A 67,779-nucleotide genomic window follows, 5' to 3' on the forward strand; every position below is an offset into this window, starting at 1 on the left:
TACAGATATTGTCAGTCTTTTCTTCTAAAGTCTGACAAAACTCGAAAGTACTCTTTTGAAGATCACTAACAGTTTGGGTCAATGAAGATGATCCTAAAGATGGAGAGTCAATAGTTTCACCGTTATCCCACTGAGGTTGAGACACGTGTGGAACATAAGACTCTCCATTAATCCTCCTTAGCGCACTCATAGACTCTTCATGAACCTTCTTTAACATACTCATAGTTTCGGCCAACGAAGGTGATGTTGAAGATGAAGGATCAATAGTTTCACCGTTATCCCATTGAGGTTGAGATACGTGTGAAGTATAAAATTCTTCGTTATAATGCATGTAAGAGTCATTAGTTTCAATGTTTTCCCATTGAGGTTGGGACACATTTGGAGCATAAAACTCTCTACTATAATGCATGTAAGATGATCTGTCAGGATATCTATAATATGGTTCATAACCTTCTTGAGGTTGGTAATAATCCCTACGACCATCATTATGCACATTGTCTCTAGGATGACTACTACTATTCTGCCCATTTGCTAAATACCACCATGGTAGATTTGAAGAACTCTCGTCCCTTCAGCCATTATGTTGGGACCACGATCTATCAATTTCTCATCATTTTTTTTTTTTTTTTTTTTTAAATCGAAAACCGGGGAAGCACTACGAAGATCCTAGAAGGAAAACAACCACAATCAAGCTGACTCAACCAAGCAACCTAAACAAAATCTAGACGACTGACAGATTGGTCAATTTCACTTAAAAATCTAGACAACTCCTATATTGTAACAAAGCCTGAACTATAATTGTTATGAGGGTTACTCCGTCAAAGTAATACGGTCAAACAATTCTTGGAGACGACCAACGATGAACATTGTGATAGCCGTCCAACCTTCGGTAACGTTTCCTCTTCTCGAGGTGACCTTTTAAAGAATTGAGTGACTTTTTCCTTTGAGGAATGCCCAAATAAAAATTAAGTCCTTGAATTGTTTCAAAGATCCTATGAGCTCGATACCCTAAGGCAATGTCTAAACCAGATTTTAATTTAAGTGAGGTTTGGGATTCGCAACGTTGTTTCCTAAATGGGCAAGAGATCGGTGATGAAATCCGACTCCTATCTTGTAATGGGGCTTGTGCCCTTACTAAAGACGATTAAACTAAGCAGTTCGTCAAATCAATGAGGCACACAAAAAACATACAAGTACCCACTTACAGGGGATTCGTGGGTGGTCAGAGAAATTACCTCCCGTTCAAGACGGGCGAAGACCTTTGTAGACGACCCGGGCAACTCTTCCCTTAAGTGTCCGAACCCGAGGCTTCGTTTGACTTTCGGTTACAATTTACAAGCCCTCTAATTTAGGGTCAAAACTTTTAATCCAAAAAAATAAAATTAAGAAAGTCTAAAGTCTCTCTCTCACCAAAAATAAAATAAAAAAATAAAACTGTAAATTTCTTCTTTTCGACTCCTCCTCCTTGTTTGCGCCTTCTCTTTCGCTCCTTAATGCCCTAAACACCAAAAATAGAAAAGCAAGTCAAAGTGGCCAAAAATAAAAACTTACCAATAATAAAAACTTTCCAAGATTAGAACAAATTTAAAACATAGTCCCCGGCAGCGGCGCCAAAAAACTTGATGGGCCTAGAAAGGTTTCCCTAAATAGGTCTACACCCGCAAGTGCACGGGTGTCAAGTTGTAATATTTCCGGAAAGACCGGTTCGTTCCTCAGAGACTAGTTAAATTTATTCTAAAACTAGGAAATAATAAGATTTTTAAAATGGTTTTGATTTTGGTTTTAAAATAAAATAAATAAAATATTAAAACGAATAAAAAACGAAAATGAAAATGAACTCAAATGGGGGAATGATCTAAGGATTCAGAATCTATCCACGGAACAACTCTAAAGGTGAACTAATGAGTCAACGAGTACTTTTATTACTCAGGCTTTAAAACATGAATGGTCTAAAGTCTGGAAGATATCTTCGTTAAAGTGAGAAAAACTAATAATGTATGCACAACTTTCTTATGTATTCATCGCTCAACTATTATGCATCAACCAAGAAGTATAATCCATCAAAGATTTAGTCTAAGCATGAAATATCAACTCTAGAAGCATGAATAATGAAGAACTAATCAATCATCAAGAAAGAAAATGCAAATAGGACATGAACAACCAAAAGATTACTCGACTCAGAATTTAAACACACCTAGAAAGTAGATAACAACATGGATTTCATCAAACACATTAGATGAAAGATTAACAATTCATAATCATCAAATGCAGTCTCTTCAAATAATCAAAATAACAAGAAAGATAGGGTAGAGTAAACCAAACGCGAGACTTGTTGATGATGAAGATGGTTTCACACTTCTCTGTTTTCTATTCCTCTCTGTCTCTCTGTCTCTCTCTATCTTCTCATAAAATAACAAAGAGAAAGAAGTGAAAATGTTGAAACTCTCTTTCTCACTACTCACTCTCTTTTCTCTCTCACAAAGAAAAGAACCTCTCTGTTTTACAACATTTTTCTCTCTCTCTAAGAATTTCTGTGAAGCACAATGATGAAGATGAGAATCAGTCCTCTCTCTCTCCCTCTGTACATATGCTCTGTTTCTGCTTCCTGTTCTTCCTCTTCTCTCTTTCTCTTGATTTTCTTTAATGTTCCAGAGAAGAAGAAGAAGAACAGAATACTTGTGTTCTGATTAATGAAGATTACTGTTCTCCCTCCAAGATGAGATATGATGATCACCAACCAACCTTCGTTTTTATACAACTCCCTCTCTCTCTAAAACTTGCCATCAATTTTCAATCAACCGAACCTTGCCTTTCATCCATCTTCTATTTCCAGCCCATGCAATCTCCCAAAAGATCACATTCTCTGTCGTCTCATGAAAAGAGCCAGTTAGAACTTCCCTTTCTCTCCATATCTTCAATCAGCCGAATCCTCTTAATCTCTGCTAGTTTCTTAATCAAGCTCCATCTCTCTTTCTAATTAGATTTTATTTCCTTCCAGCTCTCTTGGTACAGACGCAGCCAAGTGTGTGGGTGAGAAACAAAAGCTGTCCACCCACACGTGGAGGAGCATTGTAGAGATTGTGTGACAACCACCGAATCATAGTGCACCAAAAATCCCGAGATCCTTCCTTAAAAATCTTGTTTCAATTGCCAATCAACTCTAATTTCCCTTCTCTCTGTTTCCTTTTCAAAAAGATGTCCCTTTCCTTCTCTAACAATAAGAATAATTATTTGATAACTAATAAGGGTCATTAATTAAATAATAAAAGAAAGGATAAGTATGGGTGGGAACTTTCCTGTTTTCATTCCTTGGCTACCAAAGAGAATTATAATGTGTAGCATGGGACATTGTAGGGGAGATTACCACGGGACCCCACTGAATCAGCATCACGTGTCCTATAGCAAAAAGTCAAGTGATGTATTTTTTTACCTAAACTTTGACCCGTTATAATCTCTCCATCCGGACACCAACGTCGGTGAATATTTTCCAGGACCAATAAATGACCAAAATGATCTCAAGTGTGTCTTTCTCCCGATTTTATCTATTTTCTGCGCTCAATCCCGTAAAGACACCTGAAAAAGAAAACAGTAGCAATTCATCAGAGTAACAGCTCGATATGGACTAACTAGCTCCAGTTAAGAGATTCAGATGGGACATTTTCATGTCTCATCAAAAAGTTTTTTTTTTCTTAAAAATATGACACTAAAATGGGACAACCTAAAAAAGAAATGGGTTATTTCCCTAATGGCCCCCAACTTTGTGACCAACTTCCCGCCTGGCCTCCTACTTTACGAAAAATACCCATATGGCCCCCTTCCGTTATAACACCGTCACTCTCTCTCCTCCATCATGTTTTCTCTCTCTGCCAAGTCACGCCACATCATCTTTTACGCCACCTCATCATCTTCTCAGGCATGGGTCGCCGGCCGGCGACCTTCAATTTTTTTTTTCTCTCTCTCTAAAAAAAAAAAATCTTCTTTTTTATTCTCTCATCTCTCTCTCTAAACTCCGGCGAAGGGGTTTCTCTTCGCCGGAGTTTAGAGAGAGAGAGGTGACAATAAAAAAAAAAAAAAAATTTTTTTTTTTTAGAGAGAGAAAAAAAAATTTGAAGGTCGCCAGCCGGAAATTTGGCCGGCCGGCGACCCATGCCGGAGAAGATGATGAGGTGGCGTAAAAGATGATGTGGCGTGACTTGGCAGAGAGAGAAAACATGATGGAGGAGAGAGAGTGACGGTGTTATAACGGAAGGGGGCCATATGGGTATTTTTCGTAAAGTAGGGGGCCAGGCGGGAAGCTGGTCACAAAGTTGGGGGTCATTAGTGAAATAACCCAAAAGAAATTAGGTCATTCATTATGGGACTGAAGGAGTAGTCATTAAACCTTGATGGCATAACTTGAGTACGAGTTGAACTTGGACGTAATTCTGAATTATAATGATTAATGGGAAAATAGGTGTGTTCTCAATTACTTGAGATTCTAAAGTTATTGCCTCATCAGCTATATCGATTCTTATTTGATGATTTTCTTTAATAGGATAGTTCCAATCTCCATCTTCATCATCTTCTACCGAATAATCATCCTCATATTCTCCAAGCTAATAAAAGAATTTTGATGATGCATAAAATGTCCAGACGTTGACTAACGTCTGAAGAGTCAAGATCAGACCTGAAGTCTATCGAGTCAACCCGGATTAAGGTAGCAGGTCAACTGAACCCTCGACGATCCGTCACATACTTCCCTAACTTGGAGGTCGGCTAGAGGAAACCAGCCATGTAACGCCCTTGACATGAACGGATCAGTCCTAGGTCTCTAAAGGAATGAGGGGGGGGGGGGGGGGGGGTCCTCGTAGGTTTGGTCGATGTCTTACGCCCAGAACTGGGAAGGCAAAGCGCACTAGCAATCTACCGACTTAATCCCAGAATCTCCAAAGAGATCTCAGTCGGCTACAGATCTCTAAGTGTTTAAGCAAATGTGGACTTCACGCGTCCAAGGGAGGAAACTTCTCCTTAAAGATCTATCACATCGACAGGATATCTACAAAAGATCCTTGAACTTAGGAACTTTCATCTATCCTGGACGTGGGATAAACCCAAAGGGAAAACTTCCTCCACGACAATCACCGCCGCCTCTTAAGCCTATAAAAGGTCCCCAAATCGTCCTTCAAAGGACACGATCTCTAAACCCTCGAAGATCACTGTTAACTCTGAGTTCTCGTAACTCGCCCCCCAAAAGATCGATCAATATTCATTCTTTTACTGCAAGTAGCACCCTGACTGGCTTGAGAGTCGGAGCGCTTTTCGAACCCTTTGAAGGTTTTCCCCCCTCGGGAACAGACGAACAGGAGTGGTAAGCAGGAGCAGGAGCGAAGAGCAAGGAGCAGGAGTAAGGAGCAGGAACAAGGAGCAGGAGAAGCAGAAAACCAGAGCTGGAAGCAGATTCAACCGATAGGATCTAACCTGACTCATCAGAACATTCAACTTAACGGAGGTTTTCATGCATCAGCTCCCTGTTTCATGTTGATATAACGGAATACCATTTTTTGATATCAACAAGTTTATCTTTCTTCTACATCATCTTGAGTAAAATTAACATTCTCAGAATGTTTCTTGAAAACTCTACATCTAATTTATAATGACCAAATTTTTTACAACGGAAACATCTAACTTTTCATCATACTGTTCAATTTGTTTGGATTCCTTACAATGACTTTCTTCACCATTGGAACCACCATTCTAAACAAAGTTACTTTGTTTCGAAAATTTTATTTTATAGACCCTGCAGCAACTCTCTGGTTCATCATATGCTCATGGAAACATAATGAACTCATTAAAACCTCACCTGACATAGTTGAGAGGTCTTTTCTTTCCTCAATTGCAGCGACAACATAGTCAAGATGGCATGTCAATGTCAATGATATCATGATTTTATCAATAACACGTAGATCAGTCAATTGTTCACCATTATTGACCCGCAATTGATTAAAAATAGATTGAACTCTAGAAAAATAATCAGAAATATTTTCAGAGTTAATCATATGAAGAGATTCAAATTCACCTCGTAAAGTCTGCAACCTTACATATTTTACCTTCTCATCACCCTTTTGGAATCTTTATAACATAGTCAAAGTTGTTTTAGCTTTCGAGTTTTTTTACAACAATTTGATAGAGAAAGAATAATGTCTTTTAATTCTTCTTTTTGTTTTCTCTCAAAAGTACCCTTTTGGATATGAGAGAGAGCTTCATGTACTACTTGACCAATTGGTTCTACATATCCAAATTTGACAACCCCTCAATTTTCTTGGAGCCAAATAATGATTTCATGTGGATACATCATTGATCAAAATGTTTTCTACAAAATTGCGGAACCTGAGGTTGGATTTACCCGTTCATTTAGCAATACAGTTAGTAATCACAAAATATTCCTAGCTCTGATACCAAATGTAAAAGACTTTAGCTTTCGAATGATAAAAGAAAATTAATTTTGCACATACAAAGAAGAATGAAGGAGATATTAAACTGGGTACTGAATTTAATTACTACTCATAACTTGATTTGGTAGAAAATAATTTACAAAGACTGGTCTATTTATAGACCAAAATTTAACCCACTAACTATGACCGCTACTAAAATGATCCCACTAACTTATACTTTAACACCAATAACTTGCCACTAAATTAACCCACTAAATTAACCCACTAATTTCTTAACTACTAACATTAACCAAAATAGAATTAAAATTTACAATTTTGGGTCTAGTATATTTAATATAATAATTAATAATGGTAGACACCCGCAAGAATATAGCTATGCCTTTGTAGAATATGGTGACCACCTCTAGCAATGCCTACCACATTCGCTGCTATCTTCGCAATCTTTGAACTTATAGCATATTTTAAGTTTTCTTGCTTACATGTAAAAAGAAAAATAATTAGATTTTAGAAATTATAACTTGAAGAAATAGAATTAAAAATATAGAAAACTACTCAATATATGATACATTATATGTAATATATCACATACCACATATCATATATCAGACTTATTTAAATATTTGAAGTGTAGTATAATTTTTTTGATAAATTTGTTTATTTAATAAATTAACAGTATAAGTAATAGAAACAATTTGGAGTGTAAAATTCATGAATGAAATAAATAATAATACGTCGAAAAATATTTTTAATGAGAAAGAATTTATAATTAATATTTTGAATTAAAGAATATGAATTGTATATTTAATATATTTAAAAGTTTGATCATCAAGGAGTTTTGTCAATCGACCTTTGGGGGTCGTGGGCGAATGGGGCTTGTGTGAGACCATCTCGGGTATAGTATAATTTATTAAATAATTACTAGAACCATCCCGTAGTAGATACGCAACTCCCCATTACGACTATTGGTCCTATACAACTCTCTGTGTCCTGTCGGTAAGGATTTTGGAGGAGTAGCGGCCACATGACACCTGACTTGAAGAAGATGGAGATGCCCTAGTAGAATGTGGTAACCATGCCTCCAACAATAAGTACCACAATCTAGTCTCTACAATCTTTACAGTCCCAGATCTTGTAGCACATTCTAAGTTTTCTTCCTTACATATAAAAAGAAAAATAATTATATTTTAGAAATTATTAATTAATGAAATAAAATAAAAATATAGAAATAAAAAAAACCAAGTCTCCAGTCCACAGGCTCTCATCTCAGTCTATGTCTTCCCTTTCAATATGCGTTCAGTCTCAAGCGAAAGCCAGTCCAGTAAGCAAGCTGATGTAGATTGTTGCGGAAGCGTAAAAGTAATGGAATCCACCATTGTTAATAAACTAAACTAACGAAATAAAACTGATAAAATAACGATAAACAATAAACTTGATTAATAACTTGATTAATAATAAACTTGGTTGATAATATTCTGTGATCTGAATAACAAGGACAGACCTGACTTCCTTTTATAGGAACTTAGAAACTTCTAGATAGACTCAAATTAGGATTCCTAAATATCAAAGATACTCAAATATAGAAACTTCTAAACCTAGACTTAGTAGGAAATACTAAAACATGGAAACTCATAAACTCTAACCCTAATGGACTCGGCCATGAGGCCCTCTAACTAGTTCGGCCGTGAGGCCCATCTTGATGGTCTCCAACTATGTGTTGATTATTTACGTTGTCTCAACAATGCAATCCTTAATTCCCACTTCGAGCGAACGGTGCATTGGGGTCGAAGGACACCCACTTGGACGAAATCACTAGCTTCAATCTCATAGTGCAAAGAATCTTGCAAAAATAAATGTAGGAAAGAAACTTCCAACAAATTGCAACATCTCCCGTCATCTTTTAATTTGATGAAGAAGACCACAAACACCACATAATATTTTATGGAAAAATCAACCTTGAATTTCTTCACTTGAACGATCTTCCCACGTTCATCTTCGTGTTGCTTATAAACCAAACTCGAATATGGCTTAATCAAATCTAAATTAGAATGAACTGACCTTTTCAAGCTAAAAGAGGATAATTCACTTTGTTCTTCTTGTTCCTCCGTCATTGAGAAAATTTTATTTTTTTTGTCAAGAACTTCTTCAATACCATCGAACACGGTGACCGAAGTAACATTCGAGAACTGTCTAATGGATTCAATCTTTGTCTCCACATATGAAAAATCAAGATCAAATAGAAAGATTAATAGTACACATGTGATCAACCCGTGTAGTAGTACCCGACTGAATCCAAGCGGTTTTATACGGGTTTGATTTAATCATTGTAGGAATACCCAAGAAATTGACCAGTTTTGTAGAAATTAAATTCTCTACACAACCATTGTCAATCACAATAGTACACACTTTATTCAGTACTGTTCCCCGTGTAACGAACAAATTCTTTCGTTGAGATAAATTCCTCTTGAAAGGTGTGAAAAGAACTCGCCGAGTGAGTAACATAACCCGATCACCGTTGTCTGGAATAGTGTTAATTCGTTCCAATTGATCTTCATCTGTATCTGAATCTGCTTTCTTTTCTACCATATTTGCTTTACCGCGAGAGGGGCAAGCATTAGAATAGTGGCCTGTTTCAAAACAACGATAACACTTAACTGGTGGAGGTTTTTTATAAGGATTTTCTGTTAGTGATTTAGTACCGTCCTCCGCCTGTTTTGATTGATCTAATTCATCCGGTAGAGTTCGAACTGCTTGACTTCTCGTACTGTGTCCTCGGAAAATGGAACGTGAATCTGATTCAAAAAACCGAGCTACACTAATACATTCAGAAACCGAATTAAAAGCTCTCAAATTAACCAAATCTTTAATATCATTACGAAGTCCGTCCTTGAATTTTTCTACTTTCATTGACTCTGAATCTGGGAGATTAAGTCTAGTAATTAGTCTTTGGAATTCCGAAGCATATTCCTCAACGGAACGTCTTCCTTGGCGGCAACGTAAATAATCAACACATAGTTGGTTCTCATAATCCGGAGGGAGGAAACGGGAGAACATTAATGAAGAAATAGGAGGAAGGTGTAATAAACGCCGATTTTCAGATTCATGTTTCCACCAAGTAAGAGCAGTTTTAGATAAATAACCAGTTACACAACGTACCTGTTCAGGACCTTCAACTTGCATAACATCAAAAAAAATCTCAAGTCTAGAGACGTAATCCAAGAAATCTTCAATATTTATCGAACCATCATATGAAGGTACTTCCATTCGAATACGGTATGATGAACTAGGGTTCGGACATTCGGTGTCGGTTGGTGGAGTGTGATGTTCACGTTCGGTTTGAGTGCATTGGACTACCAAGGGGTGTCGTTGTGGTATGTTGGTTGGACGGGTGATAGGAGTGGTAGGGTCACGGGTTTGGGAATGGGTGAAGATGTGTTCTCGGTTTCGGTTTAATGGGTGGGGTTGGTCTCGGTAAAGTGGGTTTGTGGTGTTGTCGGGTTGGAGAGGGAGGTTGATGGTCGTCTCGGTTTCATGTGGACGGCGGTGTTGTAGAGGTGGTGTAACTGGATCAATAGTCGTGGGGGTGGATCGTGTTTCGGTATGGAGGTTGTGGTGGTTGTGATGTTGTTGGTATGGTGAGTGGGTTTCGGTTTGGTTGGTAGTGAATGAAGGATATCGGGTATACGGGTAAAGGAGACGGGGATCTTGATAGGTTGTAATGGTTCCTAAAGGGGCGATTGGTTGGGCTTGGTTGGTGATGTTTCGGTTGTTGGTTTGGGGGTTGGTGAGGAGGTTGTGGTCGGGCGAGAAGTGGCTTTCGTGTGGTGGTCGATGTGGTGTTGTAGTTGGCTCGGGGAAGGAGAACGATGGTGGTGTTGACGTGTGGGTATAGGGGGGGTACGTAGGTGTTTGAAAAGGTGTGTTTGGTGAATAGGAGGTGATGAAGGGTGGTGTGATAACCGGTGGAGGGTGGCTAATGGTGTGACCGAATAGTGGTGTCGTGGGCTCGGGAGGAAAACCGAGAGGTGGAAATCGGGTGGTGTTGGTGGTAGTTGGTAGTTGTGAGGGTTGTGGGTGTGTGATAGCGGTGGGAGGTGGAGTTTGGTTTTTACACATACCTTCTAGTTGTTTGGAGATGATGGTGATGGAGTCATTGAGTTGATCGAATCGTTGATCGATTTTATCGAATTTTTCTGTTGTTTCCTTCTTGTACTCATTGAAACCTTCTTCCAACTTTTGACCTGCAGATAGCCCTTCTTTAATGTTGTCCCATTCAGAGGAGAAAGTTGGTGTTTTCTCCTTAGTTGGTGTAGTAGAGATAGTAGTATTAACCATGATGATAAAAGTGTTGAAGAAAGAAAAAAAAAATTATGGCTCTAGATACCAGCTGATGTAGATTGTTGCGGAAGCGTAAAAGTAATGGAATCCACCATTGTTAATAAACTAAACTAACGAAATAAAACTGATAAAATAACGATAAACAATAAACTTGATTAATAACTTGATTAATAATAAACTTGGTTGATAATATTCTCTGATCTGAATAACAAGGTCATACCTGACTTCCTTTTATAGGAACTTAGAAACTTCTAGATAGACTCAAATTAGGATTCCTAAATATCAAAGATACTCAAATATAGAAACTTCTAAACCTAGACTTAGTAGGAAATACTAAAACATGGAAACTCATAAACTCTAACCCTAATGGACTCGGCCATGAGGCCCTCTAACTAGTTCGGCCGTGAGGCCCATCTTGATGGTCTCCATCACAAGCACAAGTAGTAGTTCGAGACTAAGTGCTTCAAGGGCTAACAACTCAAGCAATCCGCGCGATAGATTCATCGATCAACAGGTTCGGGTACTGCACGAGGACAAGACTATCAAATGGGATACACCAAACTGACATGTCTAGTAACTCATGTGTGATATTTGAAAACTACCTACTATATCACATACTACATATCATATATCAGACTTAAATGTTTTAAGTGTAACATTAAATTTTTTTGATAAATTTATTTTTTAATAAGTTAGAAATATAAATAACATAAATAATTTTCAGTGTAAAATTCATGAATGAAATAAATAATAAGACGTGGGAAAATATTTTTAATAAAAAAGAATCTATAATTAATATTTTGAATTAAATAATATAAATTGTAAATTTAATATTTGTAAAAGTTTGATAATTAAGGAGTTTTGGGCATTAGAGAAAAGGGCGGACTTTATGTATCCATATTCAGTCTTGTGATGCTTCTGTTGGTCGCCGACAAGTAAGTAAACAAGACTTCAGAGTTCCCTCTTTATAGTTTTTTAATCTAAACTAAGCACTAACTACTTATAAATGTTGTTTTCAGCTTGTTAGGGGACGTATTGATTGTATTGGGCTTTTCATTGGTCCAGTGGACACTGTTGTGGGAACAACGACATCGTACCCTTGAAGAAGAACGTTTCCGAGATATGAAAGAAGCACGAGGACGAGAGTTGCTTTAGTGTTACTTTCAAACTTCTATTACATTTTTATGATATTGACTTTGTTTTTCTGTTTTCTTCTATTACTTTGTATAATCATCTTATTTTTGTAACTCTATAATATAGGTTATTAATTTTTGCTTAAATTTAGGCTTATTTTGTTATTCTTAGAGTTTATGTATCTAAAAATATTTTTAGAAAACATGCACAAAATTACGAGTGTTTCGGTTAATTCATACCACATATCACATATAATATATAATATACTAGACTTACTTAACAGTTTTAACTGTAAAATACATATTTCGATAATTTTGTTTTTTTTAATAAGTTAATGATGTAAATAGTTTTCAGTATATTTATAAATGAAATAAATATTATTACGTCGGAAAATGTTTTTAATAAAAATATTTTGAGTTAAATAATATATATTGTATATTTAATATTTTTAAAAGTTTAATAATCAAGAAGTTTCGTTAATGGTTGAGGTTGACATTTATGAATTTAACTACTTCCAAAGATCATTAGACACATATAATAATTTTATATGTAAGATAACCATTTTTTTAATAAACTCATTTTCTAATAAGTTAATATTCTTTAGAAATAAACTATAAACAATATTTTCAAATGATAAATAAATAGTATTACGTCGCGAATATTTTTAATCATATAAAGTTTGTATTTAATGGTTATAATAATATAAAGTTTGTATTACTTGGGGTACGTTTAAGACAATTTTTTTTAATAAACTTGTTTTCTGATAAGTTAAGATTGTTTAAAAATAATAAACTGAATAGTATTATGTGCGTGGGGGTCTGAAATCGCGGGTCAAAAAGTCAGCGAGATCGAATCGTTGATCGGAAGTCAGACCTTCACTCGTTAACATTTTTATGACACTGACGGCGTTATTGGGCCTAACCGATGAAAAGAAATGAAACGCACATGATCTTTGGGGGTCATTGGGATGGTGCTGACCAAAGGGACTCTGACAGTCAAGTCAGTAAGCTTGCAAGAAATGAAATAAATACGTGAATAATATTCCTGGAATGTTATCGTCGAGGGGATGGTCAGAGTATGGCGCAACTTGTAGAGTGGACGTAGCTCGATCTCTACTGTGTTAGACTGACTTGCTTGAAGAGAGACAACTTATGAGGTCTGTCGTTCGGTGAGGCAGCTTTGGTGAGATTTGTCTTGAAGATAAAGTGAAAAAGGTATATACCGTAGATAAAGTGGAATGCCTGCCTGAGTGAAAGGCCAACCTTGTATAGGAAATCACGTGGATGATGAAAGGGTCCGACCTTCTGGCTAAAGTAGGCAGTTTCTTATGAGAGATAAAGTAGATTGCTTCATTCCTTCGAAAGATAAAGTAGACAGCCTCTTTGATAAAATAGTTGTTCAGGTGAGAGAAAGAAAAATCGCTCTCCTTGATAAAGTAATCGTCAGGAGAGAAAGATAGGTCCCTCTTTCTTGATAAAGCGACCGTCAGGAGAGAGAAATGTTCTAGCAGTCGTAGCTTGCTTGCAAGAGGTTTGGATGATCGATGAGGGAGAAGGTAAGTTGTCAGTTGATTGCGGAAGAATTGGATGATCTTATGATTCTTTCCTCAGCCATTTTATAGTGTTCGTGGTCGACTATAACTTGGAGATGAGTTGTTCTCTTCAATGTGATAATGTATGGAGTTGTCACCATAAATACGGATTTTCATAACCCTTTGTATATTCGTGATACTGTCATCTTGAATGAGAGTAATGTCTCTTCAACGGATATAAGGAGGAAGTTTGTCTAAGAGGCCACGACCAACCTCTTTATCCAGGGCTGGATTTTTCGTGGTGAGTGCTTGTGCATTTTACTGTTGCTTCGGGTGTTTGCAAATGGTATGGCCGGACCCATTTGTCATGTAGTTCATGGGTTTGGTCATCGTGTAAGCCCATTAATCACGGATTTTTAGGGGCGTTCTGGATGACGGATTTTGGCCTATACAATGTGTGGAATATTTTTAATTATATCTTCAAATAATGAGAAGAAAGATAATCTGATCAAGAAGTACAACAAGTGTTGTTTTATGAGAAATGAATGTTGTGGCAGCATTACTTGACAAGGTTTGTCATGTAACAAGTAATTCTATCACATGAAACCATAAGGAAAGATAATCAATGAAATAAGGTTGGGCAACTGTTATAGAGGCGCAACATTAAAAAGTCTCACATTCACTTTCTATCAGTTATTTGTAAAGAATCAAGGTTCTTTGGCAAATTGCTTTGTGCTTGAATGGGATACTCCATCTTGAAATCTTCATGTATGTTTAAACCTCAATGTCTTTGTTTTCATATGAAGTGGTATTTCAACCGAATTAGGACAGTTGACTGAGTTGCATCATTAATTTCGCAAGGAACTCTTTGGGTGAAAATTACTTTTCTGCAATGTAGGCAGCTTGTCTTTCGTTGGTATCCATAGCAGAAGTTACTCAAGGTGATTGGTATCTCCGTCCTCATGTAAGATGGTAGTAAGGCGGTGAAAGATTTGGATCTACATTTCACGACTTTTATAATATTATTTGCTCTCTGGAGAATGTGAAATAAAGCGAGAGAGGGTTCTGACTCCAACAATTGAGTTTCTTTTTTCCATGCAAATGTTCTTCCATAACAGGTTAATTTTTTAAAGTTTTTGGCATTGATATGAATGTTTTTGTCATTGAGATTGCTGGACTACAGTTATCTTTCTAACCTTTTTGTAAGACTTCTCATTCATTAAAAAATTACAAGGAAAAATTCGATAACAAATTCCAAATTCAATTTTCAGATCTGCCGTTTAAGTGATCATCAATGTTCATATTGTTGAGCATGCGAGAAACCTAATCACACCTAGTGGTGCTCAAAAAGCCGGGCCGGGCCGGTCCCGGGTTGGCTAAACCTATGGCCCAACCCGGGACCGTGACTTGACCCAGGCCAGGCCTATCTGGGCCGGGCCAAATCCGGGTTTGACCAGGCTAATTTGTTTTTTTTCTTTCTTTCCTGTTTTTTAATATGAAACCCAATTAAAACTTAACGAACTTACTTAAAAGAAAATAAGACTTATCACGTAGTATTAAAGTAATGACTATTTACCTAAAAAAATCGAACTTACCTAAAGTAAATTAAAACAAAATGGAACTTACTTAAAAAATATAGTATTTACTAAAAATTTCTTCTCTTACTCGAAACGAAAAGATTTCCTAAAACTTACACAAAAATGGTTTAATGAAACTTACCTATATTCTTTTTATATTCTCTAACTTAAAAAGGAAATGATTTTCTAAACTTACATAAACATAAATATAAATATTTCTTTCTAACTCAACAACTTACCTAAATTTATTTTTAGATAAGATTTTTTAAAGCATACCAAAAATTTCTTCTCCAACTTAAGTTTGTTATGTTTTCTAAATAAGATATAAATGATTAGGAGGAATATAAATATTTAAAGAAAGAAAGAAAAATAGAAAAGGAAAAAAAAAAAAAAATTGGCGGGCTCAACCCGGGCTTTTCCGGGCCGGGCCTAGCCCGTCGGGCCCAAAATAGAGGCCCAGCCCGGGCCCGAGACAGAACCCGGGTTGACCTGGCCCGTTTTCCGTACGGTCCGGGCCTGTACGGAACGGGCCGGTCCCGGCCCGGCCCGGCCTTTTGAGCACCTCTAATCACACCACTTGGACATGTAGTGGGAACACTAGTTGTCCAAGTACAATTAACAAATCCATTAGATGTTTCAGGATAAACAAAGATAATCTCTTGAATAAGCATGAAGCCCCATACTTTTCAGCAATGTTACAAAGAACACCACCTAAAACCCTTCTTGCTGCCTCAAAATAGGGTCTTTCTATAAGTTCTTGCGTAGTTGAATCTATAATATTTGCAACATATTTCCCTTTAGGTGAAATCCTTAACATTCTCCATCTTCACAAATGTGGAGATGGACACAAGGATCCTCAAAACCAATAGATAAGTTTGTAAAGAATTTCTTACTCAGAAATACCAAAAAACTAATAAGAATGATAAATCCGCAGATTCATGAGTCCTTGGTAGTCATAATTCCACGGATTCATAAATCCAAGTAATATTTTTTGGTTTGTTTGTCAACTAATAAGAATCCTATGATTTATTATTATTTGAGTATTTTAAAGCTTCTTTAGAAAAAAAAAATATTGAATAAACTTTGTTCTCAAAATTCGTTTCATTCGAGAACTCTCCGTTTTTGTAAATTTTTTTTCGAGAACCGTTATTTAATTTTTTTTCAGATTCCCAAATTTTTTTTTTTAAACTATTTTTTTCGGTTACCGAAATTTCATGAAACCGATTTTTTTCACGAAAACGATTTTATTCGAGCACCGTTTTTTCCCACAATTTGGAAAAACAATCTTTATGAAGCAAAAAAGTTGTTTTAAAACTTCAATCACCGAAAAAGTATTATTCGAGAGAAAAAAACGATTTTTCGGTAAAAAACCGGTTTGGAGGGAAAACAGTTTTAAGAAAAAAGTCTGTTTTCAGGAAAAAAAAATCGGATTTCGGGAAAAAAATAATTTGGGGAAGAATTGGTTTTCGGGGCAAAGAACGGAAGAAGGAAAAATCAGATTATGAAAAAAAAAACAATTTTGGAGGAAAAACGATTTTTTGAAGAAAAAAATAATTTTCGGAGAAAAAATGATTTTTGAAAAAAATAATATTTTTAAAATAATTATTTTGTATAAGGAAATATTTTTTGTTGATTTTAAGTTTAAAATTTAAGTTTCTTAAATAAAAAAACCTAGCAAATCCTAGGAGGTATGCTGGGATTTTGGTCCAATACAAATTTTGGAATTAGGAATCTTTAGGATTCAAGAGTCCTAGGATTCTTGGTAGCCAAATAGACCAAGGATTCATGAATTTTACCAAATCCCACTTTTATTAAGAATCCTATTTAGGAATCCTGCAACCAAACACCCCATAAGCTCTACTGATTTATGGAGAAAGAGATTTCCCTCAGAACACCGCGATCACCGCCTTTTTTGGGGATGGAATGAAACAAAGCCGAAGGTGAGCTATCCTCTCATGATAGGCACATTCATGTGTCTATGTTAACTGAACAATACTAGTAAGCACACACTTTTCCATATTCCAGCAAGTCTATACTTTTTCACCTTTTATTGGATGAGCCTCCCCTAGCCAGATTCTTATTGTTAGACTAATATGTTAACTAAGTCAAGATATTGCCTATCTCTACTCATTCAAAGATTAAAGATCCGTATCTTTTGTATCAAATAACTAAACAGTTGTAACATTTCATAGATTCAGATATATATTCATTTATAAAATCCACTATTATTAATATGAAGAAAACTAATTTTTTTACATGGTATCAGAGCATCTCCAATTCGGAACTCAATCTTAGAAACTCAGAGTGCCACATAAGATTTGCTGAGTTTTTCTTAAAAAAAAACATCTCCAATGCAAAACTCAACTAAGAGCATCTCGAATGGGGCACTCAAACTCTAAAACTTAGAGTGCCACTTAAGATTTATAGAGATTTTAAAAAAATCTTCTCCAATGGGACACTTTACTAGACACTCTACGATGATGTGGAGCATTTATTAATACAGACTCTCAAGAGAAACTCTAAAATTAGAGTGTCTCCACGAGACTCTCTAAGTGTCACTTTAAAATTCTAAGCAATAGAAACTCTTGCTTTTTAACAACTTGTTATCTATTGAATCGAAGAGTGACGTGTGCATTAAGTAGAGGTATTTTAGAGATCTCCATTGGAGACAAATTAAAATTAGTTGTCTCTATATTGACACTTAAGAAAGAGAATATTCATTGACAGTTGACAACTAAGACTCTTTAGAGTGTTTGTTAGAGTGTCTCATTGGAGGTGTTGTAAGATCTCAAAGATGATGTGTCAAGGGTGGAATAAAGATATCTCAAGACGACACTCTATTTCTAGAGTGTCCTCTTGAGATATCTCTAATTGTCCAACTCATCAATATTTAAATCTCAACAAATAGAAATCAAGTCTTCGTATATTTCCGAAATAAATAATTATTTTTTTTACAAAAATAACCATGCCCCATAAGTTAAAAAAAAAATAAGTTTACATTTTTGCATTGGAGACATAAAACAATTCAAAATCTCTATTTTCGCTACCTAGGAGTGAGAATCTCAATTGAAACTCGACAAATAAGACGAATAAAGATTTTTGAATTTTTCATTGGAGATGCTCTCGGGCGCAACCTCCTAAGAGCGAAAGTAATGACTAGTTAACATTCAATGGTGGGTGACTTGGAGAAATAAGAAAAATATATGGGGTGCAAAATTTTAAAAAATGAAAAAAAAAATAGCCAAACACACCCTCTCTAATGTTGTCGGCAGAGAATCGACGGTCGACTCTTGGCCGGTGACAAGTCTCTCCGTCTCTCCTCTTTCTCCCTCCTCTTTCTCTCTCTCTCCATCCTTGTCCCCGCTTCTCTCTCTAAGTTTCGGCAAAGGAGAAAACTCAACCGCCGGAACTCACAAAACACAAAATAAGAAAGAGAGAGAGAGGAGAGAGAGAAAAGGAAGAGGGGAGAAGAAAGGGAGGCAAACTTGGTGGTGAAAATCACCGACATTAACCGTGGACGTCGCCGGAATATAGGGGGTCGCCTGAATTCTTAGTTGAGGAAGAAGAAGCTAAAAGGTTGAAGTGTTTGGAAGAAACAAAACGTTCCAATTCTTTTTTTGTTTCCACCCACAACTTTTTACCCCGTATAATTTTCTTATCTCGCCAAATCACTCAGCATATTAAATAGATTAATTTCTTGATGAGACCAAAAAGGCCCCTCTACACCTAAAATCAAGATGACATATTTCAATTACAGTAGGTCCTTGAACAAAATAAAATTGTAGTAGGTCAAGTTTCAACATTGTCCAAAGAAAAACTTTAGGAAATTCTACTTTAGAAGTTAGATTATAAGGGAAATTGCCTAATGTCCTATTTGGGTTGGATTTACTTCCAATCATTCAACTGCCAAATTGGGTTCTCACCAAACGGTTTATCATCTTCTTTTGTGATTGAGATCCTTCCAAACGGCCGAAAAAAAAATGATACTAATATTTTTTAAGTGTGATTAATATCTGATTATTAAAAGAATATCACAAATTGGCCTTCCAATTATTGCCATATAATATGAATAACCTTATTACGTATTATTAGTATAATAGACCGACTAAACTCTATTACTATCTTACAAAAATTTCTTATAAATGATAAATATTAAGTGAAATCTGCCAATTTGTACCTAACTTATATGCTAGACTTATGTAATTATTTTACCGACACGTAAATATTTTCAGAAGAGAGGTTCTTTGCCATGTACAAGAAGAAACCGAACTGTGTTTATGAACTAATCAGAACTTGAATATTGCAGCTCCACTTGAAGGTTTTGAGGCAAAAACATAGAGATCGACATCTTCCTTTTTTATCACTCCCTTTTCAATCCTTAATTTGTAGAAAGATTCCTGAAATATTACGTGTTAATTCGTGGTTAGAAACGTCAAACGCTAGAAAAATAGCGTTAAATATGTGATAAAAGTAAAGGGATTTTGTGGTTAGAAGATCAATAAACCTTCAAAGTTTGTATGAATTCTGGGACGATACTCTCTTTCACCAAAGCGACTGCACATCCACCCCAACCAGCTCCTGTAAGTCTGGCTCCCAGAGCTCCATTATCACGACAGATATTTACTAGTTCTTCCAACTCTGGGCAACTAACAATAAAACAAAAGAAAATGGAAGTCAATAAGTAGCCAAAATGATTCTTAAAGTTAGTTTTGTATCAGCATAAATGCACAACTGATAATCACGATAGAAGAAAATAACTGGTCCAACAACGAAAATTACTCTTCAAATGACTACAATGTGGGAATGCTTTGGATTAAACCGAGATCCTTTTGTCAATCAGCAATTTTATTTAGCCCAAGTCATCCTATGCGCAAGACTTTCGTGATTTCAGCTGTTGATTCTCTTTTACGTTGCAATTAGAACGGGATGTAACTATGCAGAAGGGCCGTGGATCATGGCTCGGTGTGGGTTGTGGCATAAGGAGTAGGGCACAAAATATTTGTGTTCTCTTCTAGATGGATATGAAGTGTTTAAATGCAATTTCGATTACATTTTCTCTCATACTAGGCAAGTGTCCTTTCTGTGCTCTGACAGCCTATACCAAACTTCTCACAGAGTTCTGAATCGAGCTCAAGTACCACTTTAATGTGCGAATAATCCAAGAGCATAAAACAGCCCCATGCGTCAAAGAGCTGAGAATCAAGGTGTCAGACCTTATGTTTATACTTTATATGAAATGTTTTACGCTATTCCTTCCTGAATTATAAATGCATTCACTAGAAAGATATATACCTGCACTCGTATAGAACGCTGCAGCTATAGTGGCTCTCATTCATTAGTTCCCCAAGCTTTTTCAGCATCTCTTCATCACTAAAACACACAACCTATCTGTCAGAACGATAAAACACTAAAGCTTAGGAATTATGCAATATTAGTCTTCCAAATTAAGCGCACCTAAGTTTTGATGACACGGTATCCTTGAAAGCAGGTACGCGCTTAGCTTCAGAGTATACATGAGTAGCTCTCTGTAACATAGAAACAGGTCCATTAGAAAGATAACCATAAATGAGTTTTAGAGAGGAAAGCCAGTCCAACTCGGCCTAAATTAATCCAAAATGTTAATGAGAGCTTTCTAGACATATTCACCAATACTAATAAAAGAATGGGAAGGGGAGTATAATGAAGAGAACCTCAGTTGAAAACGGAAATCAAAAGAAGAAATACCTGAAATAGTTTAAAACTTTTTGCAGCTTTCAGCACATCTAATGAGGTTTGGGAGTTGCTGAAGATTGATGTCAGGTCTTCCTCTGTGATTTTTTCAATATCTTCAGCTGTATATGGCTCCTCGTTTAAAAGCTCCTGTAGAGGATAGAATCATGATTAGTTGCTAAAATAAGATTATGTGGTAAATAAAAGAAGTAGGTAAGAGTGTCTACGACTGATTTTGCAGGACATTTAATGAAGATGGAGAAAACGAAAACAAAAGGGTTAAAATAATAGTGATATTTGACGACAATAGAGTATAGACACACCTTGACTGCAATGACAGGATCAGAAGAGCCACGATTCTTGGCAAAAGATATACAGAGTGCTTCAACATCAGAGAGTGTTTTTACGCTTGAAATTGCCTCTTTTGGTTTCATCCCGAGCTTTATACCAAGGACAATCTGAACCATAATGTGACTGAAATAAGTACTTGGATAAAACCGTAAAGTGGCAAACAGCACTTGTGAAGTTTATAGAAAATTCATTGACATATACCATAACATGCATTATGGTATGTCCAAATAACACATCAAGACATTGATGATTTTATATTTTTAGCAGTCAGAAATCTTGAACAAAAACAACTTGAGTGGAGAAATACGGAAGTTTAAATAAGAGTATGAGACACTATTTCCGATCAGAAAGACGTAAATTCTAACTTACAGATGCTAGGCGACATTCTACAACACGGTTGTTGTAATTCGTTGCAGCTGTTACTGCTTTCTGAGATTCTGCTAAGGAATGAGCTATCACAAAAGTCCCACCAGCTGGAAGTTGCACATCAGTTGCACGGATAGGGTTGAAATCTATTAGCTCCGCAAACCCTGATTGGGCCATAACGGATATTGCCTGCAAAGAAAGAGCATACTGTCATGGCCCATTTTTAAGCCCCAAAATACAGCACACACCAGGACAGCAGCACGCACAGCCCATAATAGCAGCCCACAGAGCACCAAGGAGCAGCCCACATGAACACCAACTGCAAGTATGGGATGGGCTGCCTTGTGCACAGTGTTAGGCTTCACAAGCATGATGATGTAGCCTTAAGACTTATCCAAAGCATTCTAGAGATTTCCATAGAAATCTCTACATTGTTCCAAGCCATTCGATGTTAGACATATGGTTTAATCTTGACCATCCATTTTGTAAGCTAACAAGTATAAATAGGGTATACCCCTTCATTTGAAGTTACGAATCAAGCATAAGAGTGATAGGTTGGAGTGACTTGGGAATTGTGCCCACACTTGTAATCTTTGAGTTCTTCCTTTCAAGAGTTCTTGCATAATTTGAGTTTACCTTTCTTGGAGCATACTTAGTGAGGGAATAGCCTAGCTAGTCAAGGTTACACTAGGCATTTGAGTTGAAGGCTTAGACTTGTGCTTGGGAGAAAAGCTAAGACAAGTGCCAGATGGTGAAAAGTTATAGGCCAAACTTTTAACCCGTGACAATATGGACAGATATTGTTCAAAACTTAACGTCATAGTGCTTCACTGAGAATGATATATGCAGAAAATTTCTTCTTTAAAGCATAAGTTTATGTCTCTCTTTTGGGACTCAAGGCCGGCCCAGAATTATGGCCCAGTTATAGCACTAAAGGAGCATGAAACTGGCCCAACATAACCAGAGGTAGGCTGGACCAAGGCGTAGGTGTAGTGTTTGATTTGAAAAGGGCTCCTGGATACTTACGAGAAAATCTTATCTTATTAGTTTATTATAAAGTCCTATTACTCAGTGTAGGATTATTTCTTGTGACCCAATCGAGCCACAAACTCGATAGAACCACCACAAAATATGGGTCCATGCTTGACTCACTCTGAAGAGTCTGAATTCTGGGTGTAAAACTCTCACCCTAAAAGATGGTTTTCAGTCTGCTGTTATTTTCCTGGGCGATAAACAAGCGTCTTAAAGGCAGCAATTAACATAACAAACATAAAATTAATTTGTAAGTGATAAGGCATAGCAATTTAATTTGTAAGTGATAGAGCGCCGGAGGCATTCACGCATTCAAGCATTTTTAAATTCTTTAGGCCCCAAGAAAGATAAAAACATGTGTTAAAAGAGATAACGTAAACCTCACCTGGTCCATCCCACCAGACTGCGTTCCAATATAACGCTCACAATCACATGTAAGCTGTGCAATCTCTTTCTGCCAAATAACTAAAAAGTCAGTATCCACCATAAATCATCACTAAATGGATTTTAACTAATCTCACGATCTCAATTTCTTAGCCGAGTAAGTGTTTTATCGTAATTTGCTTTTTAAATTTGCAAAACCAGAAGTATAAATGAATAAAGGCCCCATCAGAACCCGTCAAAAAACATGAAGCGTACAGAATAGGTCAATTCCTTCAAATATGGAAGAATAGATAATTAACTAGATCACAAGGCTGCCACTATAGCCATTATAGTAGTTATAGTAAGGGCAAAAGACGAGTAGAATACCTTTGGGTAGTTTGTATCAAATGCCGCCATTATAGCAATTGTAGAAGCACAAACAAATGCTGCTGAGCTTGATAATCCAGAGCCTACATGAACAAGATATTAGACTAATTTGACTTTATCCCAACAAAATAATTACAGGAACATTACCAAGTCACTAAAAGACTTGATAAATCATCAAAGGAGTTTCTGGAAGTTTGTAATTCACCTGTAGGAACTATCCCATCGACAAGAACATCCAGACCGATTTGTGCAGCATTTTGACCTTTTGATTTAGCAAACCCATGATATCCTTTGTACCTGCAAAAGATACAGGGTGTAGCATTTTCATTTGGAAATAAAACCAGAAGGCTTTTAGTAGATCTGTCCAAGATATTAGGGTTTTCCTACCATGTGGATGTGGCTAAAGACAGACGTCAAGTCATTAATCTTTTTCACTTTTAACAAATATTCAACCCACGTCATTAATGGAACCGTTTCCAATATCTATTTTCCTTCGTCAATCTACTAACAAATTTACTCAAACTACTGAGACCACAAATGTGCATATCAAATAAGAGAATCTGAATGAAGAATTAATATGAAATTTCTTATTTCCATCTATGGTTAAAGTACTGAGCTAATAGGGCATAAACATGCCCCTCGGATGCACCGTCTATGGTTCATTAACCCCACACCCTTAACCAATTAGGGAAAGAGAAAGATGGGAGAGTCACAATTGGGGGTCTGATCTACAAAAGGACTGCCAATATATGTGATGTCGAAACCACAATCACTTATGCCATTAAGTAGCCTCAAACCCAAAAGCTCCCACCAATCTAACTAGGAGTTTGAACCTATTAACTTTTGATGAATCAAATAACTATATTCCCCTAGTTAAGCTAGATCCAAATCCATGACTACAATAACCTTATTCCATTCAAAAGAAGAACCCAAAAATAAAGTATTAATCTCTTACCCACAAATAAAATAGTGACCCCATTTGTGATTTTTTAAATCAATTTCCTGCAAATATAAACAAACAAAAAAAAAAATTTAACTTTTGTTCCTTACTTTTCACAAACCAAGAGGATCATCAAACAAATAAATAAAAGATTGAATCAAATAAGTTAAAAGAGGAAAACCTGATCAGGGTCAGCTGGATAAGTACACATAGTATATTTATCATTCACATTCGCGATTCTAAGAAGCTTTGAAGATTCCCCAGAATCGTTTTTACGAATGGCAACGATAGTGTCTTGCCGAATCGCCATTGGCAACACCGAGTAACCCTCGTAATCAATATGCTCACCGATCAAATTCACTCTCCCTGTATTCAAATTAAAAAACAGAAAGAAAAAAAGTCTGATTCTACCATAACAAATAAATCTCTCTCTCTCTAGAGAGTGTAGAATACTCATATCTAACGTACCTGGAGAACGAGCGAATAGATCAGGTTGGTGACCGAAAACCTCCATAAATTTTGATTTAAGTTTTTCGAATCGAGCTTGAGCTTCTTCAAGATGAGATCCTTCTCCATAAACTGGTTCAATTGCGTTATAAATTGGGATTGGTAGTTCTTCGTGTCTCGCCATCTTTTTAGTTCTGCCCAATTTTCTGCAACGATAACTGGATAAAAAGTATTTGGGGTTCTAGAAGAAGATGTTGATTTTTCTAATAACAGAAGGATTTATTTATTTATCTAGGGAGAAAGAAGAAAGAAGTAGATAGAGAAAAGGTCGTGAGTTCAAGAGAGAGAGAGAGAATTAATTGGTTTCACCGATTGAGATAAAAGTACGGGACGAGATCCTGGTGCTTCCGCGAGTTTGAGATTTATTTTCAGCCGATAGTCTCCGTATTGGATTGGATTGGATTGGCTTGAAATTGGATTTTTAAATCGATTCAGGGAAGAGTATTAGTTGTACTAGGCTTGCAAACGGTAGCTTATCGGATCGGATATAAGCATATCCGTATCCGAATCCGATAAGCTATTCGAAACCGATAATTATCCGACAGATATTAGAAATTAATATCCGAATTTGATAATATTAACGGATATCGATATCCGAAACTTTAACAAAATTCCAAACTTTTTTCTATAAATTTTTAACTATTAGATCTAAATAATAAATCTCAACCATACATTTTATATATTATTATGAATAAATTTAAATTTTTATTAATTTTTTATATTTCTTATCGAATACGGATATGAGTGTATCCGTATCCGATAAGCAGATATCCGATAAGAAATATCCGAATCCGTATCCAAATCCGAAATTTCGGATATTTTTTAAAATTCGAATACGGATGCAGATCGGATTTCGAATATTCGGATATCCATTGACAGAATGTTGTACAGTTATGGCTTCCCAATCTACTCATGAAAGTTAGGGAAATTCTAAAGGCATCCCTTCAAATTTATACATAGGTGCCCCCTAATTTTGGCCTGTGAAGAAATACCAACAAAAGTTTCTGGGGCGCCTATAAAACCATCCTCTACTCAAAAGTAGACTAGGTTTCCACTAGGATATTTCAAAAAAAAAAAAAAAAAAAAAAAAAAAAGACTAGGTTTCCACTCCTCTTGGTACATCTAAAGATTTAAAAAAGTTTGTTAAGATATCCTAGTCTATTGAATCTGATCTGTATTAACAAAAAGCAGACGGACTTATGTATTATCGTTCCGAGTCAAAAAAATTAAGAAAATAAGATATAATTTCTAAAATTCAACAAGGGACAGGAATATCTATGTGGATTCGTTTTCAAACTCTGAAACCTTTGTTGTTTCCGAAAGGCCGATAGTTGGAGGGCATTCGGAATTTGCAAAGGTAAGGCATTTGCAAAATACTAGTTAATCTTGTTTAACTCAACTAACTTCACTCTTTAATCTTGTTTAACTCAACTGACTTCACACTTTAAAGTAACGTGTATGTATGTTTTGCTCCATTCTTCTTTGTTTTAGGAGTTCATATTCTTCACATCACCTACCACGGCCAAGATCGCGGTTGACAATACAGAGGACCAGTGCCAAATTTTACTCTGGCCCTTTTGAACAAGCTTACAATTTTTTTTCACGCGAAATTATAAATAAAAAATTGAAGTAATTAAACGGTGAAAAAATAGTTTGGGGTCGAAAAATCCAAGTTTGACGTATGATGTTGCTATACAACCGACCTTACATTATTCTAATCAACGTTTCTCCAATTTCTAAAAGCTTTTATTTCACCAAAGTATAATTTGGAATTTACAAAGATAAATTTCTAGGTTAAATACTCAACATTTAGGATTTTGATGTTTGTTTTTTCACACAGTAACACATTTAAATTTAAGATTTAAAGTGACAAATTTTGTAGACAACGATTATACAGAGGAATCTGAAAGAGATGAAGAAATGGATGATTGGAGGGAGTGGAAGAGAGACAAAAGGGGATTTGCAAGCAGAAAAGATGAATGCCAACAAGTTTTGGCTATAATGGTTACAAAGTTGATTTTTGGTTTGCTAGGTGTTGGGTTGGAGATAACAACATCATACCTCTTTAAGTATGTTGAGCAATACAAGAAAAAGTAAGAAATTTATGAGAGATCACGAAAGTAAAATTGTAGAGATGAAGATTTGTGGGGGAAAGAAAGCGGGGAGGAGAAAACGAAGATATGATCATGACATTTGCGACTAAAAATGTATACTAGATTTGGGACACTTGTTGCCTTGTTTGATACCTAAATACTATACCCAATGAGTTACTACACTATCAAAATTAGACTATTAAATAAACAAGGTAGATATGAGATCCAAAGATTTGATTGTGCCTCTTACAAAAAAAAAAAAAACAGACGAAAAGAATAATAATCAACACTAGCACTTGAGCATAAGACCTTTAATATAAAATCTAAATGCCCAACTAAATGAGGTACCTTGTGGTGTCAATAATTCAACTCATGATATATAACATGTAATAAAATACTCAGAAAAACGCAAGTCCCTTGTAATGGGGGCCCTATGCGGGCGACCGACCTGCACCTCCACCATACGGACCTTACGACGACCATCACAATTGATTCCCTGTCTCTTATGTTATCTTTTGTGTTTTCGTTATCTCTATCTTTTATTTTTCTCTTTCCTGCTCGCTCCTTCACTCCAACTCATGCGACACCAGGTCAATGATAACTCATTGTTGTCGATAGGGGTTCTTTGCCTCTGTGTGAAAGAATCTATATGAAGAAGTAGAAAACCCCTTGCAATCTTTCGTCAAACAAGATTGAAGGGTCTTCAAAACCCTTAGTGTTGGTTGAGGATTTCAACATTTTAGGGGGTTATTTTTTGTCTGAGGTTCCTCCGGACAAGGGGGAAGAAGCGCATCATCAGTAGAGAGATATAAAGGGGGTTTCAATGAAAAAAAGAAAGATGGGAGTGTTTCTGCTAAAATAAGAAAAGGTGGTGGAGTTTCAAATTACAATATCCCTATAAAATATAAGATAATTTGTCTCTAAAAAACTTAGTTCCTACTGCAATTTTGGTATGTCCCCAATTGGACAGCCTTTGTGCAAAAACACCTTCATCCCCAAAAAGACTTTTGGCATATATTAGGATTAAAAAGATGTGCCAGTTTCCTTCATCCTCATCATCTTTACTCTAACCAAATTCCATGTGTTTATAAGAATTTCCTCTTAATATTAGTTTACTTGTTTATTTGTCGTGAATAAATTCATTCGTAGCTAGCTCAGTAGCTGATCAGTAGTATTAATAACTTTTCCTCCTCATTTGAACGGAAGACTCACGTGAGATTCCAAACATAGCTTAAAAAACCATACTAGACTGAATCACCTACAATCTATTATACAAAATTATTGTCAACTTTCGTATAGCAATTAAAGTTGTAACTGCATCTCTATGACTCTATATGTTCTCACTCAATTGTCATAGCATGATAATTTTCAAAACAAACAAAACCAACACAATTAGTTGTCGTTAGAATAGATAATGATCTATTTTATTTCCTCAAAACTTACTTCATCATGTCATATAGTGTACCATTACGGTTCTAGACATCCATTGATGTAACTTACTCATATTCCCATGATGGAATGAGGGATACATATGTGATATGTTAGTGTTAAAAAATTTTGTATGAATATTAACATACCTTGAGGCTTGAGCCCTACCATTCGGAATTATTTTATTTGGACGTTCTTTTGAGCAGAATCTGTTATCTGGACGATCTAAACTTTGTAAATCAAGCTAATCTCATAAACCCGAAATAGTATAACTCCAGTACATCTGTAGCACTTTAGTACACCCTTTTAGCGGGACGATTCCAGCATCACCCACTTCCCCACTCCTCTACTACCTGCTGCGTAACAGCATATATACAGAAGAGTGAGAGCGTTTTAGAGAGAGAGAGAGAGAAGGAATAGAGTTTTAGAGAGAGAGAGAGGGAGCAATTTCTTCTGTAAAAGTAGCTTCTGAAGATGGCGACCAATATCATCACCGAGAGGGTTCGAAATGATAATGAAAAACAAGTTTTCAAAACAGAATTCTTCGGAACTAATATCATCACTACTGTAACTTCCACTCCAAAAATAATAAAAAGATGGATCGGAAGTAGGAAGAGTTACTATCGCCGGCAACTACGAATGAAACATCTTGTAGTCGGTCTCGGTGTTCAGTGGCGTCCTGTGTACCGTCCTTCCACTCAGGTTCCGGCCGATACTCTTCAACTCTGCATCGGAACTAGATGTCTGATTATCCAGTTATCTCACTGTCCATCAATTCCAACTCTTCTTCGTAGATTCCTCTCAGACGAGGATATCACATTCGTCGGAATCAGAAACTACACCGATAACAAAAAGCTTCTCCTATCCAGACATCATTTATCTGTTTCTAATCTACTAAATCTATGTCAAGTTGTTGAATCTAAAACTGGTGAAAGCCATTTGTTTTCTTCGATGGAGAAATTAGTGAGTGATGTACTTGGATTTGATGGAGTTTATAAGGATCGATTGATCGGTATGAGTAATTGGAGAAATATAGAGCTTACGATTAAGCAAGTTCAGTACGCTGGTGTTGATGCTTATGTTTCATTTGAGATTGGAAAGATTCTTGAGGCTTGGAACTACAAGTGAATCAGTGATGATCGGAACAGGTTCATAATCTCAAATCACTCATCTCCGATTATCATCATCTTCTTCTTTATAACTCGAGTTCTGTTACTTTTTAATGCATTAAAACTTTACTGATTTTAGAGATTTCGTTAGGTATTTTGATGCTTACAGTGGAATTAGCTGATAAGAGTAGTAGTTTTTCTGTTTCTTATTTCAAATCTCTTGTAGATCTGATGAACTGATGATCATCAAGAACTTTTTTGGTTGAATGCTACAATTTCAATATAGAATAGTTGAGAAACAAAAGTTGCATTTACAAGTTTCTTGAAAATGAACAATGTTTAGTTTGGAATTTGTTCTTAATTTGCTTGAATTTTACTGATTGTTGATTGTGTTTTTCTTTTGTCAATGTTAACATTTGTTAAGAATCTTGTTCAAATCTCATAATTACGAGGGATTTTGTTAAATTTTTATGTAATTTACTTAAACTCAAAATTGTTTTTATTTAATTAAGTTATTAGTGAGTTAAGTTAGTGGGTAGTTATTTTCTTTAGTTGATTAAGTTAGTGGGTTAATGGATGAATTAGTGGAATCATGTTACTAGTGGTCTTAGTTAGTGGGTAGAATTTGGGTCTATATATAGACCAGTCTTTGTAGTTTATTTTCATCAAATCAAATCAAGTCAAGTATTCAATTCAAGTTAATATCTTCTTTATTCTTCTTTGTTTGTGCAAGTATTTTTAATTTCCAACATTTGGTATCCGAGCTAGAATTATTTTGTGATTACTAACCGAATTACAAAATGAATGGATCAATCCAACCTCAGCTTCCGCGATTTTGTGGGAAAAATTTTGATCAATGGTGTATCCAAATGAAAGCATTATTTGGCTTCCAGGAAATTTGGGAGGTTGTCGAATTTGGGTATGTAGAGCCAGTTGATCAGGCAGCACATGAAGCTCTCTCTCAGGTCCAAAAAGATAGTTTGAGAGAGAACAGAAAGAAGGATAAGAAGGCATTGTTCTTTCTCTATCAAGCTGTTGATGAGATTGTCTTCGAGAAAATCTCAAGAGCTGAAACAGCTAAAGAAGTGTGGGGCTTGTTGCAAAGATCCTACAAGGGTGATGAGAAGGTAAAAAATGTAAGGTTGCAGACTTTACGAGGTGAATTTGAATCTCTTAATATGATTAACTCTGAAAATATTTCTGATTATTTTTCTAGAGTTCAATCTATTGTTAATCAATTGCGGGTTAATGGTGAACATTTAACTGATCTTCGTGTTATTGAGAAAATCATGAGATCATTAACAGGTCGTTTTGACTATGTTGTTGCTGCAATTGAGGAAGGAAAAGACCTCTCAACTATGTCAGTTGAAGGTTTGATGAGTTCATTATGTTCTCATGAACATAGGATGAACCAGAGAGCTGTTGCATGGTCTATTGAACAAGCTTTTCAAAGCAAAGTGACTCTGCTTGAAAAAAGTGGTTCTAATGGTGAAGAGAGCCATGGTAAAGAATCCAAAAGAATTGGAAGGTATGACAAATCTAAAGTTAGATGTTTTCGTTGTAAAAAATTAGGTCATTATAAGTCAGAATGTAGAGTTTCCAAAAAATACTCAGAGCATGCTAACTTTGCTGAAGATGATGTAGAAGAGGGAGAAATTCTTTTATTAGCTTGCAGAATAAATGAAGATTCAGATGAAGATTTAGATGATTATTCGGTAGAAAGTGATGAAGATGCAGTTTGGGACTGTCTTGTTAAAGAAGATCATCAAATAAAAATTGATATTGATGATGAGACAGTAGCTTCAGAATCTCAAGTAATTGAGATTCCACCTATTTCTCCAAATATTCATGAAAACTCAAATCCAGAATTATGTCCCAGTTCAACTTGTATTCAAGTTATGTCATCGAGGTTTGATGGATATGTTGTAAGCAATGATAATGATGATTCTGACGAAGATTTTACAAGTTTTGCATTTTTTGCAGATTGTAATCCTATCACTTTTAAAGAAGCAGTAAAAAATGTGGGGCAAATCTCAGCTACGAATGATGAAATTCATTCAATTGAGAAAAATGATAATTCGAGGTTAAATTATCTTCGTACAGGAAATAAGACAAATGGGTTGAAATGGTCTTCCAAAAACAAGTACAAACCAGATGATGGTCAAGTAGACAAATTAATTGTGAAAGAGTATGATCAAGAACCAGATTAATGTGCAGTTTTAAATTGAAGAACAAGTGGCTAATATTTTTATTAAGCCATTGAAGGTCCATTTATCTTTCAAGTTGAAGATCATGATGGGCGTTATGTCGTTTGAGTTTAAGGGAGGGTGTTAAATTTTTATGTAATTTACTTAAACTCAAAATTGTTTTTATTTAATTAAGTTATTAGTGAGTTAAGTTAGTGGGTAGTTATTTTCTTTAGTTGATTAAGTTAGTGGGTTAATGGATGAATTAGTGGAATCATGTTACTAGTGGTCTTAGTTAGTGGGTAGAATTTGGGTCTATATATAGACCAGTCTTTGTAGTTTATTTTCATCAAATCAAATCAAGTCAAGTATTCAATTCAAGTTAATATCTTCTTTATTCTTCTTTGTTTGTGCAAGTATTTTTAATTTCCAACAGATTTCCCTAATTTTTTTCACGTCACATGTTCTTTCTCCCCGGTGTCCTTTCATAACCAGATTTTTGCTGCAATTTTTTGTAGCAAGTAATCTTCAAGATGCAAGCTGTCTGCTGTTAGATTAGTTTGAAATTTTAATAAGCACCCTGAATATGGCTAAAAGCACCCTGAGGCTCGAACGGCCTAAGGCACCGGTAGGGACCTTAACTCGAGGTGAGCTCATATGAGCATCTGAAATGAGTTGGGTGTCCACTTCACCACACCGGGTCCACTCTATCCAAAACAACAAAATACCCAGCCTAGGGGGTTGAGCCTAGCGCTCCCCAAGTCCAATGCGCCTAAACAAGTCATGGTGCTTATAGAATTTACCTTTCAATTTTGGTTTAGGTCATTGGGTGTTTTGGGGAAGTTTTTCCTGCGTTATGTGTATTTTTGTTTTAATCGGCTGGGTCAAGGGTCTGGAAAGGATCTTTCCTCCTAAACAACCCTCATAAACAAATGGGAATATGTACTTGCAAACTATCTATCAAGCGGTCTCCAATGAAAATAACTAAATACCAATTGAAGTTAACAATCCCTTTAATAGTCCCTTGGGATTCAATTGTCTTAATACAAACTTTCTTTTTGTCTTTAATAAAAAAACTAATCTTGTAATTATCACACTCTTTAATAAAAAAACAATCAACATACTCTAGAATAGTCAATGCTTTATATTGTTTATTCAATAGGTATTGTAATTATCACACTCTTATAACTTAGCAATGTCACAAGTAAGAAACTAAAACTTTGTTAGGATAGGAAGTACTATTTGTTATGTTTATCATTGCAATGTACATTATCAATGGAAGCCAAGACACTCTCTAGTGACATATTACTCTTTCAATAATTAAAAAAAAAAACATTCTACTCAAACTCAAATGTCGTAATATGACAAAATGAATTTTTTGATACAAATATTCTTGTTTGTCTTTAATACCAAACTAACGATGGAATATCTTTCCATCGTGTGAGAATGAGATATCAAAAAAATACCAATGAGAATATAAACTCTTATATAACAACATTACAAATAAATATATAAGAAAAAATGAGATGGTTTGATACAAATGGTAGTGTCAAAAAAATGAACCATGAAAACTAACATACATTAAATGCTACAATATCATGTGAAGTCAAACCACAAACATCTACCCAATCGGTTGAAGGAAGGATAAGTGATCCTTTTTAGTTGTTACTACAAGTAACCCACTATTTGGAATGTGATCAAAATATTATTTTTAGTAGACGATCAAAACATTTAAATCAAGCTAATCTCATAAGCCCGAAACATTATAACTCTAGTACATCGCTAGCATATTAGTATTCCCGTTTTAGCGGGACAATCATGAATCACCGGCTTCACCACTCCTCTACCTGCCTCGTAACAGCATATAAACAGAGGAGCTAGAGAGAGAAGAAAATCAGTAGAGTTAGAGAGAGAAGAAAATCAGTAGAGTTTTTAGAGAGAGAAAGAGAGAGAGAGAGAGAGAGAGAAAGGGCGATTCTGTGCGTAAACGAAGCTTCTGGAAATGGCGAAAAGTATAAGGACCTTTAGGATTCCTAATAATGTTGAAGATCAACAAGTTTTCATAATCAAATTCTTCGGAACTAATATCATCACTACTGTAACTTCTGATACAAGTTGCATAGATAGATGGATTCAGCATCACTGGAGCTTCTATGGCGAACGAGTTACACGTCTGGTTGTTGGACTCGGTGTTCAGTGGCGTCCTTCATACAATCATACTAATCGGTTAGATGCCGATACTCTTCAACTCTGTATCGGAACTCGTTGTATCATTATCCAGTTATCTCGTTGTCCTTATGTTCCTGATATTCTTCGTCAGTTCCTCTTTGACAAAACTATCACATTTGTCGGAATCCAAAACAACGACGATAATATAAGGCTTATTCAATCTGGTCATGACTTAAATACTTGGAATCTGCTAGATCTAGGTCAAGTTGTTTCAATTGCAACTGGTGAAAGGTATTATTTGAAATCTTCAATGAAGGAATTGGTTCGTTATGTTCTTGGATTTGATGGAGTTGGTAAGGATCCATCGATCGGTGTAAGCGATTGGAGAGCTATAAACCTTACGCCTGATCAAGTTGAGTATGCCGGAGTTGATGCTTACGTTTCATTCCAGATTGGGAAGAAAGTTAAGGCTTGGGACTATCATTGGAATCATCGATGATCTAACTAACAGGTTCGTAATCATCTTCTTCTTTTAACTCAAGAAATTAATTCTTGCTCTGTTTCATTTTGCATGCATCAAACTTTACTGATTCTAGTTAGGTATTTTGATGCTTAAGTGGAATTAGCTAATACATTACTAGTTCTTATTCAAAAATTCTTATAGATCTGTTGAAATGATGATAAATTGAACAATAATACATGTGTAAAACTAAAAATGTTTAGTTTGGAAGTTGAATTGGTATTATAACATTGCATAAATAATTGATCGATTGCTAAAAAACATTTCAATCTATCATTTTCAGATTCAGAGTTGAATTTTAATACATCATATAGTTCTTTGTTTGTGCTTGTGATCTTTGTGGTTAAGTTGAGTTTTTTATATCTCATCAAAAAAAAAAAAAAAAAGTTGAGTTTTTTATGTTTTGACTAGGGTCTTCAACTTTTACTTCATTTGCAATAAGATGAAAAAAGAAAATTGTGAATGTTTCAGAGAATATTTTATAGCGCCTTTAGGGTTCCACAGGGCTTATAGAACACATTTTGGTGGTGGGGATTGGGAAAGTTATATAGGCGCTACCAGTTTCATAAACCCCAAGTCTCCAATCATACCTTCTTGACTTGGTCCATGGAAGTGGACCAAATCAATTGAACAAAAAAAGTAGAACCTCCCTGAATCAGTCATTCACCATCAACATTGTGACCAGCCAGACAACCACCACCATCTTTTTCATTTGTTCACTCTGACACTACAAGTCTACAAAGAAAACTTCTCAAATTCCAAACCCTCTACCATTATATATTATATTATACATGTATACACACAAATACATTGAATATCTATAACCATTTTGCATTTCCGTTTGTCGTTCACTTATTCTTGTTCGTTAGAAGTCCTACTTAAATATCATAGTCTGAATGCTTGATTCATTAAGTTAGGAATGTCAAACAAGATAATGCTTCTTCCCTGATCATTAACTTTCAGATTCAAAATTCATGGGATTTTAGTACATCATGTAGCCATTTAATCTGTTCGAGTGATCTTTGTTGTTGACATAAGAATTTTCTGTTCTGAATAGGGTTAGTGTTACGTTACAGTTTACTGTATATTCCACTGCATAAAAATGTGAATGTTTTAGTACAAGTTCTATAGGCCCATTGAAAACTACAAAAGCTACTAGAGTCAAGTCTCAAGTGATTTAGAAGTTGGACCTAGAAAATTTTTAAAGACAATTCCATTGTTTTTCTTAGTACAAGTTTGACAATCCCATTTAAAGACAATTGTTGCTAAGGCACTTCTTTTCTATGAGAACCACACCTGCCCCAACCCAAAAATTCGACGGTTAGGGATGCCTAGAGCGAAAAGATGGTGGCTCCTTTCGAATGTCATTAGGACTTTAGCCTGTTCTGTACATATAAGTATATATTTTACTCTCGTTATCCATGGATCTGTTTAAGCGATTGGAGAGCTATAAACCTTACGCTTGACCAAGTTGAGTATGCGGGATTTGATGCTTACGTTTCATTTCCAGATTCGGAAGAAAGTTAGGAACTACCGCTGGAATCATTGATGATCTAACTAACAGGTTCGTAATCTCTGGATCACTCATAGTATCTGATATCATGTTCTTCTTTTAACTCAAGGAATTCTTGCTCTGTTTGGTCTTGCATGCAGCAAACTTTACTGATTCTAGTTAGGTATCTTGATGCTTAAGTGAAATTAGCTAATACATTACTAGTTGTTATTCCAAAACTCTTATAGATCTGTTGAAGTGATGATGAATTGAACAATAATATATGTGTAAAACTAAAAATGTTGAGTTTGGAAGTTGAATTGGTATTATAACATTGCATAAGTAATTGATCCATTGTTGAAAACATTTCAATCTATCATTTGCCCGACTCAGCATAGAATTTCAATACATCATGTAGTTCTTTATATGTGCTTGTGATCTTTGTGGTTAAGATGAGTTTTTGTAACAGGGGTTTTAAACTTTTACTTCATTTCCAATAAAGATATGAATGTTTTTTTCTTTTCCAAAAGAAAATTGTGAGCGTTTCAGGAAATATTTCATAGCGCCTTTAGTCTTCCACAACACAAGGCTTATAGAACATATTTTGGTGGTGGGGAAATTATATAGGCACTACCAGTTTCATAAACCCCCAAGTCCCCAATCCAACCTTCTTGACTTGGTCCATGGAAGTGGACCAAATCAATTGTTAACCCCCCCCCCCCCCCCACCCCACACACACACACACACACAAAAAGTAGAACCTTTCTGAATCAATCAGTCACCACCACCACCACTATTGTGACCAGCCACCACCATCTTTTTCTTGCATTTTTCTGTCCCCTCACCATCAATATTACCACCACTATCCCTCAACACCGCAATATCCTGGCCCAGTCCTGGCCCAAAGCAAAAATAATCCTTGCTTTGGGCCATACATTTCTGAGACATCCATTAATGAGAGAGGGCCTCAACTTAAGCTGACTGCCCTTTTTTAGGTGATAAAGCATAAACTCTTCCCCTCCCAAATTCACCCAAGTTTTTCCATGTTCACCCCAACACCAAAAAGAAAAATCCTCACAGAGAGGATCATCCATAGGGGTGGTGGTGAAAGATACCAGAGTTTCTATGGTTTTCGAAACATCTCAAAGAGTTAAGACATTACTGCTAGCGTTGGAGGTGGGAGAGGCGAGGTGTGAAGACTTTTTTTATTGTGGAAGCCTGGAAGGTGACAATAGGGTTTTAATCAAGACTGATCAATGGTCATGATCTCAGCCCATCGAGGATCATGCCCTATATTTTACAAGGTGAGAGTTCTTGACGAACTCAAATCTGAAGGCACTCCATTACTGTGCAAGAGGATCGAACACGTAGGCCCATAACTTGGCTGAGTCGGCTCTTGGGGCACCACCAACTTAACCAATCTAGCACTTTTGTTTTATTGAGTGTAATCTTAGTTTGTCAAATTTCATTATGCAAATTTCATTAGCTTTTTGGCCCATGTATGGAATCTGATTCCAAATATATATATATATATATATAAAAGAAAATTTTCAAATTCCAAAGAAGCTACCTGTATATATTACATTATTCATGTATACAGTATACACACAAATACATTGAATATGAGAATATCTATAACCATTTTGCATTTCGTCTGGCATATTCACCGCTTTTTGTTTGTTACAAGTCCTACTTAAAAATCAGTATGAATGCTTGCTTGATTAAGTTTGGAATGTCAAAGCAAGACAATACTTCTTCCCTGAACATTAACTTTCAGATTCAAAATTCATCGGATTTTGGTACGTTATGTAGCTCCTTAATCTGTTCGAGTCATCTTTATTTTTAAGATGAAAAATTTCTGTTCTGAATAAGGTTAGTGTTATGTTATAGTTTACCGTAAATTCCACTGCAGTAAAATGTGAATGTTTTAGTACAAGTTCTATAGGTCCACCGAAAACTGCGAAAGCTACTAGAGTCAAGTCACAAGTGATTTAGAAGTTGGGCTTAGGGAAATTTTTACCGACAATACCATTGTTTCTCTTAGACAAGTTAGACAATCCCATTTTAAAGACAAGCCGGTTGTTGTTAAATGCTAAGGCGCTTCTTTTCTAATGTGAACCACCCCTGCGCTTTCCCCAAAATGCGGTTGTTTGAGACGCTTAGGGCATAAAATGGTTGCACTTTCCCGATCTCATGAGGACTTTAGCCTGTTCTGTTCTGTATGTATGAGTATAAATTGCATGATTAATGTAATATTCTATTACATCATATCGCATGAATATATAACGTAGATTGAGTATATACATAAAACATCAAGGAAACAATATGAGAACACTTCAAACGAATACTAATGCTATATACGTTGCTCCGAGGACCTCTTAGAATACGACCAACAGACTTGAAGCCCGTATCTGTCATGTCTTCTTTGTGACCTAGATTATTAGTAAACTCAGATGGGTACCAAGGCATAACATATGCGAATCTGACCTCGGGGCACATTAAACTGGTGGAACTTCCTCGTCCAATTAGTTATGAATCGATTAAGAGTTATTTCCCTAATGGCCCCCAAGTTTGTGACCAGCTTCCCGCCTGGCCCCTACTTTACGAGAAATACCCATATGGGCCCCTTCCGTTATAACACCGTTACTCTCTCTCTTCCATTTCTTTTCTCTCTCCTCCAACATGTTTTCTCTCTGCCACCTCGTTAAAACCCGCCACCTCATCGTCTTCACCGGCGAAGGTCGTCGGCCGGCGACCTTCAAACATAAAAAGAAATTAAAATAAAATTAAAAATTTTTCTCTCTCCTCTCTCTGTAGAAAAAAAAACTTTTTTTTAAAAAACATTTTTTCTCTCTCTAAATTCTCCGGCGAAGGGGTTTCCCTTCGCCGGAGATTGAACAGACCTCCCAAACCCCTTTCTCATCTAACATTTTCTCTCTCTAGAATTTTCAATCTCTCCCTCTCTACCTTCACTGTTAATGGCTTCGTCAGATTCAGTATCTGAAGACCAGGGCCGGCCCTGATATTTTGGTGGCCCGAAGCGGTTTTCTAAAATGTGGCCCCTCATAAGAGTTTGTGCAAAATTTGCCAAATTATTTGTCAAAATGATATTTCACAAAAAAAAAAAATATAATTATCGTGTGAAAATTGGTATTTCATAAGAATTGATTGGTGATAATAGAATTTGTTAGCTGAAGATTATGAGACGGAAAATGGACCAATTAATGGTAATTTCTCGTGTTTTCACACATAACTACTTAACAAAGTCCATCCAAATTGAGTTATATTTCTAATTGAACAACATATTGAGTTCAAATCTCGATATTCAGATTCAAAACAAAACCATAATAATAACTATAACAATAACAATTATTATTTATAATAATAATATTCGCAAATAAGATAGTTAAAGGACCTTTAGATAATCGTCTATTTCTTTGCTAATCTTTCATTCATACGAGTGTCCGTTTAATTCGATGGTTGTTCAATATAGCAAGTGCAAACGTGGCTCTAGAAATTTTTTTTTTTGTTGAACTAGAAAATTATATGTTGCTATACCTAGACATTTTTACTTTTTAGCATCATCTTGACTAAGAAAAGAAAAACAAACAAATATTACATAATTGTTAAAAAAATGTATATTTAATCTTAAACAATTAATTTTTACATAGATAAAAATTCATATTTATATATACATCTATATGTATATAGGCGCACACACATATGCATATACATATAATTTTAACTTTTGTTGACACCGACACAAAGATTTTTACAATCAATATGATTTGAATATATCATGAATAAATGAATATGAAACTACATCGTGAATAAGTATATAACTATTCTTTTTTGGAAAGGGAGAAAAAAAATTATATGCATATAAGTATCAATTTATCATCAAAGTCTTTAGGCCTTAAAAAACATGTAAAGATCGTTAAAATTATCTTAAGATCCTAAAGTTCATATATACTTTCACTTTATACATATCTTTCAAGAGAAGTCAATAAATAATGAAATCTACTTCCAACATGAAATGGAAGTATAACTTTCAGATTTTTTGGGGTATAAGATTTTGATTATGGATAAATAATTATATACGTATGAATTAGTAATGGAAGAAGAAGTTTGGTAAATAAAAAATGCTAAGTGGGTGGCTGGGATTGGAGAGGAGGCACAGAGAGAAGAGATCGGAACGGATGAAATACTAGTCGACCAGTTTTTATTGGAGGGGACCCCACTTTAAGATAAACAAGTGAGATAAAATTAAAGAAGTGGGCCCGTTCGTTAGTGGCAGCGGTTTCTTTTCATTTGGTTTCTTACACAGTTAGTGGGCTTTTAATTTGGACTAAAACTACAGAAAGTTTAGTGGCGCTCACTTCATTTGTGGCCCCTAACTTTGGGTGGCCCAAAGCGAGGCTTTGCTCGCTTTGGGCCAGGGCCGGGCCTGCTGAAGACTCAATTACTGAGCAACTGATGAATTCAAGAAACAGTAATCTTCCTCTCTTCTTACCTTTCATATTGGGTATATCAAGTTCTTCAAGAAGAGATGAACGAGAAGAAGTTAATGATCAAAATCAAGAAACAGAGAGGATCCATGATAGAATTTTACTCATCAATCCATTAACTCAATCTATGGTTGTTATTCAAAGTTTTGATTCTTTGTTTAGTGAAGTATCTGAAAAAAATGGTCTACCACCAGCATCAAAAACCTCCATTGATGTTATGCCAAAGGTTGAAATTACATAAGAGATTAAAGACATGGAGTGTTCAATTTTCTTACATGGTTGGGAAATTGGTGGGGAAGCTAGGGAGTTGAACAGACCTAGCTATGGCGAAGGGGTCCCTTGCCCGAGCATTTAGAGAGAGAGAGAGGAGAGAAAAAAAAAATTAAAAAAAGTTTTTTTTCTAGAGAGAGAGAGAGGAGAGAGAAAATTTTAAACTTTTTTCTTTTTTTTTTTTATGTTTGAAGGTCGCCGGCCGGAAAATTTGCCGGCCGGCGACCTTCGCCGGTGAAGACGATGAAGTGGCAGAGAGAGAAAACATGTTGGAGGAGAGAGAAAATAAATGGAAGAGAGAGAGTAACGGTGTTATAACGGAAGGGGGCCATGGGTATTTCTCGTAAAGTAGGGGGTCAGGCGAGAAGCTTGTCACAAAGTTGGGGGCCATTAGGGAAATAACCCATCGATTAATCCTCTTAACCGTGGTGGACCTAAATCTTATTTGATTTCTTTTGAAGTATATTAGATTATAATCTTAAGTCTAGCAAGAATACATCAATTGATGAAATAAGCATATAAATTACCATGTAAACTAATGCTTAAAGACGAGGACCACCACTTATAATATATTGCATATATTACATAGAACAACCATCAAGAAAACCACGGAGCCCTAATATCCATTACAAGACATTTGGTCTTGAGAAAGATGCACATGTGAGAATATATCAATTTTTTTGTATTGATAAGCGGATCCCTTCGCCGGAGTTTTGACAGACTCTCTCTCTATATCTGTTCTAGAGAGAGAGGAGAGACAAAATAAAAACGTCGTAGAAGATGATGATGTGGCAGGGAGAAGAGATGAGATGGAGGAGAGAGAGAGAATATGACTAGTTAACGGAAAGTTAACGGTAACTGAAAAAGGGAGTCATATGTGAATTATTGATATAATAGGGGGCTAGGCAGGAAGCTGGTCACAAAGTTGGGGGCCATTTGAAAAATAACCCTATAAATTACCACGTAAACTAATGCTGGAAAATCGATCTGAACTCTCTGCCTCCATTATTGAAGCTTGATTTCGAAAAATTTTCTTAACCTAAAAGCTCTGATACCATGTGAGATTTCGTATTAGGTTTAGAGAGAGAAAACAGGAAGGAAGAGAATGATCAATAAGGAGATTATCATTAGTTGTTCAATAATGAGCTAAGAACTCATATTTATACAGTTTGAGTGTAGTTAGAGAATGAGAGGGAAAAACAGTTAGTTATAACAACCTAACAAACTTTTGTATATAGGCACTCTCTCTTCTCCACTCTCTCTTCTCTTTATCTCCTTACTCTTACACTCCCCCTCAAGCTGATGAGCAGTGTGAAATCAGATTGGAGAAGAAGCAAACACCATCAAGGAGCTAAGAAGAGACCTAAACAAAGAATTAGAAAGCCCCTTGGTGAAGACATCAGCAAGCTGCATTGATGAGGAAACAAATTCCAACTTAAGAACCTCTGAAGCTACCAACTCCCTGACAAAGTGATAGTCTATTTCCACATGCTTAGTTCTAGCATGAAAGACAGGATTCATAGCAAGGTGCTTAGCTCCCATATTATCACAAAATAGCTCAAAAGTGCCTGAGTGAGAGACTCCTAATTCATTAAGAACATATGAAATCCAAAGAAGCTCAGAGGAAGCAAAAGCCAAGGCCTTGTACTCTGCTTCAGTACTCGACCTGGCCACTGTTGGCTGCTTCTTAGAAGACCAAGCAATAAGAGTTGAGCCAAGGAACACACAGTAACCTGAAGTTGACCTTCTAGTGTCAGGACACCCAGCCCAATCAGAGTGACTATAAGCTTTGAGAGAAGAAGTATCTCCTGCACAAATAGGAACACCATACCCCAAAGATCCCTTGAGATACTTCAAAATCCTTTTAACTAACAACAAGTGAATATCAGTGGGAGAATGCATGAATTGAGCCACATAGTTGACACCAAATGATATATCTGGTCTGGTCATTGTCAAGTATTGTAAACCCCCAACAAGACTCCTATAGAGAGTGGGATCAGACAATGGTATCCCCTCATTAGCTGATAATCTTTTACCAAATGGTATAGGAGTAGCAATGGGCTTTGAATCCAAAAGATCAGCCTTTTGGAGAAGCTCCAAAGTATACTTCTGCTGTGTCAACAAGAGATCAGAGTTAGGAAGAGTAGTAACCTCAATTCCCAAGAAGTAGTGTAGAGGACCCAAGTCCTTCATGGCAAATTCAAGACCCAAAGTTTCAATAAGAACTTGAATAGGAGATGAAGAAGAGCCTGTTAATATAATGTCATCAACATATAGTAGAAGAACAAGAGTATCCACTCCATTTTTGTATACAAACATGGAATGATCTGTTGAGCTCCTATGAAACCCATACTGTTGAAGAAAGTCAGAAAACCTTGTGTACCAGGCTCTAGGAGCTTGTTTTAAGCCATAGAGAGATTTATGGAGATGACAAACTAGAGAGGAGTTGTCTGAATCCACAAACCCAGGTGGCTGCATCATATATACATCTTCATCAAGAACTCCATGAAGGAAAGCATTGGGTACATCCAACTGCTTTATGAGCCATTTATTAGTAACAGCCATTGTAAGAACCACTCTCATAGTGGAAGACTTAACCACTGGACTAAAAGTCTCAGAATAGTCCAGACCATCTAGTTGATGAAACCCCTTGGCCACCAACCTTGCCTTGTATCTATCAATACTCCCATCTGACTTCAATTTTGTCTTAAAAACCCATTTACAACCCAAAATGTTCATAGATGGGGTAGAAGGGACCAAGCTCCAAGTACCATTCTTCTGTAATGCATCATACTCCTCCTGCATAGCTTGACACCAGGCAGGACTCTTAGAAGCTTGTTTATAGGTGGTGGGATTAGGAGGAATATCTAAGAGACTTACAAAGGCCTGAGGTAAGGGATGACACACAGAGAAATGAGAAACAAAGTCTGGTAAGTACTTTGGTCTGTGAACACCCACTTTAGATCTTGTGGTCATAGTATGTGTAGGCTGAACAGCTAGTGCAGGAGCAGAAGCATCACTATTTTCTGTAATAGGACCAATATGAGATGAGGTATGGGAATCTTCTTGAATTGGGACAGACACAGAGTGCTGAGAAGAAGAAGAAGAAGATGATACCACTGGAGCACTTGGTGTATCAGCTGTAGTGATGGTAGGAAGAATCACTTGAGAAGAAGAAACATTAGATGATAAAGAACCTTGATCACTATCAAAAGGAAAAAGATCCTCATCAAAGACCACATGTCTTGAGAAATATATTCTGCCTGTGCTCATATCAAGACACTTGTAGCCTTTATAAATCGAGCTATAACCCAAGAAAACACATCTCACAGACTTGGGACTCAATTTGTCTTCTCACATCTCTTCTCCTAAGAGTGGAGAAGAGAGAGTGCCTATATACAAAAGTTTGTTAGGTTGTTATAACTAACTGTTTTTCCCTCTCATTCTCTAACTACACTCAAACTGTATAAATATGAGTTCTTAGCTCATTATTGAACAACTAATGATAATCTCCTTATTGATCATTCTCTTCCTTCCTGTTTTCTCTCTCTAAACCTAATACGAAATCTCACATGGTATCAGAGCTTCTAGGTTAAGGAAATTTTTCGAAATCAAGCTTCAATAATGGAGGCAGAGAGTTCAGATCGATCAAATTTCTCTTCTCCACCCTCTCTTCTCTTTATCTCCTTCCCACACCCCCACCAAGCCCAGCCCAACCCAAATTGGGTGATGTAGGGGCGCACCAATGCATCATTTGATCATTCTTAAGTTTTGCTGGAGACCTAGACTATTCGAAAAAACAAAAAGGGCATGCGATCGTAAACAGGTTCTGGACACTAGGTAATTTTGTATAAATGACTTGACTTATTCCGCTCGATTATTTTGATATGCATAAAAAAAAATTCAGTCCAGCCGACCCAATAAAATACTAAAGTCTACGGCCATCCCATCCATTCTCACCCTTGCCTTCGTTCAAGTTAGGACCGCCTAACCAAGTCTAACATTGACTAACCGGCTGAGATCAATACCCTAAGAGCAGCTCCAACGTGGGTGGGGCTGGGGCTCCCAATTCAAATTTTGGGAGCCCCAGCCCCAGCCCTCCAACCCGGGAGCCCCATGCTCCCGGGCTCCCAGCCCCAAATATAGTCGTTGGGGGTCTCCCAACGGCTATTTTGGGGTGGATCCCCTAAAAAGGGGATCCACCCCACCTTATTTTATTTTTTTTTTATTTTTTTAATTTTTTTTTTTAAACTAATTTTTTTTTTAATATTCTTATTATTTTAAATACTACTTTTTTAAGTATTTTTCTCTAATTTTTATTTTTGTGTTTTTTTTTGTGTTTATCTTTTTGAAATTATCTCTCTCGAATAATATCACATTTTAATTCATAGTCGAAATCTAATAATTTATAGTCGAAATTTAAAATCAAAATTTCGCACACATACTTCGCACACATACTTCGCACACGTATAATATATTGATTTAGACCGGTAACGGCGAAGTAACCTGACGGCAACATTGAGAGGACAACGACAATCACCACAGGGTCCACCGGTCCACACGACACAAGACAGGTTCGTAGTATCTTTTGTTTGACTTAGAGGTGCATTCACAAATACAAATCGCATCACCTCAGACTCAGAGTTCAAAGCCTTACCATTTGCACACACGTTACGTTCCTATTACTATTACTTTTTGAAATAATGGAAAGTAACGGCCGTTACGCCCTCCACCATTGACATTTTCAATCATATAATAAGCAATTAAAAATGAAAAAGATTTACAATCAAAGTGTCTTTATCAGAATTATAGGAAAAAAAGAAAGTAAAAAGATGATGAGATGACATCATAAACTATGGTTAGAGCCGATTTGATGATGAGGAGCCGGCTAGAGAGAGAAGCTGAGTTAAAGCTGTCATAGTTTGAATCTGCATCTCTAAAGCAGTTATATAATCTGTTGTTTCTTCAAGAAGAACCGGAAACGATAGTTTCTGGCAACCGGGAACAATTCTTCCTAAAACACGAACTCTTCTTTGTAAAGGTTGTAATAATTTCTTCTTTTCTTTCAACTCGTTACCGATTCTAGCTCCTGGTTTCTTCAACCGGTGATCACCAGTCACCATTATTCTTGCTTTCTTCTTTTTTAGTTTTAGTTTGACCCTGTTAGTTAGAATGGCTCGACTCCATCTTGTTTTTCCTTTAGCTGTAAAAGCTAGGGCTCTATCAGCTGCTTCACGGACGGCTCGCCCTGTTGGTAGTGAATCTGATGATGATGATGATGGATTTCGACGAACATGGCGTAAAGCTTCTAGAAGCTTAGATGAGTAAATCTGTTGTTGATTTGTGGTTCTCCATCTTGGAATTTGATTTTGATTTTGATTTTTCTTTCTTCTTTTCTTTTTTGATTCTAATAATCTATCTTGACTTGATCCAAGATTAGAATTTAAAGAAGAAGCCATTGATGAAGATTTCAGAATTTTAGAATCCTCTTTCAAATAAACCTGAAAAACAGAGAAAGAGGAAAAAACAGAGGTATTTATCTCTAGAAGAGAGAGAGAGACAGAGAAAGGTATTTATTAAGTTACGAAATTTGACTAATTGAAAAAGTTCAACAAAAAAAAAAAAAAAAAAGACTAATTGAAAACAAAAGGGATTATAACTAAAAGATAGAAACGGTTCTGATCTTATCCATTTTTTAACTGTAAAAGCAAATGATAATATCAAACAAACTGAAAATAAATACTCTTTTGAGATTTCAATTCTAATGGAGAAAAAATGAAACCCGTTTTCAATTCGGAAACGAGTTCTCAAAATTGAGCTTTCAGATTGAAATAATTTTATGAGTAAAGGAATTTTACCTTCGTGTGTATACGAGAGGAGAAACTTTAATTTCCTTTTGTTTTTTTATGGACTTTGACGATTCAGAGAGGAGAGAGAGAGGAGAGAGAAAATGATTAGAAGCGAGAGAGAGAGAGTCAGAGAGAACTGCCGGGAAGGAGAGAGAGAAGTTGGGAGGAAATCGGAGCATTTATAGCAACCGAATACAATCACAGGCGAAGAGGAGATTTTTTGAGGAGAGAGAGTGTCCCGGGTGACGTCAGCTAGGGTTTTTTCTTCTCTCCTTTTCATCTTCCTACCAACCACCTCGGCGGCGGAGCTCTTACTGTTCATCTTCCTCCTTCAATCTGTAGTTCGGATAGTAATTATTGTGGCCGTCTCATCATCCATCTCGGGAAGCAGCTGAAGTTATTAGATCTTGAGCAATTAATCGTCCCTGCCTTCATTGGGATAGTGGGAGATACGAACAGGCTTTGGAGGATCCTTCTCAAAGATCTTTATGCTCCTCTTTCCCGAGAGTTGAAACTCGTAGGATTGGTCACATTTCCCCTCGGAGTGCAGACGAGTCAGCATCAAAGCAACGTCTTGGTTACTCAACCGTCAAGTCCATTAGATTATTACGCCAGGTACATAATCCTCTCCCTTTCCTTCTCTCTCTTAGCTTCCTCTCTGTTTCTCTCTCTACTCTCCCTTCTTTCTTTCGTTTTCTTCCTCACTTCCTCTCTTTCTCTCTCTAGTATGTGGAAGGTCGTCACCGGAGCTCGAGAGTAGGCTGCTCTGGTGGTGACCTCCCCCCAATCCCCTTGCATGCATTATAATCATGAATTTTTGGTGGTTTCTGGTTATCGTCCCTCATGGCTTGTCCTGTTCTCACCTCTCCCTCCTTTTAATCCCCAAATCTCATCGTCCTGCCTCACCTTCTGCTCACTCAACCTTCATCTCTATCCTCTCTATACTAACTTATAATATGGCCTCCCAAGCTACCCTCACTTCCCGTGGTCGTCTCTCGATTAGGTTTGATAAACCTTCAACTAAACCTGAGTTGCAACCGATCCAACAGGGATTCGTGGCTCGGTGGTGCAACCCTTATGAGTCCTCTCTCAACTACATCAAGAACCTGTTGTACCCACAATCTCGTTTCTTTAGAGATTGTGACTATGCTCTAACCCATGGTCCCATCAATACCTTTTTGATCAAGCCAAAAAGCTTATTTGTCCTTAATGCGTTGAATTATGGTAGGCCCTGGATTCTTAGGGGGATGTTGCTGGTTCTGAAACAGGTGGAGCTACCACTTACTGAAGCTTCTGATGACCTCTTTTATGAACCTTTCTGGTGTACTCTGTATCGGATTCCTCAATCGATACAGAATAAAACCGATCTTGAAGCGATTTTTGAAAGTATGGGCAAGATTATCAGGATTCGCCCTCGAAATCTTGGATGTGTAAATAACCCTATCATTAGGATTCAATTCCTTTATGATGTCTGTGCCCCCTTACTAGCAGTTATCAATCCGATATTTAATGATACAGCTTCGGAGATCAAGATAAGCTACAAGAAGTTCCCTGGTGCTATTTGTCATCACTGTCGGATTGTTGAGCATCCTTTGAACCGCTGCCCTCATCCACTCCAATACTACTTCTCTGGTGAAGATGAAGAATCTGACTCTGACCCTATGGAAGCTACCATGAGTGACCCTATTCCTGTGTCCTCTGACCCAGTCGAGCCGATTTTAATTGCACCACCTCCATCCCCAGTTCATCAACCCAACCCAGTTCATCAACCCACTCCACCCCATCTCTTGTTCAATCCCTCTAGAAAGCGTCATCAGGACCAGATTAGCCACCACTCCATCAGTTCATTTGAGGTTTGCTTGAGGAGAATCAGGTTCAGTCCATGTTTTATGATAACTAGGAAACACAGACTCTTCTTGAGGAGTCTTTGATTCTATCTAAGAGCTTGAATATCTTGGTGCATGGGGAGGAAGGGGATGGTGTAAATCCATCAGATTAGTCTACCTTGGTTTCTGTCTGTTTTTGGTTGTTTTGTTCTTTTCTTTTTGTCTGTTCAGGGTGATCCTTTTTAGTTGTTTCCTTTTTTCTGCTATTCTGTTAGCTAGTCTGGCTGGTACGGGTCGCCATAGAATTTGTCTGTTTTCTGTGGTTACAGAAGTCTGGTTGGAGTACCATCATTGAGTTGTCCTCGACTCGTGATTAGGTGCTCCCTTTTTGGGTTCTCTGGCAACAAGTACCAGTAAGGGCTAGTCTGTTGTGGGTGTAGCTTGACTGTTCTGTATGGTTAATTTTCTAGTACTTTATTTTGTTTATGTTTAGTTTATTATCTTATTATGTTTTATGAATATGTTCATGTTTAGTCTTTAATCGTTTTTGTGTTAGTTTTAGTTGTTTCTTCTTCTTTCTTTTTAGTGTTGCTTAGTCGGTTTATCTTCTCCTGTTTCTTTTGGCTCTTTGGTTGCTTCTAGTTTTCCTTCTTCTTTCTCTCTTCCTCTGTTCTGTTTCTTCTTGGCTCCCTCCACTTCTCTGTTCCGGTCCAGTTGTTGGGACCCTGTGGGGGTGCCTTTAGTCGGCTTTGTCCTTCTGTCCTGCTTACTTTGGGGGTGCCTTTAGTCGGCTCTGATGGACCAACCGAAACCTGAACTTTCCCTTTTAGCGTGGAATATTCGTGGTTGTGGGCAGTACCTTAACAGAAAGCACCTCTACCGGCTTATTAGAAGCCACAAACCAGACTTCATATTTCTGTCCGAGACCAAGTCCACGACCACTCACCTTAACCAAATCCTTAAGCTTAATGCCAACTACAATCTAACGGTTGTCGAACCAAAAAATAAAGCTGGAGGGCTGGCTTTATTTTGGACTAAGGATTATGAGGTCACTATCATTCATGTTAATGACTACATGATTCACACGAGATGCACCCATAACGACCATGGTAATAGCTTCATCCTGACGGGCTTCTATGGGAGCCCCTATAGGAAAAACCGTATGACCCCTTGGACATCTCTTACTAACCAGAAGATTGATTCTTCGATCCCTTGGGTTGTCATAGGAGACCTTAACACCATTTTACACCCTTCAGAAAAAGAGGGTGGTCGTCGGGATATCACTAGCCACATCACTAAAATTAACCAGATGATAAATAACCTTGGTCTCAGAGATGCAGGCTTTAAGGGCACCACCTTTACTTGGACAAATAGGCAATTTCATGGAAATCTCATTAAAGAGAGGTTAGATAGAGCTCTCACGAACCACTCCTGGCTGATGGATTTTCCTCCTTACTACCGCTTCGAATACTAATCTGGGAAAGCACCCATTTAAATTCATTAGAACTTGGATGTCCCACCCACAGTGCGGTGAATTCATCAAAGATCATTGGCCTCCCACCCCCCAATCTATCCAACCCAAGCTCAACACCTTAGCAATCAACCTAGCTAGGTGGAATAAGCGGGTTTTTGGCAATCTAGATACCAGAATTCGCCATCTTACCGAAGCCATTCAGCAGGCGGATAACGGACAGGATCTTCACGATCTTAATCTACAATTGGAGGAAGCCTATACACAGCTTGAAAGTCTCTGGAAAGAGAAATCTAGAAACGAGAATATCAAGCTGGGTGATCAGAACACCAAGTTTTTCCATGCCAAAGCGAATAATCGAAATCGCAAGAATCGCATCACTGCTATTAAAGACGCCAATGGTTTTTGGGTTCAGGAAGACCTGGATATTGCTAACATTTTTTCTACTACTCTCAGTGGGATATCTACCTCTTCTAATCCGGATATTTCCGAAGAGTTACTCGATCTTTTCTCCAGGCAAATTAATGACTCTTTCAATCTCGCTCTTATTAGGGTTCCTTCGGAACAGGAGATTTATGCCTCTGTAAAGTCTCTTAAAGCTGATTCTGCTCCTGGACCGGATGGTTTCCCTCCTCTTTTCTATCAGGCTAACTGGGACACGGTGAAGCGGGATATCATCACTCTTGTCTCTGAATTCTTTGCTCAGAATACCCTTCCGGATCAGGTCAACCACACGCATATCTGCCTAATCCCCAAAACCAAAACCCCCCAGGCCACGTCGGACTATCGCCCCATCAGTCTAATGAATACCACCTACAAAATCATTACCAAAATCATGGCGAATCGGCTCAAGGTGGTTCTTCCTGATATCATTTCTCCCTTTCAAGCGGCTTATGTCCCTGGCCGTCAGATTACGGACAACATAATCATCAGCCAAGAGATCATTCATTCTTTCAAAATCATTAAAGGTCCAAAGAGCTACTTTGCGCTCAAGCTTGATATGTCGAAAGCCTTTGATCTGGTCGAGTGGAGTTTTCTAGAGAACGTTATGCACCGCATAGGATTTCACTCCCAGTGGATAAGTCTGGTTCATACCTGCATCTCGACTTCGACTATGGCTGTTCTGATCAACGGTCGCCCCGGCCCTAACTTTAATGTTAGGAGAGGGATTAGGCAGGGTGACCCCCTGTCTCCTTTCCTGTTTGCTCTTGCTATGGAGGGCCTCAGTCGTCTCTTGGAGTCCAATAGGGCTCCCGTGCCTTTTCAAGGCTTCCCCATCCCGAAAACCAACATCAGTATCAAACATCTCCTCTTTGCTGATGACTGTATCATTTTCGGTCAAAACTCCCTCGTTAATATTAATTCGCTGCAGCATATTCTGGATTCCTTTTGCTCAGCATCCGGGCAGATGATCAACTTCACTAAGTCTACCATCTTCTTCACGAAGAATACTCATCCCAAATTCAAACGTATGATCATCCGAAACTTTAAAGTTCATCAGTCCTCCAATATGGACAAATACCTCGGCACCCATCTGTTTATAGGAGCCAATAAACGGAAGTTGTTCTCTTCTCTCACCACTCAGATTCAAACTAAACTGTCTAAATGGCAGGCTTCTCTCCTCTCTCCTGCGGGCCGCTCTATTGTCATCCAAACAATAGCTGCGGCTATTCCCCGATACCAAATGCAATGCTTTGCCCTCCCTAAGGGTATAAGTGACCGCATTGAAGTTCTTCAGAGAACTTTCTGGTGGGGAAAATCTAAGTCTATTCATACCATTAACTGGTCTGCCATCTGTCTCCCCAGGAAATTGGGGGGTCTTGGCTTCCGGTTCCCGATCCTCGATAACCATGCTTTTCTCAGCAAGCTTCTGTGGCGCCTTTTCAGAGACCCGGGCTCTCCTTGGGCTGATATCCTTAAAGCGAAATACTACACCAAGGACCAAAAACCTAAAAAGGCGAAGAATCATCACTCGTGGCTGTGGAAATCGCTCTCCAAGCATGTGGACAAGGTTACCAAATTAATGTTCTGGGACGTGAATAAAGGTAATAACATTAACATATGGTATGATTATTGGATACCTAATCATCCCCCCCCCCTATATGTAACACTACTAATAGTACCCTCACTACGGTTTCTCAACTAATTACGAATAATCATTGGAATATCAATATCCTAACCCAATGCTTCAACCAAGAAATATGCAACTCTATTTTGAGTATAAATTTACAGGAACATCTTGATGATACAGTACGATGGACGCTTACCAAATCAGGTAAATTTACTATTAAATCGATGTATTATTATCTACGAACTAAAAATAATGCATATGAGACAAAGGATTGGAATTTTATTTGAAATCTTTCTATCCAACCGAAAATCAAACTATTCCTCTGGAAATGTTGTACGAACAGCTTGCCGGTACGTGGCAAAATTGGGCAATTTTGAATGTGTTTTATGCCGAGCCAATGAATCTCTAGATCATGCCCTTTTACATTGTGATTTGGCAACTGTGGTTTGGTTTCATTTTAGTATCTTTTCGAGAAACATTACTAATCTTACTGACTGGATTATAACGTGGAAAGGTTTTGATGAACAGCTTTGTAGTCTTTTCGCAAATATTCTTTGGCAGATTTGGAAAGCACGATGTGACAAATGCTTCTCTAATGTGAACATCCTCCCCATGATGGTGATAGATCAAGTGAAAAGTACACCGAACCTCCTCAAGAATCAGCCACCACCTCAACCTTCAGTTCGATGTGCCCTATGGTCTCCTCCAGTTGCTCCATTCATTAAAATCAATGTTGATGCCTCCTTTCTGGAGGGTACAGTAATGGCAGGGATTGGAGGCATTATGTTCGATGATCACGCTAACTTTGTAGCAGCTTCAGCAAGTAATTATAGAGGCCAAAATGCGGAAAAATGTGAATGTTGGGCTATCGTTAAAGCCCTCCAATGGGCAACATCCCAGAAAGTCGATTACCTTCATATTGAAAGTGACAACCGCAACATAGTACAAATTCTCAACGGGTCACAAGTGGATATTAGCTGGCAAGCAGGCAAGCTCATTGCCAAACTCCATCTGCTTGAAGGAAATTTCATCAAAGTCATATACACTCACATCAGCAGGGACGGGAACCAGAAGGCGGACAGCTTAGCTAAATGGAGTCGCTTGCATACGGGTACCTGGCTATGGAGAGCGCTTACAGACCTGCCAGAATCCTTACGAGTGTCTTTGAGTTAGGTTCTGTTCTTTAGTTTTCTTTCTCAACAAAAAAAAAAAAGAATACAATCACACGCGTCCTTTGCCTCATAGTAGATATTAACCAATAGCTACACTAAATTTAGTCTGTAGCAAAAAGACCGAAGCGCAAGCTTAGTCCATTGTAGTATCTTTGTTTTATGTTTGCATTTGTTGGAAATGGATTTCAATCTAATTTAAATCAAAGGGATCCAAATACATAATTACATATGTTGAATAAACAATAATGGACTCTCTCAATGTAATGGTAGTAGCTGTGACAATCATATCTCCATTATTATCTTGCGAAATAACATCAAATCCTCCAAATAAGAATCAAAAAACGTCACGTGTAGTTACAAGAATCTATCCGAATTCAGAACCATTGTATTTGGACGTAGTTGCGATTTTCGTGGTAAGTGAGAGTGTTAGATTCCACCGATCCATGATTAGTTGTGTCTCGCTTGTTGAGTTGTTTTCCGTTTTCATGATGTCACTTTAATTTTGACTTGCCTTGTCACTTTAATTTTGCTTTCCGTCTAAATTTAAAATAGATTAAATTTTTTTATGCATTTAATTTTGTTATTATTCTAATATATTTTTATTTATACATTTCGTTTAATAGATAATGAATTTTAGTCCCACTAAGCACGAATCTTGTGACATCTATATTTTAAAACAGAAGAACTACGGTTGAAACAAGACCCCGTGTACATTAATCTACTCTTTTTGTGTGACAATGAAGGGCGTATAGAATGAAATATAGTTTGGTGCCACTCCTATTCTTTTTAAGTAATCAACATTTGATTAATTCAAAGTATCATTACATTGAAGATCTTTAAAGCTAGACAAGAGATCAGATTGACACCAATACTTACAAGTAATATGTCTCCTATACCATTTAGCCAACTTGTCTCACTCTTTGTTAGAGGATCTATTTACATAATGAATTATAGTTTGGTGGCACTCCTATTTATGTTCTCATGTGCATAAGTTTCATACGAACACAACACCTAAGTGTCTGACTTTCATCAAATGTAGTAGTAGAACAGTTATTTGGACAATAGTTACCGATATTGGTGTCACTCAATCCACTCCTATATAGTGTTTACAAATCATTTGTGTTTGGTCCACCATCCTTTGGTGTAACGGTTGGACACCCCTCTTAAGTCCATGAAGTCGTGAGATCGAATTTCGGTGGAAGCAGTTGCCATCAAGATCTATCCTATGTAATATAGGCTATAAATAAATAAATAATGTTATAATTTCTCGGGCTTTAGGCCTCTTTGTTGTCGGGTTTTAGACATCTTTCATTCTTCGTTTAAATTAGACGGTTATCGTGCTTATTACATCTTCATGATGCATTAATGCCTTGTAACGACTAACATAGATCGTAGTCGAATTCTCAAAAAAGAAAAAATTTGTACCCGACGAACTATCTCTAGTAGTATACTCGTATTATTTTCTAATGTAAAAGGCTCTTCCTCTATAAATAAAAGTTTTTTATTTTTGTGAAAGCAAACGATAAAAAACCCTCAAATAAACATGAAAAGTAATAGCATCACAAGCATCTTATCTTCTGCCAATCCCTGGATCAAAAACTATAATTGTGTCTATGTATCTATCAAAGTAGTATGAATCAATTAGTAATACGTGGTTATAACACCGCGAGATTAGCTTTTGATGCTTAATTGAATAGGACCCAACTAACTAACCTAAATACTTTTTTGTTTTTGTTAAAGAACCTAAATACTTATTATATATTGGAGAGAGATAGTTCTATATAAAATAATGCTTGGAACACAAAGAATACCCTAATATAGAACGATTGAGTACATAACACATTAGTCTATGGTGCCTTAAACTTTAGGTTAACCAAACAAAACCCACCACCTTTATGTGTAAAGTATTAGTTAGCCAAACACAACCAATAAAAGAAGCAAGCTTATAAGTTAGTACTAATTAATAATTGGTTGGTTCAGCAGTGAGTGTTTTTTTTCGTAGAGGGGCATGGGAATATTGAAACCAATCTATTAGTAGAATGTTAGAGGGTGCACTCTTTAAGAAACTTTCCTTGATAGGTGTAGCTATTGACCTACCCTCGTTTTAGGTTATTACTAGAAAGGCCCCCTATTTTGTGACTAGCTTCCCGCGAACCCCCTTACTTTATCAAAAATACTCAGAAGGCTCAATTTCTTCCGTTACCGTTAAATGTATGTTACTCTCTCTGTCACGTCATCTATCACGCCACATCATCATCTTCTCCGATAGAGTCGCCGGCCGATCAAAAATTCTAGCGACTTTCATACTTATAAATCTTTTTCTCTATCCTCTCTCTCTCTCTAAATACTCAGGCGAAGGGTTTCTCTTCGCCGAAGGTCTGGTTCACCAGATCTGTTGAAGGTCTGTTCAGTATGAAGGTCGCGCCCGGTCGCCAGAATTTTTGACTGACCGGCGACCCTATCAGAGAAAATGATGATGTGGCGTGATAGATGACGTGGCAGAGAGAGGTGATAAGATGGAGGAGAGAGCAACAGACATTTAACGGTAACGAAGAAAAAGGGGAACCTTCTAGATATTTTTGATAAAGTAGGGCCTTCGCGAGAAGCTAATCACAAAGTCCCGCCTTTGGAAATAACCCAAAATGATTCTCTGTGGGGTTACTGGTCTATCCTGATCACCTAGGTATTTGACCAAGATTCAAATTGGGATAGTCTGTTTCAACAAAAAAAAAAAAAAAAAAAAGGGATAGTCGAGTTTGGGGATGCACCGGTACTTTTGCCACCCTCATTTTCTTTTTCTCCTCTATGTTTTTGTTTTTGTTGAGAATTCTCCTCTATGTTAAGGCCACCTTTCAAAGTCATATTAGCAAACAAACATGGCGCTCCTGGAGTTAATCACCCTTATTTCGTTTTTTTTGTCATAGTTTCACCAACTCTGACAATTTAACATCTCTCATGTGAAAATAAAGATGTCTGAATGGGTACATCAATTAATAATTGGTTCATTTCATTGTTACAAGAATTAGAGCAACTCTAACTTAAGAGGGTTTCCATCCAAAAGGGGTCCAACCTCAAAAATCAACTTTAATTCAAGATGAGATTAGGCTTAAAATTTGTGCGTGTGTGACACATGTGTGTGGATTTTTATGAGTTAAAAAGTGTATGTGATCTTGTATGTGTGCGGAACACGTGTATGAATTACTTTTAGTTTTTTTTTTTCCAGTTTCCTTTTTATGAAATTCAAATTTCTTTTTGAAAGTTATAAGTTGGCTCCCTAGGGTTGCCCTGGGGATGGGCCTCAAATCAGACCCAAGCATCCCGAGTTAGAGTGAGATGCTGATGCTCAAAATTTGAATTTAGACCTCAACCTCTTAAGGTTGAATTTAGTCTTAGTTCTGGCACAATTCCATCATATAAAACTTTTGGTCGTAAAGTTATAATCTTAAGTTCCCTCTGGCTAGAAATCTTACACATTCCTTCCCATTAACCAACTATTTATTTAGAAATATACTTTTCCATTGGTTTGATTTTTAATTAGCTTAAACTTATTTATTTTGTACCAGAGATGTTGTTTGATTGCAAATATCTGAAAGGTTCTTGATGGAAGACTGGATAGGAAACAAATTTGCTTTCAATTATAGGGAATGTTTGTTCAAAAATCTACTAATTAATATATTATTAATTCTAAAACTAGGGCTACTATATAGGCTTATCTTAAATTATACACTTATTAGTTATGTTAATGTTAAACTAATGGTTACTTTAATCAATTTCACTATCAAACATGTGAGTTGAATGAGACATGTGATTAGGAACCATACAAGTGGAAGAGGAACATGCCATACAAACCTAATAGTTTGAGTTCTAGTTTGTGGTGTGAATGACGTAGGCATCCCACTAGTATATGTTGGCTCCCACTAATTGGATGACAAATAAAATTTTGTTTTCGTCTTTGGCAATGATTAGTGGGGTTATGCTCCAAAACATATAATATACATATATATATATATATATATATATATAGAGAGAGAGAGAGAGAGAGAGAGAGAGAGAGAGAGAGATATATATACATATTATATGATAGTAATGTTACATATAATTAGGTTAGACTTTCCGGTCCTAAGGTGTATAGCTTATTTTGTTTTTCTAATGTATAATTTTTGTTCGATTTTCCTTCTTTTGTAGCGGGTGGAGATGTTTAAACCACATCCCCCAATGCTCTCCGGACTTCCATTCTTTTTATGATGACTTTCTCTTTTCCTTTCATTCAAAGTATCCACTCATTTTATAGATAAAGTTTTTTTAATTCTTAATTTATGTAGACAAACATCAACAAAATTAATAATTTTAATATCAAAATGAAAAGTATAGTTATCACATTTTGTTCTTGAGAATTGAGTAATATGGGTTCATAATTTTACTAATTTACAGAAACATTAGTCAAATGTTAGAGCGTTAGACTCTACAGACGGTAAGTAACTCATTCCTAGAAGGTTGTAGTGTAAAAGACATTTGTTCGTACGTAGATATTAGAGTTTGAATCTTGCCTCTCCAAAATACAAATATATTAATACGTAACTGTTATGTCATTTCTCAAATAATGTTAGAATACGATATAACATAATTCTTCACTTTGTAATCAATTAAACTAAAATTTCTTTGACATTTATATTCAAAGCTGGTTAGTTTGATCCAAAATATCTTATAAGAATTAACCATCCCAATCCATAAGGACTGAAGGAATGAGGTGCCAGAGAGTTTGCCTCCTGATATGGGACAGACTTCAATGGCACAAAAAAACACCATACAATTTTCTATAAGAAAAAACTCCCATCTTCTGGATACAAGAACAAGAAATCAATGTTTCACCAAATCATTTATATTTCCTTCTTTCGATGACAAAGTAGTTACAGTTAGCCTGGCAGAAGATTTAGATGATTTTTAATGCATCAACTTATTTTAAATAATTATTTTGAGTCATATAATAAGATTTACTTCAAACAATTCAATTAGTATGTTTTAACTTATAAGCACCACCACTAAGACTTTAAGGTGGTGTTTGGGTTTCTCTTGTTGCCCAAATCCGACTTGTGTATAGCAAATGATCGCTCAAACAAATCAGGCGTGACATATTAGAAAATAAACAAAACAATCTAAAATTTTACTCGAGTCGTCTTAGACTTCTAGTCATTTAAGATTTGTCTATAGAGGAAACAAACACTACCTAAGTATATGTCTTAAAGTTTTTTTTTTTTTTTTGGAAATCAAACTTCATTTAAAGGCCAAAAGGCTAATGAGAATTACATCATGAAGTTAAAATAACAAAGACACAACCAAAACCGGACATACTAGACAAGTTATGCCCACTTGGGTTGCCTCTAACGCTGTCTGATCTTACGGGTGGGCTACTTCTAGTGCAGTCGCCGCTAACCAACTAAGAGTAGTTTTATAACTGATGCCTCTTTCACCTTCTTCTCTTCTCGCCCTCAACCGTCGGCGTGCAAATCTCCGGTTTGCGCCTCTGAATACGGTACATCGGTAGAGAGTTAGAAGTTAGTTTACTCGTAAACATGAGTTTTGAACAACAACAATGACAATTTTATCATTATTATTGTGAAATTTTAAATTAATATTCCAACTTATCCCCACTTTTAGTGGAAAAGACTATTAGATTATAGTTAACTTTTTTAGTTATGTCTTTTAGCAATCAAAATTGGTTCTTGATTGATAGAAGGACAACTTTGAGATTGATTTGTCTATTCTTTCAACAAAAGGAAAAAAGATTGATTTGTCTATGTACATCGTTTCTTAACAAGACATTCTTTATTGATATGTTCTAATTAAGGTTCAATTATCTATTCAATGAGTGTTATTTTGATAGTTAGTTTAGTAAGATATTAGTATAATGACTTTATGTCAAAGTGTTTACAGCTCATTCTGCATCGCCACTTTAATTAAATTTAGGTTAAGTTCAAGTCATCAACTATCGACAATGATATGTGTACATACGGTCAACTCGCCTATACATGCCGGCTTCTCTGTGAAAGGGTTGTTGTAGTGTTGTTTGCCACATGTTATGACGTAGTTAACCACCCGCAACACAGACCTCTCATGTTAGAGGTTTTTAAGGCAGTCCAGTCCGTATGTACAATATTTTCACCGGGAGAGTTGTTTTGTAGGTTGGTCTAGAATTTACCGAAAACAAAAAGTCATCGAATTTAATGGAAATGCTGCACAAAATTATGCTTGTAAGTATGAGAATTGAAAAGTATATTAGAAGTGATACATGTTGTACTTCCTGTAAACCAAATAAAAATAATAGAGCATTCTCTAGTTCATTACAATTATGCTCAAAATATATGGTTTCACTTTATTATAAATACTGATTAAATAAGTTCTGTAACTCAATATATATCTTGTTTTTTTGTTTAAAGCAATACCATTAAGCATTCTCTAGTTCATTACAGTTTAAATTGTCTTGCCTGTATGATCTGAACGTTTTATGAGTTCTATAATACTTTGCAAGTTTGTCCACTTCTACATTAACGGAATGGTCTGTTGTTTTACTGGTATTATGAAAAACCAAAAATCTGGTCTTCCTGCTTTAATAAAAACAGGGATACACTTTTGAGTGTCTTTCTGAAATAAATTCAGAGATAACTTTAATTCTAAAATTATTACTGTATTCTAACAGATTAAACAGGAAAAAAAAACTAATATAATTTAAAACAATGATAAATTAAAAAGTTAGAGAGAGAAAGCCGAGTCGAGTTGTCTCTTTCCTTAAGACAGTGAACACCCTGGTATTAGTACTAAAAACCAATAAGGTGTTTGTCTCTCAGGATACAACGGTTGTACCTTTCAGTGTGACGACTAAGAGTACTTCGTTTTTCTGAAAGCGTGCGAACTTAGAACAAGCAGTAAGAACGACAGATGAATTGACTTCTTAAACTCTAAATGCTCTTGTAACTTTGAATGCTAAAACTTTTTTCTTTTGTTTGCTAGATTCTGTTTGGTATTTATAGGAGTATTGGTGACACTTCAGACAGGTGCCTATAGACGAATGGATGCTTCCCAACAGTCATATTTGTCTCTTGGTTTTCGGATGCCATCTTGACCGTTAGATCTCAACGGATTTATGAAGATCTCGCGCCTTGAACGCCCACCGTTAGATCATCAACGGATCTATCTTAAGAGCGCCAAATATCCTGACCGTCAGATCATATCTATGATCGTAAAATCCAAGGCTCCAATCGCTCCTCGCGACGATGCGTACGTGCAAAGTGCGTGCGCCTCTAAAGCGCCCAATGCGCCCTAAACGCCCATTCGCCCGCGTGCGTGGTTTGCGTGGTGCAAACCACGTGAGTCACCTTTCTATTTTAAAGAACATACCATAAATATATGGAAGATTTTATATAAGGAAATAAAATGTTTCCTCCTTCATTAATGTGGTACTAACTCAAAATCCCGGTTTCGAGTTAATGGTACCCAGGCCAAACGAATTTGTAATAACTCACTCATACGGAATCGGATTTGGACAAAATTAGAGTCTAAATTCAAGAGCTCGACGAGACGAATCTAACTAGACGTCTTGATCGAGATTCTGATGAATATAGGTACCTCAAATTAAGGAAAAACCGGTCCAGCTCCTTTTGAGCTAAGTACCATTCCAACATGGTCTATATAATATTTACATCAACAAAAGCACTCGTTAAACTCCTAAAATATTTCAAAACATGGACTCTGGTCCAGTATGGGTGATATTTTTTTTCGATGTGTTTGATTCCTCGTGTTTATAAATGTATATCTTCTTGGAAGAATAAGCATGTTATAAACAACATCCCCTTGTCTTTTGAGTTTTGACAGCACAAATACTACTGTAGCTTCCAAAATATCTGTTTATGCTCCCAGACAAATGACAAATCATCTCCGTACCTTTCCTTCTTCGTTCAAAAATCACCAAAAACTTGCAAAAATATATATGGGGAAACAAAATTCCCACTCAATTTGGACGCCTCCACTAGGGCTGGGAAAACGGTCCGGGAACCCGGGGTCCGGCCCGTTCGGCCCGGACCGTTTTGACCCGCAGCCCGAGTCCAACCCGAGCCGGGCATACCCGGCCCGATGGCTCGGGCTTATTGGGCCGGGACTCGGACATACCCTCAATTCCGAGTCCCGGCCCGTTAGGTCCGTCCGACACCCGCCCGCGTAAACCCGCCCGCGTCAACCCGCCCGCATCAACCCGCCCGCGTCAACCCGCTCGCGTCAACCCGCTCGCGTCAACCCGCCCGACAAGCCCTTATCTATTATAAAAACCCTCCTCTCCTCAACAAAGAAACCCTAATATTAACCTAATCTCTTTCTCTCTCTGCCTCTCTCTCTTAGCCGCCTCCTCTCTCTACTCTCTCTCCCCTTCTCATCAAACATCATTACACCATAACCATTATTCCTTCTCATCTATTCAACACCATTTAGTGATGTTGGTTGATGAAGTTGATAAAATCCATGAACCCTTGTTCTTGTTGATGAAGGTGAAGATGTGGGTGTTGATGAGTTAGATCTTCTTGTTGTTGTTCTTCTTCTTCATCTTCTTCTTCGTTTTCTTCTTAATGGGGATGGGTCTGATGATGATGATGATGATGAAGCTGATGATGATATTGATGATTCCTCTGAGGATCCAGACTCAGATTTTTGTTGTCCTCTTCCAATTTTTTATGATTTCTTAATGAGAATAAATTTTCTCTCTAAACCTATATTATATGTTGGACCTTTTTGTGATGCTTTAAGAAAAATGGTAGACAATGGTGTGGCGAACATTATATGTCCAAGCAGTGGTGCCCACATAGTGCTTCCAGATTATTATACTCCAGAAGACATGGGATTTATCATTCCTAAAACTAGACATGGGATTTATCATTCCTCTTGGAGATTATTATACTCCAGATTATTATACTGCACATCCACAACCTCATGCAGAGGATATAGATTTTTTTTCTATATAAACTACACTCTCATTTTCTCTCTAAACCTATATAAACTACACTAACTCTATTTCTTAATGAAGAAGGTAATCTGTGTATGATGGTTAGGGGTGGGAATCTAGGGTTTCAGAAGTAGTTAGGTTAATTAATAAAAAATCTTCTCAAAAAAAAAAGAAAAGGAAAAAAAAAAATAAAAAATCTCAAAAACCCGAGCCCGTCCGACCCGAGTCCGTTGGAACCCGCTCGGGCAGCCGGGCTCGGACGGGCTACGGGCACTTCAATTTCATGATTCGCCCGGCCCGATCCGCCCGGCTCACTACCTCGGGCTCGGCTTATCCGAGCCCGAGCCCGAGCCCGACCGCGCCCGCCCGATTCCCACCCCTAGCCTCCACCGTATCTTATTTTGTAAGCTAATACATTTTTTTTGAAAGAAGATATTGGCATTGGTCTAGTTATTCAGGACACTAACTCTTCTTTCATTATAGCAAAAACAAAAAGGGTTAATTCCGTTTTGGCCCCTGATTTGTGACCAGCTCCCCATTTTGGCCTCCATAAGTGTCCGGTAATTTAATTTGACCCCTGACTTTCTGTTTGACCTCCAAATTTTTTCTAAGCCTCCCCATTCTACCCTCATGGCAATTCTGTAATTTAATTGATTTGTCTTTCTCTTTGTCCACCTCGCCTCAAATTTCCACATCACCTTCGCCACATAAGTGTCGGAGAGCGTCGCCGACCGACAACTTTTTCCGGCGACCTTCATTTTTTTTTTATCTTCTTATTCTTACCCAATCTTTCTCTCTCCAGGAAAAAATCTCCTTATATAAAAAAATAATAATCTTTCATCTCCTCTCTCTCTCTCTCTCTCTCTATCTTCTCTCTCTTCTTCCTCGATCTTGTTGTTAACTCATTTTCCAAATCCATAATCAACACCTGAATCAACTGAACCTTTTTTAGTCACAATCCCACCCCATTTTGGGTCAAACAAAAATCCATTTACACTAACGTTCCCATCTAACCAGGGTTCAACAAAATCCTTCAAGAACTTCCAAATCATTGGAATTACACCACGAAAATCTAATTTCTTCTACAATTAATGCAAATCTAGCAGCCCTCGCAATCAATTTCCCATAAATGTAAGCTGAAGTAGTTGTTATAGGTATTGAATTCAAACCCTCAACATCTTGAATCAGGGTAGAAATAATCTCAGGGAAAGACTGTAAGATTTTTCAAATGAAAACTTCAATTTTATTCAATCTCTTATTTTTGTCTTAGCAATACACTTTATTTATACTAAGTACATTTAGAGAGAAAGAGGAGAAACAGAATTAGGTATTAGAGTAAAACACAATCTGAATCTGAGTAGGCTTGTAAGGTAGTATATTCTGCCACTGACTCTAAAGTCTCCTTTCTGTAATTCTGGTGCCCCATCTGATTGAAAGTATACTATCTTTTCTTTGAGAAGATTCTCTGTTGCAGCTTTAAAATGGGTAAAACACTTTATGCTATCTGACCTTACTTTCATTGCATATATCCATGCATATTTGCTGTAATCATCTAGAAACAGAATGTAGTATCTTGTTCCATTGGGTGTTTGAATAGGAGCTGGTCCCCATACATCACAATGTATCATATATAATGGATGACTTGTTGTGCTAGAAGATGATGTGAAGGGTAAGCATTTGCTTTTTCCCAATTCACAAGATTTGCAAAAAGGTTTGTCATTTATATTAGACACTATGATCTTATTTTCTTGATGTAATTGCTTGATAGTTCCACTATGTGAATGCCCAAGTCTAGCATGCCATATATCATAACTTGTAGTTATCTTGGTGACATGTGCTGCTGTGATGTTTTTAGCATGCCATATATCATAACTTGTAGTTATCTTGGTGACATGTGCTGCTGTGATGTTTTTTTGTGATCTCAGACATTGTGCCTTTATAGGGTACAAATTGTTTCTCATTGGACCTTTTGCTAAGGTTTGTTTGGACCAGATGTCCTTTATTTTGTAACCCCAAGGCATAAACTCCACTGAGCATGAGTTATCTTTAGTAAACTTAGATATAGACAACAAATTTCTTTTCAAATTTGGGACACATAAGACATTACCCAAGTCAAAAACATGTGTGGATGTTAAAAGAGTGGATATACCTGTGCTGGCAATGGGTAGAAAATTTCCACTGCCAACCATCACTGCTTCTGTGCCACTATAAGGCTGAGGACCCTTTAAATTGTCTGCAGAATGTGTCACATGGCTGCTGGCTCCAGTGTCTGCTAGCCATGATGAGCTTTTTCCTTGTATAGGACTGACAATAGCATGACATTCTTTATTATTTAGTTCTTGTTCCCTTTCTGTCATGATTGCAGTGTAACATTCATGAAAGTTGTCTTCATCACATTCATTTCCCTCATATATTCCAGCATTAGTAATGGTTCTTCATCATAAAGATAAGTTTCAGTATTTGGATCCTCAACTACTTGGTCTTGATTTTCCTTTTGACTTTGTGATTCAGTGTGATATCCAGCAGGGTTCATGGGTCTGTTTGGTTTATACCTAAAGAAGCAGACTCCTGCTGAATGTCCCCATCTCTTGCATATACCACAAGGAACTGTGGTAAAGTCAAAATCTTCTGCCTTCTGGTTCTTGGTTTGTGAATTATTTACTGGCATATTGGAGTATGACCCTTCTTTCTTAGGAAGGGTTTGAGTTCTATAATAAGTGGGTGATGGTCTTCCATTTCCTCTCTGATATAGCTTTTGAGTTGTTCTTTTTGTATAATATGCCTCTGCATCTTGTTCTTTGGTATGGAGCCACTGCTCATGCTGAATTAGCCTAGACTTGAGTTGTGCTAATGTTAGCTGTTCATTGTTAGCACAAATTGCTATTATAAACTGATCATAGTCTGAGTCCAAACCTTGTAAGACCATCCTGACCAGCTCTGAGTCACTGACTCTATCATTTACTGACATTAACGAATCTGATGTATGTTTCAACTCCCTCAGGAATTCTGCCACAGAATTGTTTCCTTTCTTGATATTTTGCAGTTTCTTTCTTAATCGATCTTTCTTTGATTCAATCCCCTCATTGTTGTTGATCTCAAGGTTATCCCAAATCTCTTTTGCAGTCTTTAATCTATATGTATCATAGTAAATGGATTTAGATAATGTACTTTTGAGGTAAGACCTAACAAAACTCTCTTTTGATCTCCATGTTTGAAATTCTAGATTTACTTGTTCTCTATTTGGTGTCTCCACATGAGATAATTGGTGTCATCTAATTTCTTAGGGATGAAATTTGTGACTGAAGAGATGGGTGGAAGAGTACCTGAGTTTGTATTAGCGGAAGCCATGAATGATGATGATGATTGCTGGTGTTAAGTCTGAAAAAACAGTAAGTGTTCTTGTTCTTTTCCTTTTCTTGAATCTTTCTTTTAAATCTTGATGATTCTTTCTTCAAATTTTGATATGATCCTTCTTTGTGTTAATCTTGATCTTCTTTGTTTGTAATTTTGATTTTGGGAGATGTTGATGTTAACTTGGGAGATTGCTTTTCAAGTTCCAAGAAGAGAAACCCTAATGATCTACCACAGGCTCTGGTACCATGTAAGATTTCTCAAATGAAAACTTCAATTTTATTCAATCTCTTATTTTTGTCTTAGCAATACACTTTATTTATACTAAGTACATTTAGAGAGAAAGAGGAGAAACAGAATTAGGTATTAGAGTAACTAACTAATTCTGATTCTGTTATTCATACAGGTGAGGTGCCTATAGTCACAAGTGCAGTCCATCTTGACTTATTCAATGTTTGACTGTTGTTGACCACCTTGACTCCAAATAGTCGAAACCCTAATTGTGTAGCTTTATTCATCTTTCCTCTCTTACTTCTTTGCTGTCGAGAAACCTTAACCGAGTGTTCCTAACAAAGACTCTTCATGTACCCCTCTAATTGGATGCCAAGTAACAAAAATTGGACATGTTTTCAAAATCCATGAATTCCCCACAACACCAACAAGATCCCCATCCTTACTTTTATACTTGAATTCATCTAAAATGTTAACATTACAATCATCAAAAGATAATAACCTTAGATGAAAAGGATGAGTTAGATGTTGGAAAAAATGAACAATTTATTATGTAAAGTTGATTTAATTTGAATGCTTTGTTTTTTGAAAATAATATTTGAATCTTAAGTTCAAGTCTACTAACTTTGGAATTTGAATTAGAAGTGTTATTTCAAATTAAAAAGAAATGTGTCTACAAACTTTTAACTACTCTTATGAAAGGTTGCAAACTTTCATAAAAGTTGTTTATTTGCTTATAAATAAGAGAATTGGCAAGACAAACAAACTCACTTAGAAAATCAGAAAACTAGTTATCTATTCTAAATTATCTCCTAGCCAAATCGTGATTGTTCTTGTGCTCCTCAAGTAAATATATCTTCACATATTACTTTGTGCAGATTTACATAAGGCTTGTCATAACTTGGGAGACAATTTGCTCATAACCTATAAGTAATCTCAAGTTGGAGAGGGAGCAAATATTGCTTTAAGGAAAGTGTATTTAAATACTCGTTTCAAGTCTCTGCAATTCCTATTTTTATTTGTTGTATTACTAATATTTCTAATACTAGTAGAAATAGCAAATCTCCCCACCATTTTTTCTCCCGTTTATACTCCAAACAAAAGGGTTTAAGGAAATCAGCTTCACCAAAAACTGGGTAACAAGAACTGAATTGATCAAGAATTGTTTCATAACCAGGGTTAGAATTAGGCAAAATTGCAACCTAATTATCCCTGAAAATCCATTAGAAGTAACACGATTAACACTACGGGTGAGATTAATCTGAGAGGATGAATAGATAAGCCAAGTTTATTCATTATTCAATTTAGTGGTGCGTTTCATTTGAGACTCATTTGACGGGAGAGATGAAAGAAGATCACGAACAAAAGTTTGATAGATGAAAGAAGATGAAGAAACTCGAGATGGGTAGCAAAGTAGCAAAGAGACAGTGAAGAATGAACATCTTTTGTCCTGGGAAACAAATACCATTTTTACCTTTAGAGAGAGAAAGAGAAGATAGAAAGAGAAGGTGGGGAGAAAGATGGGGAAGAATAAGAAGGTAAAAAAGAAAGAAAAAAATGAAGGTCGCTGGAAAAAGTTGCCGGTCGGCGACGTTCTCCGGCGAACTTATGTGGTGAAGGTGATGTGGAAATTTGAGGTGAGGTGGACAAAGAGAAAAACAAATAAAGTAAATTACAGAATTGCCATCAGGGTAGAATGGGGAGGCTTAGAAAAAATGTGAAGGCCAGGCAGGAAGTTGGGAGCCAAATCGAACTGCCGGACACTTATGAAGGCTAAAACGATGAGTTGGTCACAAATTGGGGGCCAAAACGGAATTAAGCCAAACAAAAATTACAATAACAAGAATCAACATAGAAAGTCGAATAAAATGCACCCTAATTGAAATGTAATGAGCCCTTTAAAACAACATCAAATATTTCACAGGGAGATGCTACAAGTACGTAGAAGTTCACTTAATCTTTGACGTGTTGTCTCACTTTCAATAAAAGACAAAGTTTGACTACGATCTAGATCGTTCTATATAGTCGTAGCATTTGCCTATCTCATAATAGAAGGAGACAATTAAATTATAACCAATAATCTTAATGAAAAAAGAATACTAAGTCAATGTCAATAATCTCAGACATTTTTTCAAGAGATTCAAGTTTTAAGATTTTTTTTTCATCTCTACTTCTTTTATTGTAGAAAACTCGAGTGGATTTCGAGTTCTACTCAGTCAATATTAAGCAAGTTATAATGGAACTTAGAAAATTGTTGATCTGCCTTATGTTTATATTCTGAAGAGTTAATTGTTTATCGAATTGAGACATTGAATTGCTTTTTGATGTCAAATTATCTTTTATGGTCAATTATAAGAGAAATTATGTGACATAATCTTCTTTGCTAA

At 36.7% G+C, this 67,779-nt stretch overlaps 4 protein-coding genes across 4 annotated transcripts; 2 read left to right on the forward strand and 2 right to left on the reverse strand.

The window, feature by feature from the left end:
* Window positions 1-19,039: 19,039 nt before the first annotated feature.
* LOC147569093 (galactokinase-like) lies at window positions 19,040-25,585 on the reverse strand. The gene is made up of 14 exons (XM_086655546.1): window positions 25,553-25,585; window positions 24,625-25,116; window positions 24,338-24,522; window positions 24,172-24,218; window positions 23,422-23,513; window positions 23,217-23,299; window positions 22,852-22,920; window positions 21,438-21,623; window positions 21,041-21,175; window positions 20,733-20,867; window positions 20,463-20,533; window positions 20,301-20,378; window positions 19,513-19,654; window positions 19,040-19,405 (listed from the first exon to the last, which is right to left on the reverse strand). The coding sequence occupies exons 2-14, from the start codon at window positions 24,785-24,787 to the stop codon at window positions 19,295-19,297; spliced, it is 1,497 nt and encodes a 498-aa protein (XP_086511672.1). The 5' UTR covers window positions 24,788-25,116; window positions 25,553-25,585; the 3' UTR covers window positions 19,040-19,294.
* Window positions 25,586-28,658: 3,073 nt separating this feature from the next.
* On the forward strand, window positions 28,659-29,330 carry LOC147569094 (3'-5' exonuclease-like). Its single transcript, XM_086661874.1, has one exon. The coding sequence runs from the start codon at window positions 28,659-28,661 to the stop codon at window positions 29,310-29,312; it is 654 nt and encodes a 217-aa protein (XP_086518000.1). The 3' UTR covers window positions 29,313-29,330.
* Window positions 29,331-33,372: 4,042 nt separating this feature from the next.
* On the forward strand, window positions 33,373-36,085 carry LOC147569095 (3'-5' exonuclease-like). The gene is made up of 2 exons (XM_086671620.1): window positions 33,373-34,159; window positions 35,679-36,085. The coding sequence occupies exon 1, from the start codon at window positions 33,482-33,484 to the stop codon at window positions 34,145-34,147; it is 666 nt and encodes a 221-aa protein (XP_086527746.1). The 5' UTR covers window positions 33,373-33,481; the 3' UTR covers window positions 34,148-34,159; window positions 35,679-36,085.
* Window positions 36,086-45,173: 9,088 nt separating this feature from the next.
* LOC147569096 (transcription factor bHLH147-like) lies at window positions 45,174-46,413 on the reverse strand. The gene is made up of 2 exons (XM_086671632.1): window positions 46,297-46,413; window positions 45,174-45,939 (listed from the first exon to the last, which is right to left on the reverse strand). Exon 2 carries the CDS (start codon window positions 45,895-45,897, stop codon window positions 45,298-45,300), a length of 600 nt encoding a protein of 199 aa, XP_086527758.1. The 5' UTR covers window positions 45,898-45,939; window positions 46,297-46,413; the 3' UTR covers window positions 45,174-45,297.
* Window positions 46,414-67,779: the final 21,366 nt, after the last annotated feature.

Source organism: Eschscholzia californica, unplaced genomic scaffold (genome assembly GCF_041429995.1).
Source record: "Eschscholzia californica isolate CP2 unplaced genomic scaffold, dmEscCali1.0.p SCAF_1, whole genome shotgun sequence".
Taxonomy (NCBI): domain Eukaryota; kingdom Viridiplantae; phylum Streptophyta; class Magnoliopsida; order Ranunculales; family Papaveraceae; genus Eschscholzia; species Eschscholzia californica.

What these genes read in the sequence shown, in the direction of transcription:
- LOC147569095 (XM_086671620.1), top strand. Translation starts at nt 33,482, where the DNA reads ATGGCGAAAAGTATAAGGACCTTTAGGATTCCTAATAATGTTGAAGAT.
- LOC147569093 (XM_086655546.1), bottom strand. Translation starts at nt 24,787, where the DNA reads ATGGCGAGACACGAAGAACTACCAATCCCAATTTATAACGCAATTGAA. An exon ending in TCTATTCGCTCGTTCTCCAG is followed by an intron (nt 24,523 to 24,624) that starts GTACGTTAGATA and finishes ATTTGAATACAG; the next exon opens with GGAGAGTGAATTTGATCGGT. An exon ending in AGTCTGGTGGGATGGACCAG is followed by an intron (nt 21,624 to 22,851) that starts GTGAGGTTTACG and finishes CTTTCTTTGCAG; the next exon opens with GCAATATCCGTTATGGCCCA.
- LOC147569094 (XM_086661874.1), top strand. Translation starts at nt 28,659, where the DNA reads ATGGCGACCAATATCATCACCGAGAGGGTTCGAAATGATAATGAAAAA.
- LOC147569096 (XM_086671632.1), bottom strand. Translation starts at nt 45,897, where the DNA reads ATGGCTTCTTCTTTAAATTCTAATCTTGGATCAAGTCAAGATAGATTA.